We start from the raw sequence: 72089 nt of genomic DNA, 5'->3' as shown, positions 1-72089 counted from the left end.
AATGGAGTCTAATTAATTCTAACGAAAGATCAAAACAGGATTATTATTTTGTGGATGGAGTTGGAGTAAATCACTTGGTGTTCCCGTTCAGAACGTATTGCTTCTTGAAGGTAAAGTGTGTGACTGTGTCTGGAAGTTCAGAAGATTAAAAGGAAATGAGTAACAGCGCGAGACTGATGGCAAATTCTGACAGGGAGACCTGCAGCCTCCATAAGTGCTTACCCTCTCAGAAGAGGTTGCACTACCTCTGGATGCTGTGTGAGATGTATCTGTTCAAACCTGGAGGCACCTGAGCTAGATATTGCAGAGTACTGCTCCGAATCAGTAGAAGGAAGAGAAATAAGTAATGCGATGGTTCAGTTCATGTGACCAAATGCAGATATCCTCTTCAAGATGAGAGGAATCACTTCCACATTGTAGATGTCTGCAGTTTACACATAAATCCCACTCACTGTCTATTACAGTCCAGCTTGGCCCAGCTCAGCCATTTCCTCACGGGCAGCTGCGTGCTGCCCTTGTCAGTTCCTAATCACTTGGGATCTGCTGCCTTTTCATCTGGTGGGTTTAACATCACTCACACTGCCAGCACTCTTTCATGCATTCCCTCGGGGTATCTTCGTGAAGGATGAGTCTTCTCTGGTAGCACTGGAAAGGAGCAGTAGGGCTGGAAGGGAACTGGGGGGCATTTCTTCAGCCAAGGCTGCTGCTCTGAGCACTGGAGCCACAGTCCCATCAGCCCAGTTCGGGAATGCACCGCTCATCTCCAGCAGTGCAGGACCAGCTCCTGTGGTGCAGAGATGCTTGTACTGGGGCTGTAGGTAGCATTGGTTGCAACTGTGGTTGCAGTGCTGATGGACCCAGTGAGACAAGGCAGCACAGAGTAGCCAGTGGGGACCAGCAGTTAGCAGTGGCTTATGACAGCGGGTCTTAGCACAGAGGTGAGATTTTGGGCAGTACAGTAAAGCGAGAGGCCAGATGATAGTGAAGAGTGGCAACCGGCAGCACAGCCTGGCTGTGGCTGCTGGCACTGAGTGAGGCTTTGGCAGTGAGAGGAGGCTGTGTGCTCCCTGTCAAGAAAAAGTGACTTAACAGTAAGATGTAATGCCTTTGCTGACACTGCTGAAGTATTTTTTGCAGCAATGCACATCTCTGTGCTAATGGGTCTCAACTTCTAAGCTCACATATGTTCTATCCTCTCAATCTCTTGGTTCCCTGGGGAATTCTACTCAACAGGACCTTAAAAGTTCCTGCTCTCTCTGCTGTACTGTATTTCTCAAGCAGAAGTGTGTGATCAAAAGCAAATTTAGCTCCTTTTCATTCGGGTCTGAAGAGCTTATGCAGACTTGTTAAAATGATTGGAGAAGCACTACTGAATCCAGGTTCCTTTCCTGTCTGTTTAGCAGTGGTCACATATTGAAGCAGAAGAGGATGGTGAAGGTGATGGGAGCTCATGCTGACCCTGCAGGCTCGGCAGGTGAATGCAGTGCAGGGTTGGCTGGCTGCTCTCACCCCTCCTGCTGCTGCTACTTCAGCTTCTCCCTTCTGTGCAGAAGTGAGAGGTGTAGGAGGTTGTTCTATGGCCTGGATTCTTTCTTCCTGCTGCTTGCCTTGTTCTGCCTGCTGGCCCATCAGCGGACACCAGTATCTGCCTTCTTTAGGTCTGTCCTTTTTTTGTGTCCCGCTGTGCTAAGAAAGGCCTGTAATGAGGCTCTGAAGTAGAGGGACATTCTCTTAGCTGTGTGTGCACAGTCTGCTTGTCCTGTTCAGGGATCCCATGGGGTGGAAACCCTGGCGTGAGCAGGAGCATGCCGTGAGCAAGAGGCCCTGCTCAAACCCTGGGGTTTAACATCAGCTAAAGCCTTCTGTGGGAGCCAGAGTGCTGACTGCAACTAACCATTCAAGGGCAGAGATACTGCGTGAGCACAAAACGGGTTTGCTGTGATGTGCAGGCTGTCTCTGCATGAAGTCAGAAACTTCTTGGCTTAATTAGAGTTATTCAGGGAAATCAAGGCTAAAGAAAATACTGGGTAGCGCGTTTAGAAATACATTTCAGTATTGATGCAGTAAAACTGGGACCAATAAAGACGACATCCTCAGGAGCTGGTTATTTAGTAGGTCCTGTTTTTCTGGGACAGGCTGGAGAGCAGCCCTACAGATAGGAATCTGAAGGTTCCAGTTGCCATTGTGCTGAACAGGAGCCAGCAGTGTGCCCTGGGGTGCACCAGGCCCAGCACTGCCAGCTGGGTGGGGGAGGGGTTGTCCCACTCTGCTCTGTGCTGTGCAGCCTCACCTCCTGCAATGGGTGCAGTTATCCAAAGGAGGGCTATGAAAGTAGTGAAGGGTCTACATGTGGAAGTTTTGTGGTGGCTCAATAGCGCAGCTGAAGACATTGGAAAACCCAGAGGTTTTCTTGCCTCTTACAAGTGCTGGAATGCTTCTGTAGCAGAGAGCACAGCTACATGCAGGTTGCTTATTGCAGGTAGTGCATATGGTACTGGAAAGGCTGGGCATGATTACAGCTGTGACCTGGCAGTGAAATTACCCATGTGCAACTGATGATACATTTAGACAAAGCCACTGAAACAGAGAAACCGAGACCAAGGAAATAAAGCATGTTAGAAATCTATTTGAATTCAATTCTGACAGTTTATATGACTTCAGAAGAGAGCAGAGACATGAGCGCATTGCTTATTCAGCTGATGCTGTCTTTCTGCTTGCTTCTTCCAGTGTTGTTTCTTGTTTCATTCTCCTCCTTCAGACTTTCACGTTCTGACAACAGAAAGCAAAGCGCAGGCTTACCTGCTTTGCTCAATACAGACTACGATCAGGGACATTCTTTCAGACTCCAGTCTGAAGCTTGCAAAGCCAACGCTTCATCCTGCCAGGCAGTGGTATTATCTATCACATGGAAGGCTGTTATAATTCCAGTTCAGCGTAGCCAGGAGCATTTAAAGTTGAAGTAAACTCATAATGCAAGTTAACAAGGAAGTACAGATGAGATGATGATTTTTTCTTTTCTTTAATTAAACTTGATTGAAGGTGTAAGAGCTGATTCCTGCTGCTAGTTCTGTGTGTTCGAGCATCACAAGCTAAAATACATGAATATCATTTAGAGGAAGGAGCAAAAATCCCCAAGACTCATCTCATTGTGCAGCACGCAGTTCCCTGGTTGCTGATTGCCTCTCTCTGATCGCATTAATCTTGCACTCTGCTGCACGTTGGCTCTGCTTCAGCAGGACGGACGGAGAACGACACTGCTGTAGCTGATTCTGTAGCATGATGAGGCATTCTGCTGAGAAGTTCGTATTCAGATTCTTTAGGCTGAAGAGGGCCTAAATCACAGATTTCTCACTTCCCAAGGAAGCGTTCTAGCCCCTGTGATATCATGTTGTCTGGTATGGGGTACTGGAACTGCATTAAAGAAAAACAAAGGAAAACACTAATGCTGTGAACTTACAGTTGCTCAAAGCATTCAATTATGCTCAATTATTATCTTGCTATTTCCATGCCTTCAAGCAGATGGCATATTAAGAATAAGGGAAGTTTTAACCCTACATCTTGGCATGCAGAAACAGTACAGCAGAGATTCCTTTGCTTGCATGCTTATTAAGGAACTCCAGCTGGATGGGGTTTGCAGGTTGCTCTGAGATCTGCAAGATAAGCTGTGCTGCCAGCAACCTGCACATACTGCTGCTCCCCTGCAGGAGTAGTGAGGGCTGTGGAAGATACTGCCGCAGAGGCACAAGGCAGAGGCCGTGTTCAAGGAGGTGGAGAAATGCAGAAGGAACACTGCAGATAATTTTGCACAGGTTCAGAGAATAACAACAACAAAAGACGTGTCAGTCTCTGGTCATCCCCACATCACATACCCAAGTAAAGACATGAGAGAGAAAGGAAACCGGGAGAGGCAAGGAAAGGAGTGATATTCCTGCATTACTCATCAGTTTCTGTGTTCGTGCAGGTTGCAGTCTGTTTGATGCAGACCATTAGCTTATTATCAATTAGCCACTCTCTCTACACGACTATTTTAACCCTCTTGGGTAAATCAGGAAGATTAATACAGGTCACTTGATTTAAATTAATATCAGACAACATAGTTTCATTAATGCAGTTGAGAACAGTGAATAAGCTGCAGAGTTCAGTGATACAGATCCCTGTGTCTCCAAGCCAGCAATCACACAGATCTACATTTTAATTGTTGTTTTATTCTGAAAGGAAAATAGAAGCCCTCAGCTACCCAAAGCCTTACAATTAATCAGGCACAGAATAATCTATTAAGACTAACAGCACCACCATCCCGGTAGCATTAAATACAACCAACCCGCCCAACCCTTTAAAAAGAAACAACCCCCAAAGGCAGAAGCAGCTCTGCAAAATCTGTAAGCTATCAGGGTAAGATGTCTTAATGCCAGTTCACAATCCACAAAGCAGTACGTGCATTTGCAGTTGAGTAATAACTCATTAGAATTGTTAGGCGTGGCACGGATTTGAGCACATATGGTATCCCTAATTTCCCTCGCCTGCTTGAGCCTTACTTCTATAGTACTGTTGAGGGAGCACTGGTTAAGGGATCCATCAGTATGTAGGCTCTGCTTTAAGCAAAAATACTTGCCTCCGGTTTTCCAGTTGCAGATCATGACACAGTCATGGATGTATCTGCATGCTTTTGCAAGCTCGACATCCAGGTGATTTTCAGGCTGGTGCTATTTTACATGTGTTCTACACGCACGGGCCAACCCTACTCTGAATCTTTCTAACAAACTGGAACTGCAAAGTCAGATTGCTGCAGGCCTCTTTCATTAGCGGAATGAATTTCTTCAGCCACGTCTCATGGCTCTGGAAGACTGGAGGACTTCCCTTACAGCCATGACATCCTTCAGACATTGTGGAGCCGTCGCTGGTCATCCCATGTCAGCAGGACTGTATAGTCCCACCTATCATGTTGTCTGTGTCTTGTTCAGCTGCTCCTTAAGTGTTGACAGATGAGAAAGCAGTCACAGCATTCATCTTCTTTGCCAGATTTATGATATATGCCGTGTTCAATCTCCATACTCAATGCCTTCACATAATTAGGAATGGTCTCTCTGATCTTGTGTCCCAAACCACAACTGCCAGCAAGCAATATGCAGGCCCAGCAAAGCCACATGCCTTGGCAGGCTAACACGACTTCTGCCCTTGAGCCTGCTAAGAAAAAGCAAGTCTCACAATGCAGCACAGGGAAGAGTCCTCCTGGCAACAGCTCTGCATTCTCACAAAGAGGATGGATTTACCCCTACCAACTTAGGCACTGCATGGGCACTGATCACCGCTGCTTGGAACCTGAGTGGGAGCAAGGGGGTTTTTGCCTCCTTCAAGTTTGGCACCCACATGTACAAATGCATGGAGACTTCCCAGTTATGCGCCTGCCTTGTAAGGTCAGTTACTTCTCGTGTAACTACAGGGGTCAGACAGCCTTTGTCACATCTTTTGGTGGATGTTGTTGCTTATGAGTTACTTTGGGTATCAGCTTATCTTCAGATACGTTCCAGCATGAATGGAACTGGATACTGGAAGGACTCGGCGTCCTGAAGATTTCAGCTGATGGCACCTTCATTGTTAGAAGAAAATATCATAGTATCATAGTATCGTGCGAGTTGGAAGGGACCTTAGAGATCATTGAGTCCAACCCCCGGGATTCGAGCCTTATGTGTAGCAGAGCAGCAGTTTTACCCCTTGCGCCACAAGGGGGATTCGAACCCGGGCCCTCTGGTGTTGCAAGTGGCGGTTCTAACACCGTGCGCCACTGATCACACCTATCAGACGATAGGTAGTGCAGAACCAGAATATAATCCTCAGTTGCTCTGTCTGTCTGATGTTTGTCAACAGACATGTACAAATGGAGACTCTGGCATTTCTTTCCAGACATGGGCATATTTTGTTATGGATGCCAAAACTTGTTTCTGGAACAAGAAGATTGGAAGAAAACTACTCATAAAACCAGTGTTTTGCTTAGCTAATTATAAAGGCACTTTTAATAGTAATATGACAATAAATGTAGTAAGAATTATTTAACATAGAAAATAAGTTATCACTACTGAAGAACTCATAGTCATCCTTTGGGTTTTGAGTGGAGCATAGGCTCAAATATTTAGGCCTAATTTCAGCTTGGGGAACTTGCAGTGGCCGAACCAAAGAGATGAGAAGGGAAACACTCTTGCACCATTGCTCAAAAGCAAAACAAATATTTGTGAGAAATGAAACAACTCTCCAGAACAGTGAGCAATACAGGTGCCTCTTTTTGTGGTGCAGTAAAAAACTGTTTTACCCCCTGCCAGAACCAGCTCACGTCTGAAAGCACCTGCATTGCATCCTGCAGTAGAACTGCTGTGTGAACTGCTGTATAGTATTTGCACCCTGAACTCACAGCAACCCACTTGCAGATCTGATCTGCACGAGTCAAACAGCCTTTTCTTCAGGATTTCCAGCAGCTGGGGCTGAACCACTGCTATAACCCAACTGCCCAGCGTTTGGCTGTAGTGAGCAAACAGTGAAGTCCTCCCAGCCCAATGGTAGCCATCTTCCAGCTCTCCATGGGGTTTGCTGGCTTGGGTGCAGTGCAGGAAAAAGGCAAGAAACTGTGGGGTTGTGGAGGGCCAGAATCATAGAATCACAAGGTTGGAAAGGACCTACAAGATCACCTAGTCTAACCGTCCTCCCATTACCATTACTACCACGAACCACTAAACCATGTCTCATAGATCCTCATCCAGACACCTCTAGAACACCACCAGGGATGGCGACTCCACCACCTCCCTGGGCAGGCCATACCAGAAACCAGTTCCCCGGGGATCTGGCATGCTGGGCAGTTTTATGCAGTCTTACTATGCATTCTCTAGGTCTTAATGCTACCTAGACCTGCCTACCGTGCTGTGCTGCGCTGAAATTCCAACTCAAAACCTGAGTGTAACTTCTCTAATGTATATTCTCTGAGTATTTTGACTTAATGTGAAAAAAGATATGCAAACAGCTCCAACATCTAAAATTATCACAAAACAAAGCTGAAAAAGGTTTGAATTAATACTGTCTTATTCCAGAGAAATCCTACAGGAAAAGATAACTCTGCAAATGAATCTTCCTAGATACACTGCAAGGGATTTCCATTTGGTTCAAACAGTTTAGATGAATTTCAGATTTGTTTTTGACTTCAGTCTTGAAAAGATCACTGAAAACACGTCCTTCATTTTCCCACCTAGGGTACAAAGAAGAGGCAAAGGACACGAGTTTGAAGGAGTTCTGATCAGGTGCGTGAATTATTTTAAGGGTACAGGGGAGCTGTGGCCTGTCCTTCCTTAAAGCTATCCAAAAGCTGACTGCACATGGCCCAAGCTGACCCTGTTGGATCTGCTCTGAGCAGCAGAGAGCAGACAATCTCCAAAGGCCCTTTCCAAGCTAAGCCTGTTCTATAACCTTATGTTACATGGGTAGAGTTTCAGGTCCTGTTACAAGCTGGAAGGATGCCCAAGCCCAGAAAGCAAATACTCCTTTGAGTACGATACACAGCACTATACGGCTGCTGCAAATCATGCCCTTCCCTTCCTGGCTGTAAACATTTTGCTTTGTAAGTTATGTCACTCCAAAGAGCTATTAGGGTAAGATTACATGCACCATGTCTCCTAACGAGCCGGATTCTCATCTGTCAACAAAGCTTACTGGTTTCCCTGTAATCTTGTGAATGCACTTGTGTAGCCTTGGGTAAAACATTTTTAGTTCATCTGCTGTTCTGCTGGTTTTGGCACATCTGCACATGCTGCTGGTTGTGTCCCCCGTCCTGTAAACTCTGACACGTTTTCTTAATTCGATGGTCACACACAGCCAGTCATACTGAAGTGCAGATATTAGTAAGGCCAAGCCACTGCATGTGAGATTGCACACGGCCTGCATTTGTCCATCACTTCGCACTAGCTGGCTGTATTAACTTGCCTGTACTGATCTGCTTACTTCTGACTAGAGAACATCAGCCGCTGAATCATGTTTGATTATGCTGAACGTGTATTATGAAATGCTGGCTTTGACACAAGCCCTTACTGCTGAATTTAAAGAGCCCGCCTAATGCCATCAGTGGGTACCACGACACAGGTCATGTATTCTTCCCTTAGGAGCAATAGTAGAGTGAATGCCACATGTGGTATCGTAACTAACATCGGTCACTGAGGTGAGGGCAGATGCTGCCCTGGTGTGAAGGCTGTGCAATGGATATGATTTCTTCCCATCCCTCCTGCCATGGCACCTTGCAGTCCTTTCTGTGGGCAAGAAGGGGAGGCCTGCCAGCTCAGCACAGGGGCAGAACTCCTCTGTTTCATAACTGATGTATTTTGCAGAGAAGCCAAAGAGAAGACCAGGTGTCACACCAAGAATCCGGAAATGCAACTAATTTTATCTAATGTATTGGGGCAAAACTGGATGACGAAGTGTGAAAAACTGGCTTGAAGTAATAATCTTTTTAAAGGCATCTTTAAAATATTAAATACGTACTCATGCAACTCTGATACGGAAAATTAAAGCACATGAATAACCTCATACAGATTCATAAGCTGCATAGATATTTGATGGAAAAGGCTTATGGGTTTAGGTTATTCAATAAAGCTTTGGCTGGAACAGAATTAAATTAGGATATAATGACATTTTCATATGAAAATTAAGTAAGTTTAAAAGAAGTGAGAAAAAAGTCGAGTCGAGGCAAGGCAGGTAATCTCTGCGGAGTCAGATGCTGCCCATGGGACACCTGGATCCATGGCTGTGGGCCATGGCTGTTCATTGGCTTCCCAAAGCCATGGGAGGGAAATTAGTCTCTGCAATATCAGATCATTATATAATTTCTTATCTACATTTATGAGAAATACCGGTCTTTAATTAGTAACACAAATGAAACTGGAACAAACTATTAAAGGAATGTCATACAGGTAAGAATCTTTACCAGTTATCCTGATGAAATCTGTGAAAAGCTGACACAGAATCGTAGAATTGCTCAGGTTGGAAAAGACCTCAAAGATCATCAAGTTCAACCACAACCTAACCATGCTACCCTAACAAACAACCCTCTGCTAAATCATGTCCCTGAGCACCACATCCAAATGGCTTTTAAACACATCCGGGGATGGTGACTCAACCACCTCTCTGGGGAGCTTATTGCAGTGCTTAATAACTCAATGTACGCTGAAGAAGGAAATAAGACATCAATGCAAACCTACACATCCATCAGCAAACAAAGCAGAACTCATTCTCCCAAAGTTTCATACGCACAGCAGGACAGTGGTGGCAGCGGGAGTTAAAGGGGCTGTGCAGTTTCTTTAATGCAGGGGATGTGATCGCTGTGGTGCACTGCAGAGGGCATGCAGTAATTTCTGGCGTGGCTGCAGAGGGAGGTGCACATCTCCTGGGCACTGCTGACGCAGACGCTGTCAGTGGGGTGGAAGGATTGCTGGGTACCGCTCTCATTCTGTCTGTGGGTCTGCTTAGGTGCTGATGGATTATTAAACCATGCGCCTGATGCAATGCACACTGGCAGCTGTTACACAATTTGCATTAAATCAGTGATTTTCTAATAACGAGGAGTGAGATCCACGAGTACCTGACAAAGCATCATCACTTAAAGGTTTTCAGCCTCCGAGCACACCGATTCATACTGATGTGGAGACAATCCACTTCCTGAAAACTGTACTCGGGTGTTTAAATTGCATCACTTCCTGATCCAAACCCTATAGCGAGATTCCTTCTGCTGTCTGTGGAGAACAGACAGTGTGGTTACACACAGCCTGTACCTGCACTGTGTGAAACAGGTTTTTGAAACACGATTTCAGAACATCAAAAATGCTCACTTAGAGCATGACTTCCAATGCAAACAGTGCACAGGTACCGACATCCTGAGACTTCTAACTCTAAAAGTTCGTGTTTAAGGTGAACTTGAACATAAATTTCTTGTGTTCTTAATCAGTCCTGTGGGTCCCAGATTAACACCAAACTAAGCAACCGCACTGCCCCAAAGGATTGGTAAAAACTCAGATCACGAGAACACAGAAACAGAAATCCCTTTTTGCAGTAGGAACCCAAGGAGAAACTGACGCGGACACTTTGGAGCACACTTGCTCCAGGATCATGATTTTACTTTGCAGGAAGTGATGATGGACTTGGTGTGCAGGGGACTAAGAGAGAAAAGAAAGTACTTCTAAAGCACTTGATTACATTCAAGAGATTTAAAAAAATGCACCTACCATGTTGAGTTTCAGCTGGTTGTTTGAATGACTTGTTATGAAGTGCCCGGGGACTCATTTATACACGGAACGTGTTTGGCACCACTTACTGCGCACTTCAGAACTCACCAGGCTGCTGGCTGCCATGTCTTCAGTGATGCGGTAAGCAGGGCTGCTCCCTGCTGCCCATGTGTTCGCTCCTCCTGCACACCGTGGCTCTTGCAGGGCCATGAAGCAACACGATCACCAGGAGGCAAAGGTGAAAAAACAGACTAGAAAACTATCGTGAGCATACAAAACTTCTTTTTCATGCCGAGAAAGGCATCAGTTCATTTTATTTCGGGGTATCTCCACAACTAGGGCAACTGAAGTTGACTTCTGATTCCAGACCAAAGCGTGCTGACTTTGATCTCATGCAGATCTACATTTCTACAGTAAATCAACTAAAACAAATTCTGTTCCTTGGATTTTTCTCTTGCTAGGTTTTCCTGTGCAGGTAGCACTGGCTGCACGCACAAGTGAGTCTGATGTCCAGAGCACCACCATGCAGGCCACCTATGCTCATAGCACACAATCATTTGTAGGATAACTTGAGAACATTCTGAACCTTAGAGGGATAATATCACAGTTGCTATTTCCAGTGCAAATGAAGCAATAACATTCACCTGCAGTGCATGTGAGAGGACTCACTGCCTTGTTAGCGGTACCTGGTACAGCACGCTTCACAAAAGCTTGACAGTGGTAAAATGGACGAAAGAATCTAAATGAAGAATTTGGCAAATGGGTTGCTGTTAAAAATCAGTGGTGGCTTAAGTAAAATGAACGAAGAGCCTAAGGAAGTCACTTGGTTTCTGCTTACTAACCTTTCAGCAATCCCATCATCCTTATGCTTTGGGACATCTGGCCATCATCAAGCATTAAGCCAGGCAATGCCAGCACGACCTCAAGGGCACTCTCCACAAAAGGAAATACAATAGAGGTTTAAATGCCTTTCGGTCACTGTCCTGTTCAATGCAAAGAATGCCTGCATTTTAATCACTCTGCAGGAAATGTTATGCTGGATTTCTTCTTCCGCCTCACTTATCCCATCTGTGCTGTGTTCTTGTTAATTTAAGGGAAGCCAAAAGGGAAATTTTCACTACCCTTCAGTCCCTGCTATGCCGTTCTCATTGCCCCAGGCCACAGCTGTTAGCAGCAGAAGAGAAACCACCACGAGCCCCTTGACTTTCCAACACTGTACTTCCAGCACATCACAAGCTGCCCACGTGCCTCCTGCTGTGCGTTCCCCCAGCTCACTGCTGCATCTTTGCGCAGGGGCTGCTCTGCTCAGCCCCCACATTGCACCAGCCCCGTGCTGAGGGCAATTCCTGCACGTACCAACCTTATCACACAGCTGTGCTGCTGAAGCGGGCCAGCTGGAATCACCGAAGTTGCAGGGTTAGGGCTTCTCCTTTGAAGTTCTTATAGTACATGATACGTGGGCTTACTTCAGAGTTGCGGCACTAAGGATGATTCTGCTCCCTGTTCAACCTGCACGCCAGCAGCACAGCCCCTCTGGTTGCTGTGGCCCCTCTAAATACACACCATGGCTGACAGCAATGCCCAGCCAGGCTGACAGTAACCAGGTTCCTCTTCCTGCTGTTCACACACAGGTCTATTTTGTTGCTTTTCATGTTGTTTGGAGCACACTGATGATCTGTTGTGGAAATAAACACTTCTGCTAAGCATCCTGGTACTAAAAATCCCACTGAAGCATTTATTATTGCATTTTTTTGTATTGCACAGAGAGGTAAACCAGTTTACTTCTGCATCAGTGACCTCTACTTCTTCAGCAAGAGCAAGAACCGCAGAATTCCAACGTTTTCATTTCCCAAATGCTGTCCTTCACCTCTTACTTACACTACTTTTCATTAACTAGGAACAAAATGATCTCCTGTGCTTGCAGGGAGAGATGACACAGGCAGCCATGGTAGGTTTTAGAGCACCTATCTTCACCTATCCAGAACTCAGCTCCTCTCAACTTCTGGCCTTACTCTGCAATGTCAACAGAGAAAGCACCTCTAGGCATTTATACAAATATCCTAGAAGCATTTTAGGATGAAGCAAACAACTGTACGTGCTTCTGTTAGCTAAAGGGGAGCCTGGACAATCTAGCTGGAGCACAGCTCTCAGGCTTTTGTACTGGCAGCTGTGCAGACATCAGAAAGAATCTCCTGTTCAGTTTTAGCACTTCCATGTTGACTACACACTCCAGTTATGTGAGAGGAAGAGAAGTCACATATGGAAGTCAGCGTGAAGCGAGTAACGGTTCGGAAAAGCGACTTATTGGGGGTGTGCTTTACTTTAAACTGCCTATTTTCCCTTTGTAGACTGTACTCATTCCTTACTTACAGTCTCTTCCATCTCCTGTTTTTCCTTCTCAGTGTTACAGCTCCTCAGGAGAACTTCCCGATTTGTTTGAGCCCTTCAGCCAAATTCCAAGCCCTTCCAAATGGAACATTTCAGCAGCACTTCATCCTCCACTCAGGGACAGCTGTTCACTCCACGGTCTGCAGTTTGCCTTCCATAGCACACTGCCTCCCCACTGCTCCTCAGCAGGGCACAGCAGTGCAAGAGTCTCCTGGTGCCTCACGGAGCAATGCCCAGCAGACTGGCACCGAAGAATCATTTAAGAAGTACTGAAACGTGGCAACACCTAACGCTGTAAGGAGATGTAAGCGGTTTAAAAGGATTATTTTACACTCCCATTATTCACTGTCCTAGAAGAACACCCTCCTCCCAGCTTGCGTATTCATTACTATAGCTATTAGAATAAAGCCAATTGTTTAAATAATCAGAGTATATAAATTTTAGCAAGCCTGCTAAATCTGAGACAAATTGTTTCTGATTCTGTTAGCGACTGTTCTCTTCTTGTTAGCTGCAAAAAACCAGTAACACTTTTTAAGAGAGTCTGTTTCCCATTAAGATTTAGAATACTTTTTTTCTGATATCCAAGCTCCAAAACATGCAGCCCAATGTTCCCTTACACCTCAAACTGATTTATTTAAAGAAGAAAAGTGCATTAAACTTTCCTGACGTCATAAATTCAAGGTTCCAGAAGACAGTAAACAGCAGGTACAGTTCCCTGTGTGCTGTGAATTCTATTTCTCGCCTTGCTGATCTAACGTTCTTCCTGGAACGTGGGCTCTGGAAACCAAACACAAGGTGTAGAACTGACCACTCTTCAGGGGGATGAAGAGTAGAAAAGACAAACAGGGCTCCAACCCCCATTATCTGTTGCAGTACACCCAGTGTGCCTGCAAAGCCTGTTCAGCATGGCAGGGGCAGCACCTCGCCATGTGTGTTTCCTGGACCACGTGAGCTGGCACGACTTACATAGTTTGGCTGATGTCGCAGGCACCCAGTTTGACCTTCAGCATGCTGCTACGTAGTTGCTAGGGATGCAACTTTTATTAGATGAAGCACAGCTAAACATCTTCCCCTACAAGGAGAGACTTAGGGAACTGGGTCTGTTTAGCCTTGAGAAAAGAAGGCTGAGAGGGGACTTGATCCAGGTTTATAAATACCTGAAGTGTGGGAGCCATAGTGGCGAGGCTGGTCTGTTTTCAGTAGTGCGTGGGGACAGGACTAGGGGAAATGGGCTGAAACTTCAGCATAGGAAGTTCCGCACGAATGTGTGCAAGAACTTCTTTACGGTGAGGGTGACGGAGCACTGGAACAGGCTGCCCAGGGAGGTGGTGGAGTCTCCTTCTCTGGAGATATTCAAGACCCGCCTGGACGCCTACCTGTGCAACGTGTTGTAGGGAGCCTGCTTTGGCAGGGGGGTTGGACTCGATGATCTCTAGAGGTCCCTTCCAACCCCTACAATTCTGTGATTCTGTTAGGACAAAACACAGAACTAGAAGAAATAATGGAGTATTTACCCAGCAACTCCTACACCAGTCATTTAGCCTGGCCTGACCTATACTGTGCCACTGTGAATAGAGGAATGGCAGCAGTTTCATTAATTCAGAGCTTAGAAAAGGTAGAATGAACAACAGGAGGGACCGCACCTCCAATAAAGACTTCATATCCTAAAATACTCTTAGAAGAGCATACTTGTGCTTGTGTTCTAAGTGCAGCCAATGACAGAGTGTTTCAAAAGCAAGGACACCTGCTTGAGAGACCTCACTGCCATGGCACAGAATTTACCAGCTGGCCTGTTAGTAAGGACACAACACAGAACACCTGAGAAAAACTGTTACCGGTACTTATAAGAAGAAGTAGTGGAAGGGAACTTAAAGATCATTTATTAGGACTACGTAGTTGTTGTGAGATTTTGGTCCATCATAATCCTGAAAGGAATACATACAGGAGATCCTTCAACAAGGAACAGATTCCTTATTGGACAGATTCCAAAGGTTTATGTAGAATGCTGGATGGCATTACAGCCACTGACATTTTCAGTATAATACCACAACAAACCGTCCATTATGACCTGTTCAGGAGTAAAGACAATTAACCTGGCATAACAACAAACCAAAGAGACGAGGCTGATGAGGCTGCAGTGCTGCTCAAACACAGCTGTGACTCAGACTGGATAAACACACTAAGTATAGTCTAGGTTCTACACAGTGTGTCACCGTACTGCGTATCTGGCTTTGATGGTTGACCAAGCTAAAAGCTGCTCTATCCACACATTAAGCATCGCAGAAGGAAGTACAGTGCCCACCAGAAGTGAAAGCAGTATGAACTGACTGCAAACCACTACTTCTAAACAAAAATAAGCAAACTGGTTGCCTGTATTGTATTATAATAAATTCCAACTTTTTCACTTCTTGAAAGGAAGTATTAGGAAGCCTCTATTGGATAAACTTCAAGGAATTTCAGAATGCGCGCCTTTCCCTGAGGCCAAAAGGTGCTGGATTCATGTTAAGTATTCTTAGCTTCAGAAACAGAAGAGGACTGAATGCATCTGGAGCACTGAAAAATTTAGTCACACCTGCCTATTAAAGAGATAAGATAAAAATGGATTTTGGTTACCTTTCCATGAACAAGAACAAACACTCTGATAGTTAATTTCAACTAGAAGATAATATTATAATATTATAACAATATAATAATATTATCTAGAAGATAATATAGCAACATATTATATGATCCTAAAAGGGATGTGTTTAACATTAAGAAAATTCTTTGAGTATAATACAGCTACCATAAATACCTCTCCCTACAGCATTCCTCCACTCAGATCCTTCTGTTCCCCAAATACATACTGTAATGTTTAGGGGTATGCAAAGTGCCAAGGTCCAAAACATCCTGTATTTAATACTTATGCTAAGACTCTTCTTAAACGACGGAGGAATTATGGTTACGTGTTATGTTTACAGTATTTATGACCACAAATTCAAATCTTAATTTTATAGCACACGTTTTTCTGTTTATCATCTCTCCAATAACGTAAGTCTGAAGAATGTCTTAAATTGTGTCTAGTATGGTTAAAGTGAAGATGAGATACTCACTGTTGCTGGCTTCTGAGCTCAGAAGGCAGGTCACAACCGACATAAGCATTATTTGTTAAACTGTACTCCAATAGTGCACAAAAACAGGGATCCTACAAGAAAAGATTAATGTTTATATTAAACATGTTACTCTGTGTAGTGAACTTGCTAACAAATTAACACGGCACATAAATGCAGAAGATTTAATAGGACATAAACAGAACAGCATAAACAGTGCAAGGATGAAGCATCAAAGCAGGAAGATACCTTCAGATGTATTAAGTTACATGTGTTGCATGTAGGTGTGGGGAGACCACACCTCCCACTGAGTTCATTTCATGAATACTGTTCTTTTTGTCCAGAAGGTCAGAAAAAACCATCCATGAGCTCAAAAAGGAGAACTCTTTGGCAGGTAGTTACATTAATTGGCAGTAATCACTTCTACCTCCGTCCATTTAAAAATGAAAATAAATGCAACAGATAACCCCTTCCATATTAGTCATTTACCATGGCAAATACCACACATGATTCGATTCAAAGATATAAGAAGAAAACAAATACAACTTACTTTCACAAGAAGATGAGGATTTCCTATGACAATCAGCAAAGCTTTTGCTCTAGTAATTGCTACATTGAATCTCTTTGGGTTAGAGAGAAAGCCCAAAAAGTATTCCTCTTCAGCAAGTGTGTCTTCATAAGATCGCACCTAAAGATCACAGATACAGACTCAAAACTGGAATAATGAGAAACCAACTTCTTTTATCACAGTGTAACTTTAATAGATTAAAGAAGCATAATTTGCTCACTGCAGCAAACCACAGCTCAATATGAGCAATACACAAGTTAGCTTCGATATCCAAAATTTAGATATTTAATTTATTTCCCACCACTGGTTTTCCCAGAGGTCTATTTTCCAATAGTCACAGTACCACAGTATCATGCGAGTTGGAAGGGACCTTAGAGATCATCGAGTACAACTCCCGGGATTCGAGCCTTCTGTGTAGCAGAGCGGCACTTCTACCACTTGCGATTATATTAGTGGACTATATATATATATATATATATATATATATATATATATATATATATATATTTTCCAGTGATTCAGCATAGATGTGTTTTAAAAAACTCTTGTCCAGATCTGTGTCGATGTGCAATACATTTTCAGAGAGCATTTGATAGATGTTATCTCAGAATGTAAAGGATCAGTATTGCACATTCTTGCAAGAAGAAACCATCTGCAAGATGCATCAGTAGTGATGAGCTGACTTGGCAGCTGCTTATACTTCTTGACTCTACACTGAATTCTCCTTAAAAGCACAAAGTAAAATTCTGCTTTCAAGAGCCCTGTCCAACAATTTCACATGTGTGAGGAATGAAGTTGATGTATATTTTCCCCAATGGGTTTTCACGTAAATCCAGATACCAGGGATATGTTCACATGTGCTGTAGTAGTATCTAGCATTTAGGGAACTGGTACACACCTGCATCTAATTCAAACAGAGGGGCAATAAACACTGATGAGTGAGCTCACTCTCTCATTCTTGAGGCCTGATGACTCAGCTGTGATGGATAGTTTTCAGGCTGTTGACTGTAGTGTGGAAATATATGGACACACCTCTATCTACCATTTGCAGATAATGTGCACTGAGGTACTTCCAAAAACTCCAAGATTTACCACTGATACCTTCAGCAAAGTTTCCAAAGCTATGGTGAAAGGCAAGAGCTACCACCTTCTAAATAACAACAGAATCTCCCAACATACTTGTCAACGTATTCTTCTCCTCTTGCCTCCTCACCAAATCCAATGGTTGGACTGAATATAATTCAAAACATCTTCCTGTATTTCCTCAATATCCCCTTCTACCAAGCTTGAGAAGTAGGCCCAGGTGAACTTGAATTAATTCAAGGTGTTGTACTTGGGTCAGAGCCATTCCAGATATGCATACAGAGTGGGAGAACTCCTTGAGAGCAGCCCTGAGGGGAAGGACTTGGGGGTCCTGATGTACAAGAGGCTTTACCTGAACCAGCAGCATGCATCTGCAGCCTGGAAGGCCAACAATATCCTAGGCTGCATCAAAAGGTGGCCAGAAGGGAGGGGGAGGTGATTGTTCCACTCTACTCTGCCCATGAGGCCCTGTCTAGTACACTGTGTCCAGGCCTGGGGCATCCAGCAAAGAAAAAGATGTGGAATTCTCAAACTGGTTTCCAGAGGAGGGCCATGAAGATGGATCAAAGGGCTGAACATCTCTCCTATGAAGAAGGGCTGAGGGAACTTGGGCTTGTTTAGTCTGCAGAAGAGAAGGCTCTGGAAAGACTTCACTGCAGCCTTTTAGTACTTAAAGGGAGCTTATAAACAGAAGGGAGAGCACCGTACTACATGGTCTGATAGTGATAGGATAGAGGAGGAATGGTTTTAATCTAAAACAGGGGAGACTTAGATTAGATGCAGGCACAAGCTGCCCAGAGAAGCTGTGGATGCCTCATCCCTGAAGACATTCAAGGCCAGGTTGGATGGGGCCCTGGGCAGTCTGATCTGGTGGCTGGCAGCCAGCCCATGGCAGAGGGATCGAAACTAGATGACTGTTAAGATCCCTTCTAACCCAAGATATTTTGTGATTCTGTGATCAGTCAGAAATTTTCTGAAAGACTCCCTTATTGCAAAGAATAAAAACAAACAGCTCTGCATTCTCATGTTTATATACAAATCTCTAGCAATACAATGTGCGTCTCTGTACTATCATATTTACACAGATGTAGTCAGCCAACACCAATACTAAATCAAGGAAGTGAAGTATTGTGAGAACGATGTCCTGTGACTAGTGTACTGCTGGAGTACAAACAATAGCACAGACTTCCTTTTCCCTGTCCCTTCTTTTGCAAGGTATTTTACAGCTTCAGATTCAAATAGCCAGAAGGTAGAAAAGACATTGACCAACAACCCAATACTTAACCGGCAGAACACTTCAACAGTGCATCATGAAAATGATCACAAAAGACTGTCAAGTGTTCTTCAACAGTAAAAAAGGGTACTGGATTCCTACAGTCAGCAATGGTGTCTGGGTAATTATCAGCTGTATACAATTATGTGGTAATTCTCAAAGAGAAAATGAAAAGAACCTACATCAACATTCATAAGCTAAATGACTCTGGATTACTGTGGTATATACAGTTGTCTCTAATACTGCATCCAGTTTCTGTCGTCTCTCAACATGCTTAAGTGAAGATACATTATCTGCATGACACTCTAAACTCATCTTGAATTATCTAGAAAGGTTTGAAGTCTACCTCAAAAGCACAGATACCATCCTGTTTGCATGCATTTCAATTAAACATTTTCCCCAAATACTATGACAAAATTATTTCCCTTGGTTTTATCATCCTCGTTTCCCAAAGCTCCACGTCAAAAAGGAGCTACAGAGAATTAAGAACACACAAATATTCTAGACAAGACCACAACAAGTATACATACTGTTGATAAGATGGTCACCATGCTCTCTTGTCCTTGAAACTCTTCTACTGTGCCAACTTTAATATCTGACAGATCAATGCTTCTCAGAAGAAATTTAATTTTTTCTACCTAGAAAAAATGTTTGAAGGAATTTATTTTCCTATTTTAGAGTGGATTACTTCAAAGCCAAAGACATGTAAAGTAATTTAACACAGACAGGTTGCAGGGAATGCCTACACCAAGGTCAGCCACCATCCACTACCAAGGTTTCAAAACAAAACAGTAGCTTTTCCTTCTATGTACACTTCTTACATGACTCAACAGGAGGAATTATTTGCTACCTACATGTAAACAGAAATTAACAGGTTTTTTGATAGATTTTAATGACACGAACAACTTAGATCTTAGGAGTTTATCCATGCAAGCTCTTCTTCCATCATGGAATATATGCCAACCCAAGACTTACCACAGGTGTGGTAGGGCAAACAGCTTTCCCCACCCACTCAAGAGGGCTGTGCAGAGATTCCACCTTTCCTTGCTACTTGCACCATACAGAGTGAAAAAACTGAGGTTTAATGAGAACATCGTTAGTGAATGATAAAATGAAATACATTGAAGGTCTGAGATACGCTTACCAACTTTACCAAACCAGAGCAGCAACACAAAACTACAACTTTAATTACAGTAACTTTGAAGTTTTAAATACTAGTTGTACCTGCTTGCGATATGGTGTAATAACTCCAATATCAGTCACTGACACTGCAATGCTTTCATTTTTAGCCAGGTGGCAACAGTACTGCATTACTTGAACTGCTTCAGTTGGATTAAACCATGAAGGACTGTGACCTTCACGAATTTCTTTGCCCTGCATTAGGAGAAGCAAAATAAGCTGATGAAGAACATGTGCAAAAACTAACTACATATTTAACTGATTATAGTCTTATGCATCTTAAATGCAAAACAAACAAAAACCTAAAGAACAACAGAAATTGTGATGTAACAATATATACAAACGTCCTTCTCAGCTATAAATTCTTTTCAACCATCTGCATATGATGGCAATGCTTTAAATATGTGACAAAGAATATAAATCTGAGCTCAGAACTGCAGGTGTTTGCAAGCTGTTACCCTGCTTTTGTGCAAAGCAGAAGAATTCAGACGCAAGCATCTCCCAACAGTGGATACACCACTTATTACTTCATTAACTTCTTGGAACACCCACAAAACCTTTTCTTCTTGAAGTACCAGTCTTATCCTTGACTTTTTAATCTTTGATAAACTTTAGTTTTAGAGGCTTGCATCTATTCTAATGCAGCAAACTCTTATCAGAATTAATTAAATTCCATACTGCTAAATATGTCAATTTAAGTTTTTAGTAAAATGACCTCACAACACCCTGCAATCTGCAGCTGCTTAAGTTTTTAGAAAGCTATTTGTCTTCAGTAGCTGTTTTGAAAACCAGATGGCCAAGAAGCCATACTTCTTGAAAAAAAACTTACTCTTTTTTCCATTTTCTTTCTGAAATTCATTCTAATGAATAGAACTTTTGTCTACAACATTAGCAAACTTCTATGAAGCCTCTTTATTTACACTTAGACTACAGGAACATTTTACATACCCTTACTCCGTGAAAAATTAATGGAAACCCTTTCCTGGGCAGTTTCTCCCAGTATAACAAAGAAGTTACTACTGAAGCATCTGCACAAACTTCTAGCTCTTTATGATAAAACAACTTAGATGGTAAGGCAAGCAATGCAGAATGTGACCTGTAGTTGTTAATGAGTTTTGTGATCTGCAGAGACAAAAAATAAAATCTGTAACCAAAATGAGTGGTTAGAATCATAAAATATCCTGAGTTGGAAAGGATTCATAAAGATAATTGAGTTATTCGTCAGACTTCAAAGTATGCAGCTCCCAAGAAGACCACTTACCATCTTGCAATGTTCAGCTTTCCTAAAGCTCCCCCAATATACTAAATAGAAAACAAGTCCCTTCCCCCCCCTAAATGGGAAGGAAATGGACCATCTCTTCCCCTTCTAAAGGGAGAGGGGGCAAAAAAAATGAAAAAGGAACCAAATATTCATGAAAGATGAAGGAAGCATTCTCTAGTCTGATCTACAGACACATTACATCTCTTTTTCTAAATTCAGTTCAGGTTGTTTCCAAGGGATTTCCACGGATATAACCTTTTTTGGAGAAGAAGACCTGAAGGACAGAGAGGGGGCATCAGAAGAGCCAGTTATCACAGCATCCGACAGAGGCTGGCCTTAGAAACCAAAACTGCCTGCCTTCAAATGAAAGAATGCTCTTGAAGAAATATTCCAGCCACTAAAAACCAATCATGTATTGGAAGAAGACTGACATGATACCCGAAGACCTGTGAGATTCCTCAAGCCCTCATTTCCTGCTGTCTTACTATGCCAACTCTCCTTAAAGGTTTTAAGATGTTTGAGCATCTTTGCTATTTGGAATACATATTCAAAATAATGAAGACTTACTACTAAGCTAACGTTCAAGCAAGACTTAAACTTAAGCATGGGGATTAAAAGGCCAAAAAAAAAAAAAGGTGTGAAAGGTGTTAAGAAAACATCAACAACCACAGTTCATCATTCTTTACCTGAAAAAAAAGCAAAATGATTTAATTCTACTCACCAACAAAGGGTTATATGATCCGTCAGCGCTAAAAGCATCCTCATCTCTCAGGTACATATTTCTTGATATCAGTCTTTCCAGAAAGGATATATTCAATCCAAATGCCACTGCAATTCTAGACTTTATTAGAGGCCCTAACTGCTTCGGATCTCCAACCAGAACGATCTGTGTATTTAAAAAAACATCTATTAAAACTGTTATTAACTGTAGTCTCAATAACACACACACTTCAGAATTCCAAGATGAATGCACATCAAGCTCTCTGCTTTACCCCCAAACACCTCATTCATTTGCAAAGGGTTAGACCCAGAAAAGTAGTAAACTGCTGTTTATTTCAAAATATTTTTGACATATTTCATATACTGAACCCTGTACTTCTAAAGCAGACTAGCTTCAGACATAAAACAATGACGTTAAAGTGTGGGAAATGAAAACTGTGTTCAAAATCTAAAACTGATTTAATTGTACATTTGTAAGGTTTATTCCATGCACCTACAACTTCACACTCACTATCAGGAATGACAGCTTGCAGTTTGCACCATTCACATTGCTAATAAGACAACGCTAAGACAACTACCTGACCATTAACTTCTGAAATTAATCCAATAGGAATCAGGCTTTCTGGCTCACTTGCTTGCCCAGCCTCATCCAAAATCACATGTGTGAAGTGTCCAAGCCTAGAATGAAATAACATAAATTCAGAACTGGGCATTTCCCCCCCCTTCACAGAAAAGTTAATTCTGCCACCCCGTGGCTGATTTGAGCAATTCTGTAAATGTCCCTGTCAAGCACGCCAGGCATCTCCATGTATACAGCAAAGGCTGAAAATACATCAAAAAGCAGAATGCAGTCACTGTGTTTTTCCTTCTGATTCTTCATCTGTGAACTCCCCTATATATTCTCATATACACAACCACCACTTAATTACAGCTTTATTTATTAGTAAGGTTAAGACATTTAGACAAACTTTCCTCGTTCTCAAATGCCTCCAGGTATTTCATGTGAATAATGAACTTGCTTTAGCAAAGACAACTGCTAGCCTCTATTTCTATAAAACAGCTCTAAAATCAGTTAGGCACTTAAGTGTCCTTTTGGAAAACTGGAAGCAAAATCAGAGGAATCTTTACTTAACAGCACTTTACATGGTGTCACTTTACAACTAACAAAGACTTTATAAAAAAACCTGAGTGCAACATGATTTTTAGTGGGAACTCCTAAATGCTTTTAAGACAACATGACTGTAACCAGCAATGTAATTGCTAAGGCTCCCACTGCTAGTAGTGGAAAAACAACTGTGTCAAGATGCTTTCTTAATTTACCGTAAAGAAATTCGCATCTGAAACATTATTAAGAACAAGAGGTTAGCCAGGAAGGCAGATATCTCAACAATACTCCTGTTTGTAGTACCTCATTCCTGTTTGATAAAACATTCCTGCACTACTGCAAGTGGTAATTATTATCCTGAACCACACTGCTTTCCAAATATCATCACCATCCTTGCAATAAGGTTTCACGATGTCATCAATTTGCTGCAGAAACAAAACAGCACATTTAGCAAAATACCGATTGAATAACTAAAAAAACAAAATGACCTATTTTGGAAGTGGAACAAAATGTTTACACTTAGATCCATGCACTGAAATGAATTCTTGGTTGAATGTACCTGAAGAAGACACATGCATTCTCTTCACCCATCAAGACTGTATATATGTTTCATACAGAAATATTTTTCAGTTCATCTTCTGGAAAACCTAGATTAGTTATTACTTTCTTAGCCATATCTCTTCAGCCTAATAAATATTGGCAGTTACATTAGTAAATAGCATTTTAAGATTAAAACATTAAAAAAGGAAATACTAGCTGGCAGTTAACTGTAGTATTTACCTCTGCAGATCTGCAAGTAGCATTGACTCGGACCATAGTTCCTGGTTTTAATAGATTGCTTTGATGCAGCCGCAAGCAAATCAGATCTGTTGCAGCATTTGATGGTGCACAAACCAAGATTCGACTATCTGGTAAAGTGAAATGTATCTACATTCAAAAAGATGGACATAAAAAACAACACCAAAAAATGTTATTTGAAAAAGTAGCAATAGCTCAAACATAACTCAAACTTATATCCACTTTATTTCACTGAATACAGAATCCAGATGATAAACATCCGTCCTTTTGCAGTTCAAGAACGCTACTCTTGACATCCATGATTTAAGTGTTCTCAAGCTGAGTACACTAAGCGCAGAATTACTGCATGGTTATTACATTGATGCATAGTGTGCTTCAAGAATCTATTATGCAGTTCTAGAATCACAAGTTAGGTAATATTCACTACAGCTTCAAGTTATTTTAATAAGCCATTCAGGATTTTTTTCAAATTCATATTAATTTCATCATTCTGAACAGCTCAGTGAAAAGGCTTAAGAAGAATATTTCCAATTCTTGTTGAGGAAAAAGAAGTAGTGATGGTACTCACAGAATCGCTGTAAGTGTTCTAACATTGAAAAGATTAGAGACTACCCACTCATCATCCATCATTACCTGTAAAATAGCTTCAACTACTGTTATTGTTTTTCCAGTTCCTGGTGGTCCAAACAGAATATAAGGTGTTGGACGACATTCACCACTCAGTATCCTTTTCACTGCCAATTTCTGTTGCTTGTTAAGCATAGGATTGAAAAATTCACCAGCTCTCCATTTAGTTGTCTCACTTTCTTCAACTATGATCAAGAGAAGTACATATTAAAATTGCAAAGATATTTTAAGCAAAAACAGATTAAAACAACTGCAATTCACATTATGCCTTATTTTTTTTCCATTTTCCTAGGACAGCACAGAGAAAACATCAGTAATTCAGAAGTATGCAGGATCTGCTAAAAAATTAATGGACAAAAAAGGATTATCGTTATCAACTTCAACAAAGAACAAAAACTGTAAGAACTTTATTCAGTAATTTCAACATTAAGTTCTTATTTTTTAAACCCCCTTTAACCACAAAATTTCAGTAAACTTTCAGACACAGCATTAAATGACCAATGGTAGCCATAAGGACCACTGGAATTTCCCCCTTCACAACTCATTCAGTTTAGCTGCAGCTTTCCACAACAGAATCTTATTAACTCCTGGACAGAAGTGCCATCTAGGTAATCTGCTTCCCAATATCAGGGTGCTTAACTGCAGAAGTCACACTTCCCGGATAAGCACAGACATGATAGGCACTTCCTGAAACCTTTCAAGAACAGTTACCATTTTCAGTGAAGTAGACATTCCAGCAACAAACTGGAAACTGAATGTGGCCAAAAGGATTCTTGTTGGTGACTAGGAATAGTTAGTTTACTGAGTACAAACTGTATCAATGGAAGTCTGCTTAACTGAGGATGTTTAAATAATCCACAGAAGGGCTCTAATGAAACTTCCTGCCAGTACTGCTGTAAAGTTTCTCCTTAAAAGAGTGTGAGAACATCTGAAAGACACCGTACTCTGCCCCTGTTTGTCTGAAGTGACTGCAATTCTGAACTGGCTATACTTAAATATTGAAGAAAGTAGTAAAATATACCAAGTTGGCTTGTTTCTGCAGAAGCAGTTGCTGCATCTGCTATGTTTATCTGCCTCGATGCCATGCATTTTGCATGTTTGTTCTGTAGCTTTCTGACCTGGAAATAACAAACAAAGGTAAACACATTTATAACTTTACAGAGACAAGGAACCATCTTCACTAACTCTTGAAATTGCTTATTTTTATTTTTTCCCCATTAAAGGGCTTTACTTCAACAAACAGAATATCTGTGAAGCAAGAGAGTAGAAGATGCTAGGAGCTCCCATCTTAAATTTAAGGTTTCTCAAAGTTTGCACTTATGGTAACTTTAAACATCTACTTCACAAGCACTACATATACTCAGATGGGGATCTTGAAGCCACGGTCCAGTAACTTATCTCCTTCCATAAAAGCTAACACTCAAGTACTGTGAGATGATACCTCTCAGACTGCAGCACAAGAAGAAACTGCTTGTAGTGGCACTAGCAGCATTCTGGATCAGATGCTGCTATTATCTTAATACTGATTCTAACAGTAATGACAAGCATTAGTGTTGATTACTTCTTATACAGGACAGAGGTACTTGCTTCCTAGCCACGTTATCCTGGCATTTTTGGTGCTTCTCCAGAGCCATGATGCCAGGAGAACACTGCAAGGCTTAGGCAGTCCTTCTGATTAGTCACTCTGCTACTTATCCAGATGCGTACCAATGACAACCTGAAAAGATCAAAGTTTTAGGGAATCACGTTGCTCTGGGGTAAGGTTTTTATGCTCTTATTCACCCCTCTAGTCAACCAGAATTGACCCAGTAGAAGCAGGCATCTTGCAATAACTAGCTATGCTGTACCTCCTACCTTTATGTCTCTGCATCCATGTGATGGAGCATCTTGATTGGAAACCATATCAAAACCAGACATATGCCTGAGCTGTTACCAGAGCAAAACAGAACAGCAACATTCTCTAGTGGTGTCTGTAACATCACACCATCATCAGGAGGAGGACATGGGTAAGACTTCCCACAAACAACTGACAGTAGTCTCCTGATCACAAGTTGTGCTGCTCATGGGAGATTTCCATCATTCACATACCTACTGCAATTCACTCCAGAAGTTACTAGAGTAAGTAGCAGACAGCTTCCTGGCATAAGTGGCAGAGGCAATAATCAGGAATAATGCTGAATATATGAGAAGAGACACACATATATATACCAACGTTTACTGTAAATACTGCAAGATAACTGGCTCAGGATCTGTACATTTTTAGCCTTCTTCCAAAGTCATAACTCTGGACCTTCTAGCAAACTTCAGCTTCTTTAAGGAATCATGAAGCAAAATAGCCCAGGAAGTTGTGAGGAGGTGCCCAGGAGAACTAAAAGCTGCTTCATGAGACAACATAACAAACCATTCTACTCCACAAGATCATCAAGAATTTCAACAAGTCTCCTTTTCTAAGACTGTAGCTTCATGCTGAATTGTTGGAATGCAAGTTGGAAACAAGCAAGGACAAGCAAAGTATAAAACACGCTGTCTGGACAGCTGGATAAAATATGGCAGGTCAAAGTCCATTTAAACTCACATTTAAATGCAGTACCAACAGAGTAACAAGCAGAAATTCTGCAAACAGCTGTGGTGGAAAGAGAGAAGCATCGTATGGGTTCAGAAATAGACAACAGAAGAGAACTTACTGATAGATGATATAAGAACTGGTCTACCTGATTTCATTCACTAATGAAGGGACTACTATTATGCAGAAAGAAGAAAAGCAGTAACTGTAATAATACTCCGTTGCTCCAGTAAAGCTTTTGAAGTGGTCTATTTACTGTGGCATTCTTATTTTGGAGCCACAAGAACATTAACCAGATTAACAGATGGTTTGGTAAGCAGAAAATTGGCTGGATTATTGGGCTCAAGGGGTGCTAAACAATAGCTCAACACTCATTTGCAAACAGGTCACAAACTTAAGTACCCCTGGTTGTAGTTGGGACAAATGTTATCTTCAGCAACAGCTATGTTGAGAACAAATGCACACTCAGTAAAAATTAGCAAACAACACAATATCAACAGTCTTAGCTGAAAAGCCTGATGGCTCATCTTCATTTGAAGAAATTTGGCTGTAGGATCAAAAAAACCTAATGAAAATCTAAATTGAAAGCTCTGCAGTAACTGTATGAATCAGGACAGGCCATGAACACTAACTGAACTGCAGAGGCTAAAACAACTTAGCTTTTTCAGTTTGATGAGGAAGAAGTAAACAGGCAGCCTAATGCCTATAATGGCTTAAAACAGAGCTAGGAAAAGAAAAAGGGAAAAAAAAGAGGCCAACGCTTCTCATTTCTTTGTAGTAGCATATAATGTAACAAGGAGCCATATCCAAAGTTGCAGACACAAGATTCACATTGTGAATGGGAGGAGGAAATCATTCAGTGGAGATGTTGTGAAACATTTAAAAGGTTATATAGATGCAGAACCTCTGGACAAAACCAAATAAACATAACCCCAAAGCTGACTTGATTCAGCATTGGTGACGACCTACTTCAAATAGGAAAGAAGACTAAATATCATTCTGAAGGTTGTTTTATGAAAGACTTCTACAATTTCTTCCTATAATTTAACTAGAGTAAAGAAGCCTAAGTAAATTCACACAGATCAGGATAATTAATGTTTCCTGCCACAGTGAGAGAACTTCACACATCTTAGAAGTTGCTATGAAAACTAGTTTAAGGGAAATCTGACAGTTCAGCTTATTATAATAAAGGTTATTACTAGAACTTTCCATTCTAGATGGAAGGGTTAGCTTAACAGCATCACTTGTCATAAAATTTACTCTTCTCAGGTAAGCAAACAAACTTCTGTCATCAGAAAGTAGCAGAACGTGACTTCCATTATTTGATGCTCTCCAAAACAGATACATGCTAAGAACAGCCGAGAAGTAGATATCTGTTACAAATTTGGATGCTGCTCAGTTAGAACAAACATTTACAGAGAGTTACCTCGCTCTCCTGCTGGGAACACTGCTCAAGGCCATCATCAACACCACGATACTCAGTGCTACTCTGGGTCTTGACAGCTTGCGGTGACTGTAAGAGAAGCTTTTCCGGAAATAACACTTCAAGTTCAGAAGAGAAAGCAGAAAAATTTGAGAGCTGCCGAAACACACATTTTGCTGATATATCATCATGCTCTGCTTTTATAACTTGTTTATAATCCTAACGCGAAAGTGGGAAAGATCTGTGCAAAGATCACATCAACCACAGAACAGGGCATTTTACTTAAGTTCTGAGATAACACAAAATACTGCCGTTTCACATACCACTGTTACATGTGTGATTTATACAGTTCTTATCTGTTCAAGCTATTTACAAAAATTTATTTCCATTCATATTCCTTTTGATGGCCAGTCAAACTCCCCCCTCTAAATTTAGAGAGCTGTTTTTCAATTAAGCTAACAGAAACCTGTAAAAACAGACTGTAATGCATCCATCTCAGTATGCCTTGATGTGAAAGCAATATAAAACAGAAGACTCCCCACAACCCTCTCCAGACAGCTTAAGTCAACTGAAGTGTACCTTCTTCACCCAGATGCTTAGCTTGCTCAACTGCCAGCTGGCACCGCCTGCTCGGAATCCTGTTATAACAGCAGATCAACAGTTTGTGGATTAAAGTAAAATCCCAAATTTTCATAAACTACGGAAGCATTAAGGTAACCAGTAAGTACATTTTCTATGCAGCAGTGCTTATAAAAATAGTTCTGCTCAGAAATACTGCAGAGTACTTATTGGAAAATATACTGTAGACATGTCAATCAACAGCCCTGCTCTGAGTGTTAACACATCTCTAGCCCTGCAGTAAGAAAGATGACCTTTTGTTGCAGAGTTGATAGTCTTTCACACAAATGGAAGACCTATATACAAATAATACGCCACAAATAAAGCATGAGTAGTTAACATCAGCAATTTATAAACAGTCCTGAAGTCATAATGGTATAATTTTTTCTTCAAAAAAACAAACAAACAAACAAAAACCAACTCATCACAAAGAATCACAATTCATACAACAAAAAAGAACTGCAGGCAACTCCAGTAACTGCTTCTGTGCAGTTGTGCACCAGTGCCAGGTGGTAGAATAATGTGCCCAGGTGGCCAAGAAGGCCAATGGCATCCTGGCTTGTATCAGGAATGGTGTGGTGAGCAGGACTAAGGAAGTCATCCTGCCCCTATACTCGGCATTGGTGAGGCCTCACCTCGAGTACTGTGTCCAGTTTTGGGCACCTCCGTATAAGAAAGATATGGAAGTACTGGAGCAGGTCCAGAGAAGGGCAACGAGGCTCGTGAAGGGCTTGGAGAATCAGCCCTATGAGGAGAGGCTAAGGAAGCTGGGGCTGTTTAGTCTGAGGAAGAGGAGGCTGAGGGGAGACCTTATTGCCGTCTTCCAGTACCTGAAAGGTTCTTACAGTGAGAGTGGGGCAGGTCTCTTCTCACTAGTGACAAGTGACAGGACGAGGGGAAATGGCCTTAAGTTGTGCCAGGGCAAATTCAGGTTCGATATCAGGAAGAACTTCTTTACAGAAAGGGTAGTTAGGTACTGGAATAGGCTCCCCAGGGAGGTGGTTGAATCACCATCCCTGGATGTGTTTAAGAGCTGTTTGGATGTGGTACTCAGGGATATGATTTAGCAGAGGTTTTTTAGAGATGGGGTACTGGTTAGGCTGCGGTTGGACTTGATGATCTTCAAGGTCTTTTCCAACCTGGGTAATTCTATGATTCTATGATTCTTATCACTTACACATAAAAACAGAGACACAAACCAAGAATGCTTTGTACATAGTGACTACCATTGCAACCTTTTACTAAGGAGGAGAGTGGGAAAGAGGTGAAAGAGTTGGCTCTTAAGATCCTACTTGTGCCCGTCCTGTAACTACCAAAACTACCAAGGGACAGTGTCACGTGTTTTTAAGTTACTTTGCTAGAGGAATCATGCATCTTGTAGCTCGTCAGTGCAGCTTTGTGGAAGTCTATAAAAATACCTGCAGTGAACAAATTCCACATCCATGGGTTCTGAGTTGTAAGCCCGTTCAAAATCAGCATTACATTTAAGAGTAACATCTTCATCACATATCTGTGGGAAAAAAACAAACACACATCAGTTTATTGATGAAGAGTTTAGTCATTTATACACAGAGAAGCATATTTGAAATTACTGGAAAACACCTCAGCCATTGAGATTTACTAACAACCAGTATATTATGGTTCCAGATCATGTTACGAGTGCTTTCAGGGCAGGTAAGGATTATAATCAAGAAAAAAGAAAGTCCTTGCAAAAGCTAAATTCACAATAAAAATAACTCACTTAGTAGATTAAAAAAAAAAATCTAGCTGCCTCAAAACAGGTTAAGCCAGTCTGTAATTGCATTAATTGCCAGCTTCCCCTTTGAATCCTGTGGATTACAGTATATTCAAAAGAAGACAAACCTTACTTACCTCAGTAACATAGGCAATGTACTCTATTATATGCTCAGAGTAGACCTGACTTTTCAGTATCACCTTATCACCTAATTATAAATAAAGTTAAAAGATAACACTGTTACAAGAAATAGAAATAAAGTACTGCAGCGAGAGTTTTACTTCCTGTGTTGCATAGTTAAGATTTGCATGATAACACATCCTACAGCAAACTTGCTGTATCCAGGAATATCACATCAGGCACTAGTTCTGAACTGCTATATACAACTATATGTTACGTTCTAAAGGGCATCAAATATTGATGCCACCAGGCTTTCGACATCTCCTCTGATCAGTACCCTGCATACCATAGTACTAGATATTACTGATTTTTTGGTTTTTATATACCTATTGCTTTTTACATCTTACCATGCTGCAGTTTTTATTTTTGTGGAAAAAAAACATCCATTTTTGTACGTGAGAAGCCTGAAAATAACAGACCGCTTGTAATGGCAGACATACATAACACTTCTTCAGACAGCAGCCACAGCATGACTGTGAGACACAAGCAGTGCAGTTCACCTGTCTAGTAGATAAATGATTTTGTGTTCAAACTTGTTAAAGACCTCCTTAAGTAAATGACAGTGCAAACTAAATGACAACTGCAGTGAAAATACTCAATGTGGTATTCAGCTTTATCTCACATGAATCATTACCCACAGTCAGATGAGGTCTGCCTTCTTCCACTCCTGGCACTTCCAACACTAACAAATTCCCATTCCTTTTCAAAGTAACCCCACACATGTCAAATTTTTTTATTTCCATTTCCTGATAGATCTCTTCAAGCCACAAGAGAGTAGAAAACTTTGCTTCATAATTTTCCAGGTTAAGATGCTGAAAAGAAAAATAATATACATGACATTTGTAATCTCTACACTGAAATACATTCATCCCATCAATCTTTATTATACAAAACATCTCTAAAATTAGACTGCACAGCAACCAGGTTGCACCAAATAGGTGCATAAGCACAGCACTTAGATAAATGAATCTTTTAAACTCCTGTAACAAACAACACAAAATCTGTACAGTCCTTGGAGCTAAGATACAGCAGTCAGTCAGCTAAAGAGCTAATTATGCTTTGTCTAACTACAGTGGCAATTTCAGCACCTGAATTCAGGGGCAGTTTAGAAACAGAATTCTATTGCTCACCAATCCCAGAAAGCATAAGAAAAAATATCTTTGTACGTTGCACATAGACAGAGTCATATCAGCCTGCCCTGTTTGGCTATTACACAGCTTATGACAAGCTGAAAGAACCTGAATTTTCACTTTCAGAGCTCAATCCATCTCTCTGAAGAGGTTTCTCCAGCAGCCCCAAACTCTCAGAACAATGATCAATAGCAACGAATGCTTTCGCTTAGAATACATTCTCACTTAAATGTAAGTCTAATCAGCAGTGCTGATCTTTTGCCACCTTCTGTAACGTCCCTCCCCAGCATCAACAACTTCTTCAATCTTGCACACTTAGCATTTTTCATTCTTGCAAAGCTTGGATTCTGTGACTGACCAAAACTCATAAAAATTAAAGGATACAGACAACAGTCTTAGTCTACTTGCTAACAGTATCACATTATCTTCTATTATACTAAGGGCTACAATTTTTTTGCCAAATAAAGGCCACTTTGAAAAGACATAAAATAAATTTTCTTATACAAATCTATAGTTGCATACCTCTGCTAGGAGAGGCTGAAAGCTCAGAATATCTAACTTCTGCTCCACGCATCTTCTTAAAGCGTTTGGTACGGTATAATGTGGGAGGAAGCTTGGAAACTTTCTGCTAATTCTAAAACAGAAGCACATACCATATCATTAATTTTAATAAATCCAATGATTGCTTCAAAATTAACACTGTAAATTTGCTATTGTGACATAAAAGGCAAGTGTGCCAACTACTGATTGTACAACAACACTATGAACCTGCTTTTATCCTTTTTGGTTATACTTTTATAACTAAGCAAATAGCGTAAGTCAATACTTAGAAAATTACTTGCAAAGCTCTAAATGAAAGATGAACATCTACATATCTGACATATCAATATCTGACAGAGGTGCCAGCTGCTTGAGGATTTAAGAAGTCAACTCCAAACATGATTAAGAAGAAAGAAAATCTGAAATAACTATCACTTGTAGGACGCAGCTGCAGAGTAATCTGAACTGCATTCGTACATATGTAGTAGAGTGTTTCTGTCTGAACATATTACAAGGAAATCAAGCAGTTCAATACTAGAAAAACCCTTCTGTCAGTAAAGTCTCAGATTAACATGCTTATAACACTTATGAAAACACACACAAACTCTTTCAGTTTCACATTTAGCACTATGATATACAACAGTATTAGACAAGTACTATTCTTCCCCTCTTCAATTCACCATACCTTCTGTATTTAGGGGCAGTCACTGTTGTCTTCTTTTGCTGAGGTACTGAAGTAACACAAACCTTTTTTGCAGAAAATGGTTCCACAGGTGCTATTAGTAATTCTGCCTCATTTGTTACAGTGGTTTCAATATACCGTCCAATAGTAAAATCAGAAAATCCGAGCAACAAGAGCTCTTTACTGTATCCAGGATTTCTTCAAATAAGAAAAAGTTATGTAGTTAAAATCACCATGTACACATTTTGCTTTTCCTGGTCATAAGTACTATTTCTTTTCCCCAATGAAAAGGTAGTTCTCATGCCAACCCAGTAGCAACATGAGAGCTGCTAACTTGGGGCAATTCCCTACTTCACTTCCTTCTCTTAACTCACTCCAAGTATCACCTTGCATAATGAAAAAATAAAGAACTTAAAAACCTCTGTTTCATCAAAAGTTTGGCTAAAGAGCAAAATCCCTCTGCTTGACCAGATACAGAACGACAAGAGGACAGGAGTATCACTGCACCTGAACAAAATGACACAAACATTTCCCTCAGAGGAACCTACAGAGTATCTATCCCTTCTGTGCGCACAGCAGCAGCTTTGCTTTGCTTAAAGGGACTCAGAACTGAGTCTTAGCTGCAAACACATCAAGTGGAAAAAGCAGGAAGGATCCCTTATCTTCTTAAGAACAGTACTTTGTATGTGTGAGTGGGGCTGGGAATGACTGATTTAAAAAAAAAACAACACAAAACAAACAAAAACCAAAACAGAGGGAATGGTTCCTTCAGATCCAGTTCTAAGGAACTTAAGACCAAAGCCCCTGATGCATGTGCTCTAAAACACCTTAATGAGCTCTTCCTAGCACTGTCCAGAGCCAGATTCTCTGATTGGCATCAGTGACACAGTTCAATACTGTTATTTTGTGTCTGAAACAGGAGCATCCCAGAAGGATTTCGGCTTGCTTTTGCTTTGGCAGGAGTAATTCCTTTTCATGCCAGCTCATGCTACCTATTCAGGCTAAAGCTGTGGCCTGTTTTTGCTCTGATACACTCTCAGTGCAGACAATGAATGGTGCAGATTCATGGTCTAGAATTTCAGCCTCTGTGGCCTTTCAAAGCAGCCAGCAAACATTTATTACCTTCATGCTGCTCTCCCCAAGGAGGGTTGTGCAAACTGTTCTGTGTTATTAGAAGATTCACAGGTTTTGTGGCATTTACAGTGAAATACAACTTGCTCTTTCTACACATGCCTTTCTCCATAAGGGCAGGGCATACTCTCAGGTTACTTTTCAAACTACAGCAAAATCATCCTCCCATGAAAATTCCTCCCCCTGCCATATCATTTAAAGTGGTAACAGAAGTAGTCTGCAAGTTAATGCGCTGTTACTTCAATGAGGGTGACAAAGAAAGAAATCTGCAAGCCTTCATGAATTATTACTCTAAGGAAGAAAGCCTTTTTTCTCCGGCACAGGTAACCTGTATTTAATGTCACTGACTAGGAAAGTTTGAGATTGTGATATACAACAATGTGAATACAATTTCAGAGTACTTAGACTGAAGGAAATACATTAGACAAAACACATAAAACTCCTAGAAACGTTAGCTCTAGTGTTCACAGGATTACTGACTTCCAGATGAGAATAAAACCAATTGTAAAATTTACTGCCTTTCTCCATAAAATATCTAGTCCTTCTATATTTCATCATTAACCACTAACTTCTCATTTGACAAAAGTCACAACTAAGTGTTGAAATGCTAACTTCTTCCAATCTCTGGTACAGATGTCTAAATCCTTTGCTAACGCATACTGGCTTACTTTACACCAAAAACATTCTATAATCAGGTGACTCATCTAGTGGATGAGAGAAAGACTGTGAATGTAATGTACCTAGACTTTACAGTTGAAGGCTTTACAGCCTCTTACAGTAGTCTCCTGGAGAAGCTGGCAGCCCATGGCTGTAATCAGCTGTAATTATGGCTGTAATCTTTGCTCGGTAAAAAACTGGCTGGATGACCAGGCCCAGACAGCAGTGATGAATGGAGTTAAATGCAGCTGGCAAAGGGTCAATTGTGGTGTTTCTCAGGGCATAAGCATTAGGGCCAGCCCTGTACAATATCTTTACTGATGATCTGGATGAGGGGATTGAGTGCACCCTCAGTAAATTTGCTAATGTTGCCAAGCTGGGTGGAACTGTTGATCTGCCTGGGGTTAGGAAGCCCATACAGAGGGATCTGCATAGGCTAGACCAGCAGGCTGAGGCAACTATACATTCTTCAACAACACAAAGTTTGGAGTCCTATACTTTGGTCACAACAACACTACACAATGCTATAAGATTGGGGCAGAGTGACTGACAAGCAGCATAGAGGAAAAGGATTTGTGGGTGTTATTTGACAGACAGCTCAACATGAGACAGCAGTATGCCTAAGTGGCCAAGAAGGACAATGTATCAGAAACAGTATAGTCAGCACAAGCAGGAAGGTGAACATCCTTCAGTACTTGTAACTGATGAGGTTGCACCTTGAGTCCTGTACTCATTTTTGGACCTCTTACTACAAGAAAGACACTGAGGCCCAAAGGGCAATGAAACCGATGAAGGGTCTGGAGCACAAGAATGGCTTCAGGATCTGGGACTGTTTAGTCTGGAGAAGAGGAGGCTCAGAGGAGTTTATTTTATCACTCTCTACAGCCTCAAAGGCGAGGTGGAGGTTGGCCTCTTCTCAGTTAATTAGTGATGAGTGGTAACAGTCTTCAGTTGTGCCAGAGGAGGTTCAGTTTTAGGAAGAATTTCTTACCAGAAAGAGCAGTTAGGCACTGGAACAGGCTGCCTGGGGAGGTGGTGGAGTCACCGCCCCTGAAGTTCTAGAAATGGGCAGATGTCACACTAAGCGACATGGTTTTAGTGGGCATGGTGGTGATAAACTGACAGTTGGGCTGGATGATCTTAGAATCATTAAGATTGGCAACTACCATAGTATCATATCATAGTATCATAGTATCGTGCGAGTTGGAAGGGACCTTAGAAATCATTGAGTCTAACTCCCGGGTTTCAAGCCCCCTGTGTAGCAAAGCGGCACTTCTACCCCTGCACCACAGGGGGGATTCGAACCCGGGCCCTCCGGTGCCACAAGCAGCAGCTTATACCACTGCGCCACTGGGGGCACACACTATGATCTCTTTCTGTTATATCAATAAGTACAAAGAAATACTTACACAGCTGTGCATGTGATCACAACGAATGTTTTTCCACCTGGTGGTATGACAATTTCCTCAGTTATATCAGTGCCTTCTACTGTTTGCTGCACATCTTCTCTTTGCTCTTCTTCTGCATTACACAGATTTTCATCCTTAACCAGGGAAAAGTTTTCTTTTGTCTTTAATAAATTTAATTCCTGAGGATTCACTTCTTCTGCAGAAAACAGATTATAGTAAATTCTATTGTCAGAATTGTTATGGCTAGCATTGACAAGCCTTTTCAAACAAAAGTATGGGTCTTCTGTGGAGACTGCACTCGCATTAAAAATGGTAAGGTTTGACTGTACCTGAAATAACTCCATTCTTCATAATGGATGTATTAGTCAACGATTCAGATGTTGCTCCACAGGAATTCACTGCAGCTTTTGCAACGCTTTCTTGATTTATTGGAGAAGATGACAAATATGCTGCTGGACTGTTGCAGTATTTTTGAGGAATCCGAAAACTAAATTGCTTGTCTTGCACCCATCCAGCTAATCTGCAGCTGATTAAGGACTGTGGTACACTCCCTTTATTCCTAGAAGTAGTTATGAGATTAATCACATAATTAAACTCACTGTTAGCATCAATAATGGGAACCTTAATCCTACATAAAATCATAATTGTTCATGGGGTTAATTCACCATTATTTTACAACCAGAAATTGCTCTGCTTCTTCTAGTTCACAAGGACTAGAATTCTGCTAGATGGTAGTACTTCTAGGTCATATAAAGTACCATATGAAATACAGCAGAAGAACCAGCAATGTGCATACGGAAATGCTGTCTATAAGCTGTAAGTGACAGCAAACCCAATCACAACAAACAGAACATTCAGTTCTGACTCCATTTGAGCATCCATACCCAATAAATTAGGATTTAAAAGAGATTTATGGTTGAAAAGACCCAGAGAACTTTCTGAAAATGGCAGACTCTTTAAAGAGACTATCCTCATGTCATTAAATCTAACAAAAAAACTTCTCCAAAATGCCTTGGTTATATGAAGACCATAAACCACAACACTTAACAATGAAAGGCTTCTCTATGAAATACAGGTTTACACAATACAGAGTAGTGAAATGGAAAAAAGATTTGAACAAGCAGAAAGGCTTACTCTATCCAAATGATCATGCTTCTAGATTCCCCCTGCTTCATAGTTCCAAAATCAGTTATGTTTGATACCTCCAGCCCTCCTTTGTTTCTCATTAAGTTTTCATAAGGTTCATCTGTATCATGTCCATCTGATTGAGACTGCCTGTAAGAAGATTGAATTTTATAATAGCAGTCTTGAAAGAAATAGACTTCAAAAGTATTTTTTAACTCAGCACACTCAGAAAATACCTTTGATTAAGTACTACCATACCAAAGAACAGTGACAATGTTTATACAGAAGCAGAAATTGTGAGTCCAGCTCCAGATTTCTCCTGCAGAACTGCTACTGACTAGTTACTTTATATTCTGCACCTGTGTAGTGGATTAATTTACACATTCGCTTCTTCCCATATTAAACTGTATTTTACTTCACACCAGTTTTACTAAGGTTTCCAACAGTTTAATCCTCACTAGAAGACAATGCAGAGTAGAGAAGATGAAATAAAAGCATGAGCCTGGCATTTGCTAAACTGAGTAAAATTCAGTCCTTGCCCAGCTATATCTCTGAGCTCAACCTGTTTTACTTCTTCAGTAGGTGCAGATCTTCCACCTTCTGGAAAGGAAGGAGAAAAAGCCAGGGCTAAACCATATCACTCTCATCTTCCCAACAGACAGAAGAAAAATTAAACTGCAGCTTATCTCTAGTTGTTAGCAAGTGGAAGGAGAACAAAAGAACAAATGTTACCCATTCTGGTCGACTGGAGTCAAGCAGAGTGCTCTCCAAACATAAAATGACTGACTGCTCTCCACCACAACCACATTCACTAGATCATTTATACGTGGTGAATAGCCAGAAGGGAGTCTCAGTGAATCCAAAGTGAAAAATATACTCTCCTCTACTGTACCAGTTCTTCCACACATGCTGGTAATGTGCACCTGCAACAGTTTGTTATTCAGTGTTACTTGGTATTAATTGCTTAAACTAAGAGGCATAGAACCAATGCTTAGTTTTCTCTGCACCAGTCGTGCTTGTTTTAATAGTACAGAATAGTCAAAGATCCAGAATGCATGAAAGACAAATATACAGCTCTAGCCTTGAATGATTATTTGTCTTTAGCTCTGAAAGCATAGGAAACAGAAGCACTTGGTTAAGTATTAGGTCCCATGTGAGAGAGAAAGCAATTTCTCATACTCAACAAACATTATTCTATGTTGAAATTTAAGTAAAATACAATAATCCATAATATTAATACAGGCTCTCCTAGAAGGCACAAATATTTTCGAGAAAATAAAGAAGGAACCATTACTATTTTAAAGACAAAATAGTTGGACAATTTAAACACTAACAAAAGTAATGACTCTGCAATTTATTAAGAGTCTGAAAATCCACGCATCATTATTACAATCTGTGTAACTAAACCAATAGCGTGCAGTTCAGAATCAATAGCCAGTACATAAGTTACTCAATCTGTACTAACTAGAGCATGCACATATCTTCAAAATGCTCAATTATAAATAAGCTACAATCATTACAATCACCTGTGGAGTTGATACCTTTTTAATTTACTGTGTTACATAAGATCTATCAATACTAGCAACTCTACAAGTACCCACAAAACCAACCACTTCACACATGATTCCTCTTGTAAGAATAAATTTACAGTAAATTTACCTTGTCCACTCGCTTGTATCTCAGTGGCTTCACAGCAACTGCTTTACTGGTCCATGTTCCTGGATTAATGAAATACTTCGCTTGCACGCAGTCACCCACACAAGGTTTAAAACCTACATAAAATAGAACATTTCTCAAGTCCAAATGCTATCTATTACCTTTACAGTATTCCCAAGCAGAACTTGTTTAAGTTAAATAATGCGATTAGCCAAAACAATATGCTATTCAGATTTACTAACTGTGAGCTTTTCTTTGCAGCTTTTCCTCTCTCCAGTAGGTTCTGAGAAACTCCTTAATTGATGCCAGTGGAAAGTACATTTGTGTACACCAAGACTGCTTGTAAATTACGCTCTATGAAAATGAACAGGTAGCTTCCTTTGTGCAAAGCCCTTTTATTTGTTTCACTACATACACCTGCACTCAGCTACAACTTCCCTGGGATGTGGTTCATGTGCTTACCAGATGAATGGAAATTAAGAAAGAAAAACAAATCTCCTACATACCTTCACAGACATCTTCCATTGTGAAAAGAGTATTATGACTAATATAGCCACCATCCTTAGAGAGAGAGGTGATATTACCAACTAATGTTTTCATATGTAGTTCAGAAGCATTAAAAGCAGCACTGCAGTTTCCCCATGTATTCCGGACTGCATCTACCTGTTTTTACCATGAAACAAAAAACAACAAAAAACATTCACAGAGATGACATTTACAAACGTGTATATTTAAAATAGCTCTTAATATAAGTCTTAGAATTCTAACTGCTGCTGGAAGTCAATCTCCTTACCAAACCCTTCTCTGCTCACAGTAGTTGTTCATTTTTGTATATGTTAATTATATGCATATTTTTGTATATGTTAAAAATAAACAAAACACCAAACAGTAGTAAACAGCAAGTACCTTCCCCTTTAAGAGTCTGCTGTATTATGCTTCAATGGCTGTCAATGCTATAATTACAGATGGATCTGCGAAATTGTATTGATGCTTCTCTTGTTTAAGTCTACTGGAAGTTTTCTTAATATTATATTGACAACAAAAACTGTATCTTCAGACCTGCAGCTCCATCGTGTGCAAGCTGAACTAGAACATCACTATTGCAGAAAGCTTATGAATACATTGTGCATTTTGCTCTATCAATCATGCTTTAATCACTGAAAGTTGAAAAATCCAAACATCTGCTTTTTCAGTGCTCTCTCTATTACCACTTCATACTTAAGTAGGCCTTTGCAGAGGTATACAAACTCTTTGCTCACCTAGCTGCGCTGGGGCAAGGATAACAGCACTTCTGGTCGTGCTTACTCCAGAAGCCCACTAACAGCTCTTAGAAAGGTAAGTTCTCTTCCTTGCTACTGAAGTGCCAACAGTGCTACAGGAGTCCCTGCTCTACAGTTCAAACGCTTGTTTTTCAGTTTCTTTGCTCTCTGCAAGGACTGGTAGAACCGTTAACAACAATACCACTGGATAGAAGCACTAAGGTTCAGCAAGAACTGCTGACTCCAGATGGTACATAGTAAAACTGCACTGTGCAAGAAAGGAGACCAAATTCTTTTATCATAGTATCATAGTATCGTGCGAGTTGGAAGGGACCTTAGAGATCATCGAGTCCAACTGCCGGGATTCAAGCCCTCTAGTGTAGCAGAGCGTCAGTTTTACCCCTTGCGCCACAAGGGGGATTCGAACCCGGGCCCTCTGGTGTTGCAAGCGGCGGTTCTAACACCGTGCGCCACCGGTGAGGCTAATGAGCATCAGGAAGAAGGAGAGCACAAAGAAAACACGCAAAGCATGTCTGCAGTGATTAAACAAACTCAACGAAACGCCTAGAAACAACCTTTTCAATGAATAATAAACATATAGAGTGCAAGTGTACAAGCCAGAGCATTAAGTTAACACAGTCAATAATATTTCTTTTGAGACAGTGTTCCATAAAAAACTTAATTCAGAAAGCAAGTGTCTACGAATTCACAACCGAAACAAAGAAGCTGAGCAGAAAACTAGAATAACACATGTAAGTAAAACAATAAAAATAACTAAATGGAGACAAGAACAAAAATAGCTGCACTGTTTTCACATCTACAGGAAGATTAGAAACTCAGAAAGTATTTTCTTAACATATGATGTAATAAAAGTCACAGTGATAAAGGAATCTACACCATGCTGTCCTCCTCTTACAGATCAGCATTTATGCACAGATGAAAACACAGCCCTACGCCCACACTTTTCACAAACATTACAAATAATTTTACTCTGATTAAATGCTATTACTATATTTTCACAGGCTTTTTTTTTGAGGCACAATTTTCAGCCAGAACATTACAAAGCAAGAATAAGTAGTTTAAATACTAATTGATCATTCTTGATCATACGGATCTTAATGCAGATACTGGCATATCACCTCAAAACAAAAAACAGGCATGGAAGTTCCCTGCACTAGGGCTTTGAGTTAGCTCTTCTTACAATGGAGCCTTGCTTAGCAAAGGAACTGACAAAGCCTTCTATATAAGAGAATATATAGTGTCTGTGTAAGATTTACACAGTGAGTCTGCAGGAAGACTTATCCTTAGCCAGGAGAAGGACACCTGGCACATACCTGCTGTGGTATCATGCATAGCTGTGGAGCTAACAGTATGACTGATCATTATCTCAGTACACTCCGTTACAGCAGCTGCTACACTGTTTACTGTAAACAACACCATACTGTTTGCACAAGTGAGAGGCAGTCACAAAGCTGTTTCAGTCTGGGGTAATTACAAGTCTCAATCAGTTTATTCCCAAAAGCTTACAAAATACACTACGATATAAAAAGCCAGCACATCAAGGGAAGCAATTATCCCCATTTATTCATTATTTGTAAGACTGCATATACAATACTGCATGCAGTTTCGTGTCAGTGGGATTACATTTGTCAGGAAGTTATTTGTTTTCTCCTGCCTAAGGGACTAAAGAATCTTATTTCCCTATGCTCAGAAGAAGCTGAGATTGAATCGCTATTGACTGCTTCAAGCAATGCTCTCAGTGCATCTCAACTTTGTGCTGCTACGTAGAAAGTGATCCACAATCAAGAGTTTAGAACAAATTGCATTCGTTTTTATTCACGTATTTAGGAACGTGTCTTTGGAGAAGGGACAACATTGCTCTTCTACTGCAATTAGGTATTTTACATCAGCGATTAACATATAATCTTGCAACCAAAGGTGAAAATGCATGACTTCTAACGTAGAAAGCTTAGTATAACCATGAATACTCTTGCTCAAAAGTAATCCAAAATGCATTTCTTCCTCTAATCTGAGAAGAACAGTTAAATCATTTTCCTTTATTTGCAAGAACTTACAGACTACTGCATCCTTTGAAGATGGACTTTGTCTCCTCGCTTATTGGATTGTACTAATAATAGAATTATATGAGATTATCCTACAAGATGCTATTTCTCTTTTTAATTGCACTTTCACTAGATTACCTTCCATGTTTCTTTTCAGACATATATAGTCTGACTCTCGCTACTTTTCTTTCCTTAATCTCATTTAAACAAAGCAGCAGCACTGTCTTCAAAATGAAGCTGTTTCACTGAAGAAAAACTCCCTCAAAATTCTGATCACTTTACTGCTTGGTGTCATCCAATACAGTTCTGAGAGGAAAAAGGATTTTATTTACTTTAGAAACATGAACAATTACTGAAGTATATCCCAGACAAAAAGAGGGGAAAAAAAAAAGAGAGAAAAAAGGAAATATGCAACCTTTGAAGTCTTCCTGACATCAAGCATTAAGAAGATGTCTTGAATTCAGATTAATAAATAAATAAATAAACATTGCCACAACCCAAACTCATTCTTATGAGCTACTCATATCTCAGAAATAGTTTGAGCTCATTAGTCATTAGCAAAGCAGCTATGGAGCTTCAAGTTTGTTCAAGTTCCCCTGTATTTCCTCAATGGACTTCACAGCTATATATAAAAGCATTTAACAACCTAAAGCTACCCAGTGTAAAATGTAACTCAATTAGAAGAGAGAGGCCATACTTCTACTCAGTTTTACCAGACAGAACAGTCACTGTCAGTTCAGCCACTAGAAAAAAATTCTTGGAGGCCTGCATTTATTTTAATAAATAAAAAATAGCCTCTAGGCTATTTCCATGAAGTCTCTAGAGAGGAATTTATCATGTGCAATTCATTATAGCAGCCAGAAAGTTTGACTTCCCCATTTAACTTGGTGTTTACCCCTTGGACTGACATATTCAGATGAAGAATTATGCTTATTACTGATAAATAATGATTACCTAAATGGCTTTCGGCCAGCATTCAGCATCTCTGCATTGGTTTCCTATTCATAGGTTAAGTAGATGCAGATCTTTCCATAACACTAACAGCTACAGTGACTGATGAAATTAATTTTAAATCCTAAGATCCTTAAATTTAAGGAAAAAAAAAAAAAAATTAACCTCCCCCCCCCTAACTTTCTGGACTATTACCCACAGTAACATGCATTTTACAGGAAGCAATTCTTCTAGATGGTAAACATACATCTGCATCCACACATTCATATTGATGGAAAGACTGTTACAGTGCATGGAGCTGCGTTATCTAGAAGTGTTCAAGCAATCAATTGCCTGTGAGACTACCTGCTCACTCTTTACAAAGAGACTCTTAGCCATAAGGGCAGCTTTTCAAAAGCTAAGTTTCAGGCAGTGATAGAATTATGACATTTTCAGTCACATATGTGTGTGACCTTTATGTACATGTAGCACATGCCTTTCAAAATAAGCACTCTTTACTACACTTCAATTAGATGTTTTATGCAGCAACAAGGTAGCAGCACTGCATGCCCTGCGCATCACTTGTGCATATGCGGCACATATGCTTCCACACATGCACATAAATACAAGTGGATTTCCAAGTGTTCAGTAGTCTACTGTTCTAGTTCGAACTTCAGACACCTGGAAAGTTAAAATAAATGGATCAAATCCACAGATTTTAAGGGAGGGGGGGGTCTAACCTTACTTTGGTTTGTTACCAACCAAATTGCTGCACATGCCAAGATAGTATTAACTTGCTTGTATCACACAGCTGGTTATTGCTGGATGCTGCTGGCACCTTACAAAAATGTCTCAAACAAGAAACAAAATCAGGATAAAAAAAAAACAACAGTAAATCAGGATATGTATGGCATAAAAGAAAGGCAGGAGGCTTCTGAAATCACAAATCAATTCAAATTTCTTATCTCCTTTCCCTAGTTTATGCGCATATTACCTTTGCTAAACTATATCAACAGATAAGTAAATAGTAATCATGAAGTTTTTAAATCTGGTAACTGGCTATTGAACTCACATTACATAACTTTTGTTAATAACTTACCACTTCCTCCTAATTGAAGCACAATGCTGAAGGCACCATGATGTCTATGCTCTTTCTAACAGCACAACCTCTTAAGTTCCTTAACTACAAACTATCAATTTATAAGACAACTACTTTAACTTTGAAATCACAGTCACATTCAGACTGGCTCTGTATAGGCAGCTTGTGTCCAGCTGGCTTCATTCATTTTAGCTTGGACTGTTGTTCAGATGAGTTTGGTAGATGAAATACAGCAGTTCACTGCTGTACTTAAAGTGAAATGCAGCTAAGCTGAACCGATACAACCCAAGAAGATGGGTTCTGTACCACCCAGATATCAACAGCCTTTCAAGCACCAGTCATATTAATGTACGAAAGGCCACTCAACACAGCATCTCTGTGTAAGTGCTCGATATTCTCAGGCACCTCTGAGTTAAGCCTATATGATTAAAGAATTACAGTAGATTAAAGTTGGAAGGAATGGATAATCAAGCCTTAAGTGAGTTTACAGACAAAGTGTCAAGAAAAATCATAAAAATAACTCTGAAGTTTAGAAAAAGTTAATATGCAGGTTTGTCACGAGTGTAATTAAACACTGACACAATTATTTCAACCAACAGTTTAGTATTTACTGCATGTACACTGATAGTCAGAGAATGAGAACAAAAGGATAATATTCTAAAGGAACCCAAATAGAATAAAAATAATCCAAAAGTCACACATTCCCAGTAGGTAAAGGGCTGGCAGATTTGTACTGTTCAGGAGACTAAATACATATGGACTTCTAAAGTCTAAAGTCTTAACTTACAGAGTGAGACCCTGAGAGACTATGGTTTATATTCATCTCTTACCTTGACAGCCCTCAAGCCATTTGATATTTTGTCCTCTTCAACAGTAGCAATAACTTCCTGTCCTACAGCCAGTGGCATATTGTTTACAACAGCACGTTCTGTGAAGACTATCAGGTCATTTATCATTCCATAATCATTGCAAAATCTTGTCACCACTCCTCGAACAGTTTTTAGTTCTCTGTCACCTGCATTCACAGGAAAAGGTTTGGGGTAAAAGCAAATCACTTGTTCACAGAATCATTCAGCAAGTAATGAATGAATGCTACCAAGAGTGCTATCGCTTTAATTAAAAATATATATAAAATCATTGCCTTGTCCAACTTGAACATGAAATTGTTTAGTTTGCAACTGTTGATATTTTTAAAACTTGAAGACTTACAGTGAGTTATGGTTTCAATTAATGAAAAATGTTAGTTAAGCAGAAATAATGTTTGTCTTGAAGCTGTATGAAAGAAACGTATTATGAAAAGCTTGAAATTAAAACAACAGCAACAACAAAATGAAGGAAACTGCAAGCTAAGCAACTTTTCTCAAAGGCTTTAGACCAACAGCTATTTGCAACATACTCCATACTAGAAGAAACAGTTCTCAACGTTGTTTGCATAGAGAATCTAACACATCTGAGATTTCTATACTGCAGGAGAAGGTAAAGTGAATAAGCATGATGTTATGCAAATCAGTTATTCACAGCTGTTTATATTATAGTCAATATGCTTATAAACTAAGATGTGCTGTTCCTCTGGAAATCCATAGTTTCAAATCTTTTGAATGAGAAGCAGTATATACTTACTAATTATAGAACCTTCTACACAACAGCACTGCACTTCACTTTCAGGCTTAAACTAACACACTTCAATCCCCTTTTCACTTCTAAGGTACTATTAGCTACGCTAACAACCAAGACTGTTAGTAGGGCAGCATATTTTGCTTTCTGCATTCATCCATACACAAAAAGTACTACTGATAAGTTTCAGTAAACTGTCCTTTTTTGAGACCCCTTTACATTTATCACAGTTGATGTTTATCTTGCAGCTGACACAGAGCCTCTACTGAAGATATTGGAGCGCTCCACCATGTTAAGCCTCCCTACAAACTAAGACCAACCTCAAGCAATTAGTATTATCTTACAACCCAGACACAGTATTACCATACATGGAAGAAAAGCCAACACATTCCTACAGTAAAAATATAGGCACATGTTTTTCAAATCGAAATACAACGTTGTGTTTAAAAGCTGTAATGCTGTAAGTAGCACCCATGAGGCTCTACATGCAAAAAACACAGCTCTCTGCAGTGTGGCACTGAGCTCACAGAAGCAGTGGCTTAGAAACAAACATTCCAGTGGGAGCTCATGTAAAAACCCACAGAGCACGTCCATAATGCTCTTGAGAACACACAGCAGGACGGGCACATGATGGACTGCACTTGTACAATAATGTGATGCAGTGAACAGCACTTACATCCCAAACTAAGCTTAAGCTACCTGAGTAAGAAGGAAAACTTTTAAAACATCTTTCCATTGCTTGTCCTAGGCTTAAACAGAAGCGTCTCCTGGTTTTTCACGTATCTTAATTGTGCAGCTGTCCCCTCCTGCACGAGGTCTCTGTGTAACTCCACTAAGAGCATCCCAAGTCCCCACCATTCTGAAGCCTCCAAACATCGAGGTTATGCTGTCACCTCCATTCAACAGAAAGGAGTTTATTCACAGAAACAGTGTCACGTGGAAAGGCCAAAAGCACCCAGTGCCCACCATCACAACTGGCCTTCACACCCCGCTCTGTACTCTCACCACAGCCCAACTTGCTCGGGAGATGCCACGTGAAGCAGCTGCCAGCCACACCACTGCAAGGCTGGGAGACTAAAAGCCCCCCCTCTCCCCGTTCTTCCCTTCCTGAAGCAGGCCGCTCCCAGACCAGCCCCTTCACTGGGGTCAGGACCACCGCAGCCCTCAGGGCCCCACGCCCAGCTGCACAATCGAACTGGAACTTCTACCCCTCGCACCTCCTTCTTCCTCGCTATCCGCAGGTCTCCAGAAGTAGGAGAACACCTTGGAGAACAGGCCGAGCATCGCGCACAGCGTCACCACACCGAGCACACCACACGCTCCCACAGCACGGCAGCGGCCCTGCCGCGCCGCCGGCCAATCACGGCGCTGGCTCGGCGTCACGTGACGGACCATTCGGCCGCGGCCGCCTGCTGTGCCCTCCCGCCGCGGGCGCGTGGTGGGGCTGGCGGCGGGGCGGTGGGTGCTTGCTGTGCCCGTGTTGTTCCTTTGGGTGTTGGGGCCGACGCTGATGTGGAGCATGTGGGAAGGCACATGCATGCAAGCGATTCTATGATGACTCTATGATTGTAATGAATCATGTTGTTGAGTTACTGCAATAACATACAAGTGTGTTTCAAAGCAATGGAAAGAACTTTAGAATGTTACGGATTTGGTAAACAGCAAAACCAAAGAATTTGGTCTCCTTTCTTTTTACATCCCCATTCAGATGCTGAAAGGCCACTCTCAGGTCTCCCTGCAGCCTTCAGGCTGAACAGCCCCAGCTCTCTCAGCCTGTCCTCATAGAAGTGTTCCATCCCATGGATCATTTCTGTGTCCTTCCTCTGGGCACACTCCAGCAGGTCCGTGTCTCTCCTGTACTGAGGACTCCACATCTGGACGCAGTGCTTCAGGTGAGGCTTCACCAGCACAGAGCAGCAGGGCAGGACCTGCTGGCTACACTGCTATTGTTGCAGCCCAGGATACCTTTGGCTTTCTGGGCTGCGAGCGGACATTGCCGGTCTGTCTACCAGCTCTCCTCTCACAGTGTGCTTTAGGTGCTTGGTGTAAGCTCCTTTAAATTTCATTTAACAGAGGGCATTTTACAAGCGAGTTTCTAAGTTGGTGAGCTCAGCGTCCTGGTAGCATTGTCAGGAGCAGCAGCACAAGGCCAGGGCAGGAGGGTCCAGAAGGTTTGGCAGTGTAGCCTGTGCCTCTATGGGAAACTGCTGTAAGGCTGTTTGCTATGGGAAGGTGGTGTGGTCTGTGAGCAGATTCCGGGGCTAGGGTAACGGTTGTCTTCGGCAACCTTTTGTACTTGTACAGTTAGCTCAGCTCTGTTTAGGCAGGGAAGGGCTAGGAATGCACTGCAGACTGTGTGATGCTTTTTATAGAGTTCTGCACAGTTCCTAGACCAAGGAAATTCTGGCTGCCAGTAATTGCACATGGGTTCCCAAGTCTTGCTCTGAAGTAACTGGGGGGATGTGATGCTTACTGGGAGGAGGGACGTGTGAGTATAAGTGCCTGTAGTCACTGATCTCTTTAGTAGGCAATAAATTCCTGTCTGAAGATCCTGCTCCTGACTTTATTTACGAAAGCCTTCACAGGTTGTTTGTGCTGCTCAGCAATCTTACTGCAAGTTGGAAAAGGCAAGTATTTAACCTGGTTGTCCTTTAGAATGTGAATGTGCTGTGTTTGTTCATTGCATCCATATGTTTAGAAACATTTAATATTTCGGTAGCATGAAGTGAATAGTATGTATAGTGATCAGACTGGTTTGAATTAATGTGAAAGATTGTAAATCCTAATAAAAATGTGTTGCAATGGAGGAGCTGTTTTGAAGCAACTGGGCCTGAACTTTGTTCTGTACCTGCCCCATTACATAAGCTGGGAGACCAAAGACTTTGAGGAATTGGTTCCAGAGAAACAAAGTACTTCAAAGAGCTGATTTTAAGACTAGAAAATACCAAAATAATGCAGTTACTAACAGTGGCAAATTACCTAACACTTGCTACAGCTGCTTCGGGAGTCTGAACCCTTTCAGTTGTCATTAGTAGCTGTTAAAGAAAGTTGTCCTTCAAAGCCTTTTACAATTTGGTATGGTTATCATCTTTTGATATTATTTGACCTAACTTAGAATAAAAATACGTGGTTTGTAAACCTTTCTGAGAAGTATGTGATGTCCTACTGATGTGATGTTGCACCTTCTGCAGTCTTTGTGCTGGTTTCCTGTGCACCTTTAGGATTAGTAGGAATCTCTTCATACAAACACCTTTGTACAGAACCTGGGGCTGTAGGGTCATTTGGGCTCTGACTACCAGATTGTGCCTTGTGCCTTTATGCCTTTTGTGTATACACAAAAAGGACCCAGGATTTTGTACAGAATCTGAAACACAAAATTAAGGGAACTAAAATAAAGGACCCCCCCCAAAGTCTGACTAGAAGCTGAAGTCAGAAGTTCTAGTGTTTTTGGTTGAGACAGATGAAAAATTTAGAGTATCAGAAATCACATGCTGAACCTCCATGCAAAAAGTAAAGCAACAAATACAAGGACATGTTCAGGAAAGGGTGAAGAAGGAATCACAGTGCAAGCAGAGGAAATGCTGTAGTGCCCTGATTGAGAGAGATGGCCTTCAGGTTTCATTCTGGATTACTTGGAATTTTCAGCAAAACTTTCTATTGTTGTTATGTGCTGCTTTGTGCAGTGACATAAGAGTTTCTAAATTCATTTTTACTCAGTGAGATCAAATCAATATCTGAATAGTTCTCCAGTTTCTCCCTATATTGACTTAAATGGTCAAAAGGAAAAAAAAATGTGATCTTATTTTATATCTGTGCTAAATTGTGCTGAACTCTTGCTCCTAGAACCTAGCAGTCTTTGAAAAGGATGTGAAGTCAGCATTATCCATTTTCCATTGAAACACAGCCTTTGAAAGGATGCAAAGAGTGGAAATACTTGCATAGCGTGTCCCTCTTTGAGCAGAGGGAAAGCCTTAATTACTCACGACAGTTTTGCTAGGGTACATGGTTGTTTTTCCTCTCATTTCTAAAACAGTATCCAGCTGTGTATCATGTGTGATTAATTTCCATGTTTCAGACTATTAAAACCGTACCTTTTAATATATATATTTTTAATACTAGCTTTCATTTTGAGAAGAACAAAATCACAGTCAGCCCAAAATGAAAAGTAGGGGTGCTCTGAAGTTTTTTTTAGCATGCATTAAAAAGGTGATGCTCTTGTCCAAAAGTGCTGAAAATCTAATTGTGTCTTCGTTACTTCATTAAAGTGTACACAAAAGCCCCTGTCAGTGCTGCAGTTGTCAAGATGCCAACATCTTCAAGATAAAAGCATTCTTTCTTTCTTTCTTTCTTTTTTTTTTTTTTTCTTTTTTCTTTCTTTTTCTTTAATTGCCTAATAAGCAGGAGGGGGATCCAGTGTTCACCAGGCATTGCATGTCACTGCTGCCTACTAGATTTTAAATACATTGTGTAGTCATCGTGGTGTAAGTATGAATGTCAGTATGATGCCAATGTGCAGGTTTTATCTGAACGTTCCAGAAAGCCAAGCTTAATAGAAAAAGATAAAGAGTTCTACAGTGAAGATAAGGTTCTTGATAAGTTTTTAACTTGTAACTTCCCAACTTTTTTTGATACTTGAATTTTTACCAGTAGGTTATTCTAGAAGAATACTGTGTTATAAGTAGCTTCTGCTCTTTTGACACAAGGACTAGATTGTTGAATATCATTATCACAGGTTATGATAATAAGTAAAGCTGATAAACTACAAGGATGATTTAATTTAATATGCCAAGTAAAGGGTAGTACAAAAAAAGATGTCTGAAACTCTTTAAATTTGCTGGTGTGATTTGGAAGCAGCTCTTAACGTGTGTAGTGCGGTCATTTTCTAGTGTATTCTGTTAATTAAAATTCAAGAAGCATTTTCCTGTTCCCTGGCTTAACTCAAGTTTTTGCTGTGCTTTTGTTCCGTATCTGAATAGATGTTGTTGAAAGCCAAAGTGTAAGGGAGAACTTTTCAAAGACGGCATGACTCACTGAGCGGTGAGAAGATCACAAAGTGTACGGGCATCTGTGTTCACGGGACTGTTTTAAACTGACAGTTCACTTTTCAGTCAGAGGTAAGCGTGAAGTTTTTTAACTGTAGAAAAATGTGCAGTATCTGTAATGGAAGGTACTCAAGGTATTGGAATGGATTGGCAAGCAGTGAGATGAACAGAACGGGGCTAAGTGAACAAGCAACATGGTTGCTATAGGATGAGCTAGAAAAAGATTGCCGTAGCTGAATTACTGTGATTTTGTGGGCTCATTGGTGTCATGGTGAAGTCAGTCATTTCAGATGTCTGGTAAGTTTTAAAATCAAATGCAATTTAACATCTACACATGTTTTAAAATGTTCGTCTATACCACAGGGTTTTGGTTTGTTTTTTTCCAAATAAATAAAAAAGAGGGGGATGATTTGGTTGTAGGGTTACCCTCAAATTACACCTCTGCAAAGATGTTTTTGAGATCTATCATAAAAGTCTGTTAAGTCTGTGTGTAGAAACACAAACTTTCAATTTGATGGTATTTATACTGTACTGCAAACCATGGCTATACAGTGTAATTTAGTTACTGAGTGCAATTAGTTCCTGTCAGGCTTGCATACTTCAAAATATAAATACAGCTCTGTACTAATTTTCACTTGCTTATTCTTCTTAAAAACAAACAAACAAACAAAAAAAAAAACTTAATTGGGCACTGATCCGAGTAGATGAAGAAACTAAGTTAGATTTTTGATTTTTCTTCGTCCTCTGCATTGCCGTTATTATTTAGTTGCCTTTACAGAGTGTTATGACCAGGGAAGAAGGTTACCGAGAAGAATTCAGCTATGACAGAATGCCAACTTTGGAGCGAGGAAAGCAAGAGAATGGAAATTATATACCGGATATCAAATCCAGTGACCTTCAGCTATCAAAGAGGCTGCATCCTTGCTTTATTTACAGAACGTGGATCTTTTCTTTGCTGATGGGTGTAAGTACACTATAAAGAGTAAAAATTAAACATCCTGAGGGGGTTTCTCTAATTTGTTTTGTTTTAGATCATTTGGGGAGTCATAATTATACCGCTGAAAGGACCGAATAGAAATATTTGTATGGAAAGGAACAAGGCAAACTTAGAATGTAACATTTAATTGACTAATAATATTTTTTGGATCCCTTTGCAGTAACTAAATACACTTCATGAAGACTGATTTTTGTATTTAACATTAAATGGAGTAAATTGTAGTTGTAACTATCAACCCTTGTGTATATATTAGTAATGCCTCTTTGTGAAATATGTAAATTATCCTAATGATATGCCTACATTAAATTTTTGTTTAAACCATTGACAGTACTTGCCCTGATGTCATTTTTATCATATAAAAATGTATACAATACATAGTTATCAAATTTTACTTATATTTTCATAAGTTACGGAGTTATTTGATAGGATTTTCATGTAATGAGTGACATACTTACGTTTCTTTCATGAACATCATAGTGATGTGAATTTTTGTCTCATTGGTAGGATCACTGGATACTGATCTTGCACAAGCATCATGTTACTTCATGCTCTGAGCCAAGATACTTACAGCTCATTATAGCAATTACAATTAAGTCATTTTATTTCTGAGTTGGTATGTTTTGAAGAGTCATTTTTTTTAAGAGCTGAAATGTTTCACTGTTAATAGGGTAATTAATTATTTTTTCCCAGTGAATAAAAGCAGTGCCTTACTTTCATAGAAACAACACTTTTTTGTTGTTGTGACAATCTGTGTAACATGGCTTTCCTTTCAGATGTACAGTTACACAAAAAGAAAGTAAGAACTGGCTTTCTTTGAATTATGTTTTCGCAACATCTGTGTGCTAAGCGATAGAAGTTCCTTGGTGAACAGAACTGTGTTCACGGAGTGGTTGCAAACTGTAGAGTGACATCAGAGTGGCTAGCAATGGCTGTTCTTGTGCAGGAACAATTGAGTTTTTTGATGAGGACATTTAAAGGCACCAGAAATCTGCAGCTTGAAAAAACTGCCCAAATAATAAAGAACAGCTATTTTGTCCCTCTTCTTTCCCAAATTCTTTGAAGGAATGTCTACTCAGAGCAGAAAGAAAAATTATTGGTAGAATATACTAATCATTTAATGCTGAAAGTCTAGCCTTAATTGTGGAATGAATCGAGTGATTAGGAAGGGAGCAACAGAAGCTGAGCATTTATGGTTGTGCCACTGAACCAAGGTGGGAAGGGAGTTTGGAGGGAGAAAGGAGTACATGTAGAAGTACCTTAATCAGTATGTCCTAATACTATTTTTGTTATTGTTTTCTTGTTGTTAGTTGCCCATCTGCCCATGTGAACTGTGAATATTGGTAGAGCCAAACAGAGGATGCAAAGTACAGGCTTACTTAAGTTTTCTGAAACTTTTTATTTATTTAATTATTTATTAAAGTTGAACCCTCTGCAATTACCCTGTGATAATTTCCTGAGGTGTTTGCCAAGTCAGGACACAGTACCTGATTCAGACATGCTTGTTTGGTATTAAGTCTTGGTAACCAGTGAAACGTATTCCTCAGAACTCAGCATGCTTAGATATTTTGCTTCAAAATCATTCACACAAAGACTGCATTATTGTCTATTAATAGCTCAGTTTCAAAGGAATTACTGATTTTTATCTTTACAGAAGTTTTATTGTATTAATCTTTGTTATTTGTTGCTTTGCAGACTTGCCTCCTTATTACCTCTGGATTTTCACTCTATCTGGGAAATATTTTTCCATCTGAAATGGATTATTTACGTTGTGCAGCAGGTTCAGTAAGCATTCCTAATTGTTTGCTGTGGCTATTTGACAGCAAAGCCAGTAGAATTTGTGTATTTATGTTTTGTTTTATTTCATCTTTTTTGTTATTAATTTATTTCATGGAAATTTTATTTTTTGTAAGAGTTTTTTAAATTACTTTTCAGCCTAAGACTAAGGAAATAGCCGTTTTCACAAATAGTGTTGTGCTGCCATTTTTGTTAACCAGCTTACCATGGGCAGCTATTAATTATATGTATGACTGGTTTTTCTGTGCTTTACTTGAAGAAAATTTGCACTGTTGCATATTGGCAGAATCTCTTGCCTAAATACTACTGGAATGCATTTCAAAGTATTACATTTTTCATTATACTTTGCCACAATACCCAAGTACTGAGGCAGACTGAAAAAGTTCTCAGTTTTATTATTGTTTTATTAATAATATATGAGTATGAATCAACCGTATCTGACATTTTTCAAAATCCACTAATTTTTACTGTGCATTTAGACCCTCATATATGTCCTATGTTATTGTATATGATTGTCTTACTCTTCAGGTCTTTGCTTCTATGATGAGTCTGATGTACTTGTTTTGTGACAGGATTTTGTCCTGTCATAATTGTTTTGGCAACTTGACTTGCAGATTTATTTAAGTTAGGTGCAAGGCTAATGCTTTACGCAAGTACCAGAAGTTGTTCTGTGGGGCAGCTGTGCCTTATGTTTCTGCTAGAGGTATTAGAATAATTTTGAAGCAGTATTTGAAGCCAGTGTCTTCGCTAAACTATTATGCTATGCAACATTAGTGTACTTTCTGAGATATATCTTTTCCTGCCTCAAATACGGTCTCTTTGAACTTTGTATTTACTGAGAATTTCCAAAGATCTCATAGATACAGAAGGTTAAGTGACAGATCACTTTTGTGTTGTGTTTGAATGGCTTGCTGTCGTTGAAGACACTTATGTTTGGGTGTCTCCATGTGGGCACTGTATTTCAGTTCCTCCTGCAGATAATGGAGGCAGTGTAGTTGGAAGAGTCTACAGAGCTGTATATTCTACTGACTATTAAATGTCTAGCTTAGGAAGAGCAGAATTGCTCTCTAGAATGTATTGACCATCTTGACTAGGGGTAGAAATCAGTTGTCTAAACTCAGTCACATTGTGTTCTAGAGACTAGGGTGTCCAGGATATAACTGTTTCTATTTGTGATGTTAAAGATAGGTCAGTTAGGTGTTAAGGAAGTGCCGCCAAAAATTTTTAATTTCCATATTAATCTAATTATAGAGGTTTCATTGTTAAGCCGTCAGTGCTCAGACTTGTGAAAAGATAATTAGTGAAGAAATGCAACATTTGTTACATCATTCATCATTAAACGTGAAAATCTTATTCATAATTTTAGCTTAGTATTTTTTACTTATGAATGTATTTTACTTATGAATATATTGTACTGTTACATATATATGCAAAACAGAGTTTGATCTGTAATAGTAACATATCTAGTGTGATGGGGAACAATTAGGGGCTTGAGAAATTACTTTGTGAAACTTCCTTTTTGTGTGATTTTTCCATTTAGCTCTGCTCTTACGTAGTGAAATTTTCCTAGTAAAACTATCAGAGGTTCTAGGCATGATTCTTAAATTGTGATTTCTCAGCAGATTGGTTTTTACCAAGTTTTTCAGAAGAGTGTGGTTGAGATTTTAAGCAACCATGACGTTGTCTTTTTAAAAGTATATGGAGGCCCACTGCAGGAGTAGCTGTGTTTTTCTTTTCCTTCTTAAACATCTGATGGCTTCTAGAGTTAATTTAGCTAGCAGAGGCACAGAATGACACATGAGATTTTCATGCATTCCTTTACGCCTCACATTGTGCTGGGTAGCTAGACAAAAGTGAGGGATATGGAAACTTCTAGCAATCCTCAAGTACCAGTTGTAATTAATGAGCCCAGGGAAAGAGGGTGGTCTTTTCTTAGTGTTTCTATTTTCAGTTTGTCCAATTATTAACTGTAATACTTATATTAAATCTGACTCAATTAAAAGCACATATAGAAAAATATACTTAATATTATTTGCGCAGAATATCCCACTAGTTTTCTCTCTTAATTTTCCCAGTGTATTCCTTCTGCAGTTGTGAGCTTTGCTATAGCAAGGAATAAAATTAATGTGGTAAGTGTAAGAGTTTTTTGGCAATTTATCAATTACATCTTTTTTTATCTCTGTTATGAGAGTAAAACCTATTCTGACACTTGTTTTACAGATACCCAATTTTCAGATTCTGTTTGTCTCTACATTTGCTGTTACAACAACATGTTTAATTTGGTTTGGATGCAAACTTGTCCTGAATCCATCAGCTATAAATGTAAGTTAATAGAATAATTGCTAATTAATGCAACATTTCTCTTTGCTTTACCAAAAAAAAACAAAAACAAAAACAAAAAGGAATGACACAGTTCTCAGTCTGCATTAACTTTACCTTTTGGAGTGAGACAGGACCTGAAAAATTAAAATCAGAGATGAAACCTCATGAATAAAAGATACAGCAAACTTACTGGAGATCAGTATGAAAATGGCTTTCCTGTATTATATTTTAAGTTCAGGAGTATGAATGAGATGTTGAAAGGTGCTCCAGTTTTACCAACTGGCTATTTATTTTTCTTTTGATTGAAGTAAAAAACTAGTTAGAATAGTTAGAAAACTATTTTTTTAGTTATTTGATTTTTTAAATTGTTTTTCTGAAAAAGCAGGATCAGAAGAACATTGAAAATAGTTTAGTACTTCAACTGTAGGTTAGTCAATTTTCAGGGTTAAACAATAATGAAATAGGAGAGTGTCCCAAACAGTGGTTCCCTTCCACTATTATATTGTATGACATCTTCAGATCAAGTAGAATTCTTTCTTGGATCTTCTACAGTGTACAGTTTTGCTTCTGAAGTCACCAGTAAATAAAATTTTGATTAATGTTTCTCCCTTATATTGTCAACAAAGAGAAGGCAGCTGTTAGCATTATTTGAAATGCACTTATTTCATGCAGGGGAGAGTTCTCTGATTTTGAATCACAGCCTTCACACTTGTCTTTGGTACTCTAAGCCAAAAAGTAACATTATAGGGTTTTTTCATTATCCTAAAATGTTCCAAGACCTCTACTCTATATAATTATTCTATGAAGTAATATAGCAGTAGTAGGTATTATTGTTACTGTTGATAAATGCTTGGGCTATCGCAGAACAGCTCAATACAGCTGTATCATACATTTTATATAAAGGTTAATGGCTGCCAGCATGTGCTATTTATTGTTCTTTTCCCACCGTCATATCGAGTGTTGTGGTACTAAGTGTTGTGGTACTAATAGCTTTCTCTAATAATGCAGGAAATAGGAACTGGTGTAAATAGAGGCTTGTAACAGAAAAATAGTACAAATATTACTTGCTAAATAGCTATCTCAATACTTGCTATACTATCTCAATAATGTCTGTTTAGCTCCAGATTTCACAGATGCTGAACTTGTGAATTAATTGTATTTGCTTCCTCTTAGAAAACTTAGTATATGGATTGGGCCAATAAGTAACAACCTGCTTTTTGAATGATATGACAAAGTCCAGGTTCAAATTTCTGTACCTGATTTTCAGAGATGGAGTGCTGAGGTCAATAGGAGCTGTGGGGATTTAACACACTGGACAGTCCAGTCAATTGAACTGACTTTAGATAATAGGCAGTTTATGCCTGTGATTGATGAGATGACATCATGCCCCTCTGGGTTTCTGCATATCTATGGACGGTTTTCATCAGTCAGTTCTTTGCATGTTAGTTTTTTGCTGGAGTAGCAGTTATCTCATGCAATCCCTCACTGCCTTCCAAGTAGGGGATGCAGGGGCCTTTATCCCTTTTACATTCCTTTCCTGGTAAAGCTTTTAAATATTAGAAAACAGTCTAATTATTTTGGGAGGGAGCAGAAGTATGACTTGATACTAGTGAGTTCTTACACATTCCCTTCCACTAGTTTGTAGACAGGATAGCAGCCCCATCAAGACAGTGGAGTTCTATGTCTGCACAGGAAGGATAAGTCCAAGGGACTCGTTTTGCTCCATTATCATTCATACATGTTCTGTATGTATGTATTTCAAATGACCCTACCGGCCAGTAGGATTGAACCCCAACCTTAGTGACTGGCTGAGACTTCTGCTGTCTGTTTAGACTGTGTCACCACCTGCAGTACTGGAAGTTTGGATGATATGGGTGCATGGAGTTACTAGAGTGTAGGTGCTTGATTTGGTTGCCTTAGCAGAAATGTGTGCCCCAATGTACACTGACTCACTTTGTTTCACTGTAGTTATTGATCCAGGAATGCATCAGTCTCCTCTGGGTCCTCTGTCATTATTTTTCAGGCCTGTGCAGATGGCTTGGAACATCTGTAAGATTCTATGATTCTGTCTATGTGTTTAAACATCTGTGTTGAACTTTAAATGATTTAATTTTGAATTCTCTGTTTCTGTGGTTTCAGCAATCTACATTTTTAATGCCTGTTGCGTGTTCAGAGTGAATGTGGTTAAGGTTGTGTTGATCCAATATTTTCTACCCACAGAAAAGGATTAAGGGCATAATTTACTTGATTCTTTGTAAACAGTGGTAGTTACAGTGAGAATTTTTGTGTATGCTTAGAAATCTAACACTGAATTCCCATTGTTAGAAATGGTTTTTAAAACTGTTTACTTCCAGATTTAGCAGTATTTCTATTAAAAAAAAATAATAATACAAAAAGTAAAATGCCCGAACTCCAGAACTATGTGTTTATGGAATGTGTTTTCATTCAGCATTAGGCATTGTATCAGACAATCTGCATTGCAGTGTAGAGTTTGGAAGCCTGTGGCCCTCTTTCTCTCCCAGTGGATTTCCTTTGTCCCCCTGGGCTAGTCATACTCCTTGTTTTTCTTTCTATTTCTATGAGTTTATGACTTGCTCATGTTCTTATGTTCTATGAGTTTATGATTTGCTGCAATCTTCTGGTTTCATATGGGAGATCCTGAAAAATGCAACAGAACCCAGTACATCCCCGTTGTCATTAACTGCTTTTTTGGAAGAAGATGGTATTCTTCAGGCAGATTGTTTCCATAATTGAAATAAATATCTCTTTCTCAGATTAGGTATTCTCAGTATTATGCAGACAACTAAGTGTTCTAGAAATTCATCAGAAATGAAAGGGTTTTAAAGTACCTTTTCAATGGATACATTTAAGTGTCACAGAATGTAGATAGTTGGATCCTGCCTCTTATGTTAATTTTAATGTTAAAGATGTAATTTATTTATCTCTGGAATTCCACCGGCAGATAAATTTCAACTTGATTCTACTTATTCTGCTGGAAATCTTCATGGCAACTACTGTGATCATTTCAGCTAGATCTACTGAAGACTGCTGTATGAGAAAGAAAGTAGGTATCCTTACATTAGAGTTGATTGTTTTTTGATGTTTTTCTAAGTAACTTTAAAAAAAGTGTTGGATTTTTCCTATATTATTATACCTGGACAGTTAATTCGGGTTTTTCTTTAAGTGCTTTTCCAAATCACACCCTTGTTTCTGTGTTACTTCTTTTACCTATTTCTGGAAGTGTTGTTTGCTCGGCAAAGTCATACTGTAAACTGTCTTCCTTCAGTTACCGTGTCAGCAAAATCAGAAGGATTTACTTCAGATTTTCAGAAATCTTTCAGGCCTTGAAAGGCTAAGGTAGAAAGTGGAGAAGAGAGATGGCTGTATTTCACTGTTGAGGGGTGGTTGAGGGGCTTGTCTGGGACTACCTTGTTTATTTTCATTGTGATTGATGCAGTCTGACACTCTCAGTTATTGCTGGGTGTTGCTTTTGGTTCTGATGGGCCAACCAGACGTTACCTGCCACCTGTAACAGTATCTGTAACAAGTTCTACAAAGTGTAAAAATAAATTTATTACTTGCATATTTTTTCAGTCACAATTTTTATTTTCTTCTAGAATACCACATACGATAGTACCGTTGTTTTGAGTAATGTCAGCTTTCCTACCCGAATTCTGAAGTCATACTCAGTAAGTACTCGTTTTATGTCTGTATATCAACCTATTCCTGCATCATTCTAAGTGCCAAACTCCTTTGAAGTCAGGAACAGATTAATGTAGGCAAGCAGTGAAAGAATTAAAATCAGAAATACAAGATGGATCCTAAAATGCATCCTAAATGAATATTGTAAGATAAATAACTGCCATGTACAGTGGGAAAAAAATTACTTAATGACTTAAGCATAAATACTGTAAACTGTTGTTTAGTGGAGCTAATAAATGAGAGTATAAGCATGCATAATGAAGCTGAATTTGCTTTCATTTAGGCCAGCTGGAGTTTTGCCATATTTTCCATCTGCAGAACATTGACTTTTTGTGTATCTAATAGCATAAATGCTTTTTTTTCCCCCCTCCTTCCAGTGATTTCTTTTCCACAGGCAAATAGGAATTTTGTTTTTAATATGTACTATTTATAACTTGTGTGCTCTACTTTGTTTTAGGTAATTGAAGTGATTATTGGAATTTCATCAGTATTTGGTGGCATAATTGCTTTAAATATGGATGTTCTAGTCTCAGGTCCATATCTTTCAGTAACATTCTTTTGGATCTTGGTTGCTGTAAGTAGTTCAAAATGAATGCTCTTTTTTAAAATAGAATATTTGATTTTTCTCTCTCTTTTTCACTGTACTGTCATGTTTATTTGACCCTAACATTAACTGGAAATTGCTGCATTCCCAATAACTACTTCAGTATATCTAGTCTATTATGTAATGATTGTTCTATTTTGATTTACAAGACTTTAGTCCTTCAAACACATTGTGATATGTTTTCAGTCCCCGGTAACATGGAAATGAGTCTTATTATGTCTTATTGACAAGGATTTTAGAGATATTATAAGTGTTTTGTGAAACAATTCCTAGCTTTTAGAGTATTTCAGGCTGCAAAGTAAAAAGTTGAGTTTAAGTTTAGTGTGGTAGATTCCTTAGGTTATCAGCTTTAGTTCATCAGAATTAACTGCTTTAAAGCCTGAATCTGTGGTTGTTAATGGTAGTCACTAATAACAGCCTGCACCTAGAAACAGTACACTTGTAAAGGATGTAGTGTTACTCTACTTACCTGAACAAGTTGAGAAAGATGACAATGAATTTATATATGGCTCCTATGTCTGGAAAATCCCTCTCTGGAAATGGAAAAAAATTGTAAACAACTTGTTCAGCATGTAGAACTCACAAAGTTCTGTGGGATTCATTAGATTTTAAGGCAGAAGCATCAAGTTTTGTGGTTAATATTTCATTATGTGTCGGTTTAATGCATGACACTCATTTAAATGTAAGCTAAATGGAGATTAGTTTTATCTCTGTTTAATTAATTGATTCACAGCACTGTTGACAACTGTCATTAAAAATACATGTGTTTCATATCTTTATTAAATTTAGGATATTATCTATAATTAGTGGGCATCACTGTTACGTAGTTGTAAGTTGTGTAACTGTCAAATAAGTAAATCCTTACTTTGTTACACTTCCTTGTATTCTATTTAGTGCTTTCCTAGCGCTATTGCAAGTCATGTGGCTGCTGAATATCCAAGTAAATGTCTGGTAAGTGTGTAAAGTCCTTGAATTTTGCCATTAGAGTGTAATAATGTTCATATTTGCCTGCTTGTTTGTAGTTACTTCTACAAATGTAACAGATGTATAACAAGATTGTAAGTTGATGTTTCTGAAAGGAAGGCCAGTCCATGAAATTCTAAGAACTGGTGGGTTTTGTTTGTTTGTTCGCTTGGTTTGTTTTTACTGGTTTCTTAGAAATGGATGTTGCTGTATGGAAATAAATGCCTTATATGGTACATGGATAAATGCTCTTATGCTTCTGAGCTCCATTCCATTCTCCTTCCATTATGTGCTGTGCTTTCTGAAGGAAGAAAATTAGGGATGCAGTCCATATAGGATCTAGAACCTATTGTAAACAAATTCCTGATCTATTTGACTAGCAAGAAAACTGAAGGACTTTGTATAAAGTACATTTATTCCCTGAGTGTCCCAAATGTGCAGTTAAGTCTCCTTAAAACATCTGCTCTAAGTTACAGTCATTCAACCATACTTAAGTCAGTAATAATGCATGACCACAACAGAAGTCAGAATCTGATCCTTTAGGATGATATTTGAATGAAAACTAAGCTGCTATTTTGTTGTAATAAACTTGCCTCAAAGCACTCAACTTGATTTGAATGGTTGTTTTAGATTTTAAGTCTGCAATATCTGCTGTTAATTCTCAGTATTTCATGCATACTGAAAAAGAAATGATACTTCTTTTCTAGCTTTTTAAATTTGGTATTGTTTCCTCTATCTGCATTTGAAAGACACTTTAAAAATTAGACTGAAGTCCCGTCACACTTCTTAAAAGGAAAATAAGTTATAAAACGGGAGTGTTTTGGCTAGTAAACTTAGTCAAAGCTTACTTCTGTATTTCCATACAGCATGAATGGCTTTTAAGATTTATCTTGTGTGTGTAATCTTACACTTCTGTTATGTTTGCTTAAGGAGATACAGCTCACAAATAGCATTTTTACTGGGTTTTGTCCCCATTTAATATTTATAATCTTATTTTATTTAGGTTGAGGTTCTGATTGCCATTAGCAGTGTCACATCCCCATTGTTGTTCACAGCTTCTGGATATTTATCCTTCAGTATCATGCAAGTTGTTGACATCTTTAAAAATTATCCACCTGCTGTTAAAGTACGTATTTTTATGCAATTGGAAAATTAACATCTACCTATTAAAGCAGCAACAAAAGAATGAAGGTATCTATGTCTCTATTTTTAGCAGTCTTATGATGTACTACTGTTGCTTCTGATGTTGATGCTGCTAATTCAGGCATGCCTCACTATTGGAACTGTAATACAGTGTGTAAATTACAAGACAAAAATGAAACTGCAGGATTCATCCTGGACAGAGTCACAGGTTAAAAAACAGGAGTACAGAACGACAGAGGTATGTATTTATAGCCACAATGAATGAAAAAAAGTAGCATGAATTTGTAGCAAAGATGATAGACCTTGCATGACCATGTTCTGATAATGAGATATCAGTGAAATTACATGTTTTAAACACATGCAGAAGTTTTGGACCATGAAATGAGTTATCAGTGTAGTTGTGTTTTATCAAGGGCTGTGAATTTCCAAGGGGAGTGAATTTGCTAAGCTGAGTTAGTTCTAAGTTCCCTAAACTGCAAATGGGAAGCGTTATGTACATTGAGCATAGAATCAACACTTGGAAAGCTGCATGAGTGGCTACCTGTGCTGGTCAGTTTGAACTAGTGAACAGAGGAGAATGTCTGGAATCCCAGGGCTCTCCATGTCCTAAGGATTATACTAAAGATGGTAATGAAGATCAAAATTGACATCCACTGTTTCCTTCCTGCACTTAAGTGTTCAAGCCATCCTTTCAGTTACAGATACAGTAAATACTTTCATAGAGCATGGTGATGCTAGTATTGCTGGTACCACTTTCCATGTAGCTTGAGTGCTTGCCAGGGACTGGTGGAATCCAGATCATGTCAGCATGCACAGATTAACTACATGCATCTCCTTTCTCAGCACAGCACATTTAGCCCCTAGACTTTCCTCATCTCTTCTGAACAAAGCAGTGCTATATTAAGGAAGAGGGAAGAGTAAATCATGTTAACTGGATGGTTTCTGTGTGGCCCAGCATTGGAAAGGTTGAATGCTGAATTCAGTCCTTGCTCTAAAAGGAGCACCCACAATGAAATAGCACTGGATAAAGTGTGTGGGAAGTACACAGTACACAGCAATAGTACAGCTGCTACACAACTGGTGATAGAAAATGGAAGCTGTGGATTTAAGTGCCCTTCAGGCTGCTGAAGACATTCAGTGAAAGTCACTGATCATTTGGTTCTGTGATCTGAGAGTTATGTTCTGTATAAAAGATGGAACTCAGCAGCATTTCCAGAGCTTCAAGTTACATTTTTTGAGCATAGGTGATGGCATGGCTAAACCATTCTCTTCTGGGGATTATCCAGGTGTCTGTTAAATGCAAAAAGAAGCAATTTTTCTAGAAAGGCAACATCTTATTATTTACCCTGTAGTGTTTAAACACAGGAATAATGTTAGAGGTGGAGGTATAGGTCTCTGTGGCTTTTGTGTAGTCTGCATTCTTAGGCAAGATCTTAATTTACTTGCATGTGTATAGATGAATCTTGCTTTAGTTACACTGTTGGGACTACTCCTAGTTACTATTTTGGGCTCAGAGATTTAGATGGTAGAGCTTTTAAGTAATTTTTTGACAAAAAAAAGCTGACAGGATGGCTGAAGTTATGTGCCTAAAGTAGGAATTTGTCCAAATTTCATTGGCCCAAATGTTTAAGTACTACACAGCTTACATTATTATATTTGTATGTTGTAAATATGCATTATACAAAGCTGTACAGTTTACAGCATATACAGTATTCAGACTGTAACTACTCATGTTTATGATCTCCCAGATTGTCTCAAGTTTACTTGCTAAAAATTCTGTTTTTAACCGAAGCGTTGTTTTGTGTTTCCGTTTGTTTGAAATTTGTTTACTTTTAGGTTTCCAATAATACCTTAAAGGATTTTGACAAAGACAAAGCCTGGAAAGCAGTTGTGGTGCAGATGGCTCAGTAGTTTGGATTCTGCAAATACACCCGCAATCCAATACAATAAATCTACTGTTTGAATTAAGGCTTAAATCTTTTCAGTTTATAAACAGCAACATAGTTACAGCAGTAGGAGCCAATGAATAACACAATCAATATTGCTTTTCTAATCATTTTGGGGTATGTCGATAACATTCTTAACAAATCTGTCTTTTCTGTTGGCATCTGCATCTTAGTCTTCCTTTTAAAGACATCACTGGGGAAAAAAGCAATGACTCACATGCTGATAGCAAAATAAAATATGACCGTAGGCTTCATGTGTTTGCAAGAGATTGTAATAACTGCAGTTATGCAGTCAGGGTAACTGATAAATGCTTTTGTAAAGTTATGTATACGAATTATAATTGTTATTTCTGCTGATACTTCACTTTTGTAGGAGTTGTAAAGTTCTTTTTCGTTTCATTGCTTTTATATAAATAAAAGTCTTTGTTATCTCAAGGATACAAAATCTCAGATATTGATTGAAGACTGGATGAAGACAGTCCATGAATCACTGTAAAGTGAACATAGAGAATATATTTAGAATAGTTTGAATGCATCTCAGCTGTTGGCTTTCTTGTATATGGTAATATGCTTGCCTTGGTTAAAGTGAATCTGTGTCTAAAAGAGGTATCTTTTTTGTGAAGTGATGGTTGGCTTTGGTTATGCAAAAGGTAAGATTTAATTAGATCTTCCGTTACTGAGCGCTGATGGAGGAGAAATCAGTAGTAAGTGACACATGCTTACGGATTCCACTTTCCTCAGAAGACCCTACTTACAAGGCACTGAGCTTCTTTAGTCTCTTTTTGCATCAGATGATTTGAGAATCTCTTCCAAATGGTAAGAATCTTTTAAACTGCTATTGATTTGGTGTGTACTTTCAGGAATGACCAGGAAAAGCCTAATTATTACAGAGTGAAATACTTTGTTTACCTTTCTGTGTATAGCTCTGTCAAGAACATGGATTCAGTCTTGGCAGGAAGGAAATAGCTGTTCAGGAGATGACTTTACAATAAGGAGAAAGCCCTGGTATAACTTAAGGGTTGGTTCTTCCTGTGGGAGTAAGGTTCAGTGGAAATAAGATCAGTGTCTTCTGGGCATATTCCAGACGTGATGCGACAGACCGCAGTTAAAAGCTACCTGCAGTTTTTAAGATTGCAGAAGCAAAGATTGAAGGAAGATTGCAAGTGCGTTTGGGAGGCTTAGTATTACCCCTAAACAACACACAGGTGCAGACCTGTGCTGCTGCCTTGACACATTTAAGCCTGGGCAGAAACCTACAGCTGGACCGAAGTCCAAAGGACAAGAGTTATAGCGCCCTCTAGCGTCAGCTTGGTGACACAGCACTGTGCCGTGTTGCAGGGGTCCCGCTGGGCGAGTCTTGCTGGAACCGGAACTCAATGGAATGAATGGTTACTATGTACAGCTGCTTAGCTTACCAGGAATTAACGTCCTGGTTTGAAAGAAAAGAAGTAGTCCTAGCTAAAATAAATAAATATGGCTGAAACACTTAGCTTCTTAGATCTTCCCTACCATTCATCTCCAGCAGTGGAAAGGGAAGATTTGTATGAGATGCCTGAGCTGATGGAACCCAGCGCTGCAATGGGTTGTCTCCTGTGGCCTCCTCCCTCATCCTAGCAGTGACTGGTATCTGACTAAACTTGCAGAAATTTATCAATGAAGGAAAACAAACCAAAAAAGGAATACTTTCCTGCTGTTTTAGTCAGCCAGCCTAGGATACTGAAAAACTCAGAGGCCGTCTTCAAAACTTTGAATATGACTCCAGTGGAGGAAGATGACCAGAATGTTTGTTTTCAGTTCCTCTTTTCTCTCCCCCCCCGTCACATTCCTTACCTGTGGTTTGCATAGTCATGTGCACCATCTTGTTTCCATCCCCTGTTCCAAAAGTCAGACTCGTATGTGATCCATGCCAGGAACTGCAACTTATAGCTGACCAATATCATTTGTCTTGGTAGACCACTAACAACAGATTGAATGTGTTCTCCAAATAAGAAAGTGGCATGCGTTGTGATCTGCGTTTTGTGTTTCTGAAGAGTATCCATCAGATCAAAATAATAAAATCTAAATTAGTTTCAGAAACTGGATTAGTCAGGCTTCTTTGGCGACTGGTTTGGTTTTATAATATTTTCCTGTTTTTTCAAGTGTTACTAGAAGTACTAACATTTGTACGTTCCTGAGTGGGAAGGCCCCCAGGGAGAAGCTGACAGCCTGAAGATTATGCGAGTGTCATTCATTTTGTGAATGATTGTATCTTAGGTAAGTATCTTCAAAAGATGAGATTTGGATCATCTTTTTTCCCCCCTAAGCTTGTGTTACCTTACCTGTCTAATGCTGAGGTGCTTCACAGTAAATTTTTTCTGCCCCTGGGAAAACATCCAAGGAGTGAAGTAACAATGCTGGAGCTGAGCGTGATGATGAATCAGATTTGTGCGGAAGGAGAGCTGTGCTTGCCTTGAGCAACAAAGATGAAAACAGTTCGTACTGGCCAATTAATTTTGAATGCATATTTTGCTAATATCTATTTAAGAACATCAAATGTGATTAAAAAAATATATGTTGTTTTTCATACATCCTTTTTGAAGACAGCAGAGGATAAAATATCCTGGTGCAGTGCCTAGTGCAGCTTTCCTCAGAGTATATTTTTGAACTCTTCTTAATGAATTAACCTTTCTGTTTCCAGGTCGGTGTTCATTCTTTCAAAAATTGCACCTTTTCAGTGAACAAGTTATAGTCTTTCCATCCTCTGAGGATAAACCATTACCATTGTGGTGCTCAGGGATATGATTTAGCAGAGGGTTGTTAGAGTTAGGATACTATGGTTAGGCTGTGGTTGGACTTGATGATCTTCAAGGAAGGTCTTTTCCAACCTGGGTGATTCTATGATTACAGGAAGAAAGAATATAAAACTAACACTTTATTTTTAAAAATGTGATTTTCCTCCGAGCTCACTCATTTCTAAAACCTGATACAACTCCTAGTCTGAGAACTCCTTATTACGTGCCTGTTAGCAAGCAGCCATTTCTTCAGAGGGCAGGCTTTGAGGTTTAAACTGGCTCTGCGCTTTTCTGTTCTACTTCTCATGATCTGTGGAGGCAGAAATCCAGATATCCAGTGTTTTTTGGGATTCTGGTATCAGGAACCACCCAGAAGTGGTTGTCCAGCACCACTGGTTGCTTTCAGAAGCCCCACCAGATGGGAGATGCTGATGGCATACACCCTACATCTGTCTTGTTCTCTTTGTCTCTGTAGTAGAGTGTGGGCTTGCCCACTAAGGGCAGTGCAGGGATTATTACTGATCTTGGGTGTCCCCAGGCACACCATTTAACCATTAACCAGGATTAATATCAACTGCTCTGGTATTTGTTTTTCTAGACAAAGACCTTGATTCACTGGGGCTCAGTTCTGGGGATATGTACTGTTTGCCAGCAGTCCTGGTTTGAATTATTCGTGTTCTTCTGATGCTCTTTTACCCAGTTCCATTGAAGTCTATGGAAAGAGCTTCGTTTAATTCAATATGGTTCATCTTTCAGTCTCTGTATTTATTTTTTTGTGTTCTTTCCAACATCTGATTTATATAAAAAGTTACATAAAATCAAAATTTTATCCATGTTGTATAAACCCCGAAGTTCCAGATTGAAATGGAAATGAAAAATGATAGCATAAAAACACAAACCTACTCCATACTGCCTGCTTCTGTGGTGTAGGTTCCAGAAAGACACTTCTGATGCTTCCATCTGACCTGCCTAAAAAAGCCCAAATCCCTCGAATCACACACTGTCACTCTTTGTTCCAAAGTTTTAAAATTGCATGGGTCTCCTTTCATAGTTCACAGTGTGTTCCCACAACCCTCAGTTCAGCTGAGGGATTGAGATGCTACTGATGGTATCTTAGGCCAGAGCTGTTGCTGCTTATGTTTTCAAACCACAATATCTGGTATGAGGACTTCTTTAATTGATCTCCCCACTGTAGAAGTTATGTTTTCACCTGTACTATCACAATGGGCCAAACTCTTGAGATTCAGTTACATGATATAGAACAGGTATTAGCCTGGTGGCTAGCAGAAAAAGAAGCCAGTAAATAAGTACAAGATCTGCTCCAATAGCAGTGCCTCCCATTTTATTAGTTTGGCCCACAGAGTTAGAGGCAGATGTTGGTGGTGTGGCAACACAACTTGAACCTCCCCACCAATATTTCATTTGATGTTGTTGCTTTGTGACACTTGCAGCACTGAAGCAGGTCCCAGCTCTGGAGAAGTGTCCTGCCATCTTACTGTCAGATCTACTGTGAAGTAGAATCAGTTCAGGGACTTTGCAAATACAAGTGGGCCGAAGGTTAGCATGCTTTCTCAAAAACCTACATCATAAGCCAAGAAAGGACTTAATTGAAATAAAACACAAACTAAACCCTGGTGTTCCACTTTCTCAATCTGCTCACCTCTTCTAAACCTTACTCCTCAGCTGTTGTTACATAAATAGTTATTTACACAACATTGCAAATTACTTCTAAACCACTTAGACTTGATCTGCACAGGTTCCATGCTTATCTAAGTATCTGATCACTTACTAGAGCCCTGCATAGTAAGGCTGAACATGTCATTTCTTTTAGGATTTTTAGGACTTCTTGTGTCACTGGTAATCAAATTTACAAAAACAAAACCTGAACCCTTTTCTATGACACCTAGGAGTGCTGGTAATTGCTCTCTGCAACATGGAGACCATATGATTTCATCAACCTACTTTTTATAACTGAACGAGGCAATTTTTGCCCAATGATGAAATATCTGTTTGTAAATGCAAGATAGGGTGTCCTCTATTATGATGAAGAACAAAGAGATGTTTTCCTTTCTTACCATCCAGGACAGGTACAAGAAGAGAATTTGTATCATTATTACATAGATGGAAACCCTTGGAAATTGCTAACTCTATTAATACTAGACTATTTCTGCACAAAGCCACAGAATGTATGACCTAAGCAGTCACCTAGAATGGCTTTTTTTTCCCCCCATAGAATATTTAGCTGGCTTTGTAACATACTGCAGGAGCACTGGAATCTCACTCCAGAGAGCAGAGCAGTCAGTGACAGCAGTGACAGACAGTGACACCTTGCCAGATGCAGGATGGTCACATGTTATTCACATATAGGTGCTCACTTACAAAGACAAACCACATCTGAGTTGGGCCTTGAAAACTGAGCACATTACAACATCAAATACAGTCAGAAACATGCAGTTGTTTCACCATCTTCTCTCCTGCAAGAGAGCATGCATAAGTAAAACCTAATATTTAGGATGTCCTGGTAATGCACATCTTACAGTGGTAACGAAGAATGCAGAAATGTTAACCTTCAAGATACCTCATTTACCCCCAGGGTTCTTCAGGAAGATGAAGTAGATGCATCAATCATTCAGCTACTTAACTACATCTAACATTTGAGCATAGTTTGCATAAATATAAAGTTTGGCCTTAAAGATGCATTCCTTTCTACTACTTGAGAAGAGAATGACATTTTATAGCATTTAAAAGTGAGCTTCCTTTAGAAAGTTGCACAGCTTCCATGGCTGTTGTAACTTTCGCAACACCTGTGAGAGCTGGATTGGCAAATGGGTCATAATCATAACCTATGTTGTATTTGAAAAGTGCTTGCATACTTTTGTTCTTGGTAGCTTTTTGGAAAGCTATGCTGCTAGCATATACTAAAGCTGGAAATAACTGCATCCTCTGAAGTCAAGGCTTTTTACACACTTAGAATACAAGTTCTATACAGGAATACAAGGTTCCCTGGAGGATACTGCTTGCATGGCAGATATTTTGGGCGCAGCAAATAACTATTGCTGCAACAAAAAAAGACATTTTGGTAATTGGAGAACTATTCTAAAGTAGTCTTATCTTACTGATACCACATTCAAAGGAAGATCAATGATCCTTCACTGTGAATAACAAACACACGGAGCAATTAAAAGGTCAAAGTATTTGAAGGAGGATGCCTGGCTGTGAAGCTGTCATTTGCAGACTACATACTTCTGCCCTGAGGCTCTTCAGAGTTCCATATTCCATCAGTCAGCTGACTGGATGTCCACAGCCTGGACAGTCATCTTAGGAGTTAAATATGGCCTCTTAAAAAAACACACAAATCGTTCCTTTTTAAGAATACAAAAACAAAACACACTTCTAATCAGAATAATAGGTTGTTTCTCTGGACTTCCCCAGAGTCTGATTTCTTCCTTTCCAGTAGGAGGATTATTATTAAGTACAAAAACAAAGATTATGCAACAGTTCAGAAACAGATTTACTTCCAAACATGCAAGCACACACATACAGAAGTTTTTAAGTGGATGTTAAAGTATTTTTAAGTGGCATGTGAATATCACTCGCTCACTTAAAATTTGTTTCATATGACTGAATGTTTGATGATATGAGCAAAAGGAACTTGGCAAGGTTTTAATTTTAGATCTGCCCTCAAAGAAAGGAGGCCAGTGCCAACCCAGTGCCTGAACAAAGTGTTTTTTTCCATGCTAGGCTCAGAGTTAGTCAGAGGATCAATTCACCAGTGTTTCATTTCCAGAGGGCAAGTAGGCAGTGGAATGCCTTTAGAATTACTGAGGTATTGATTAGATTTAGTGAAACACAGCTTACAATAATGTGATTTATTTTAGAAGACTTCTGGAATACAGCTGCTTCTGTATTCCTCTCCAAGAGTGTTGTTTAAAGGCCAGTTGTGGAATACCACAGGATGCTGAAGAAAAAAAGCAAAAAGAGGGATGTATGTACAGACATAGGTGTTAATTCTTTTCCTTCTTTTTTAACTGTTTTTTAAAGTAGTCAAGGAATAGCTTGTAATTAATATGTTTTTAAAGGATGAATACTGAATTTTTTATTTATTTTTTCCCCACTGATGTAACTAAAATGGTTGGACTGAGGCCTGTTGTGTGAGTTTCAACAAGACCAAGTGCCGAATTCTGCGCTTTGGTCATAGCAACCTCATGCTTGGGGTTACCATACCCGTCTGGGTATGCTATACCTCCGCCTAAAGCCAAGTGTCTGGAAAACTGTGTGGAGGAGAACATTCTGAGGGTATGAGCTGACAGCCATCTAAACATCAGCCATCTGTTGAGGCAGCAACTTGAGTGCTGTGCTCAGTTTTGGGCCCCTCAGTACAAGAAAGACACTGATGCCATAGAGTGTATTCAGAGAAGGTCAATAAAGCTGGTGAGGAGTTTGAAGCACAGGCCTTATGAGGAGCAGCTGAGGGAGCTTGGATTGTTCAGTCTGGAGAAGAGGAGGCTCTGGGAGACCTTACTGCCATCTACAACTATTTGAAGGTTGGTTGTGGTGACATGGGGGTCAACCTCTTGTCCTGGGTAACTAGTGATGTGACAAGAGGGAGTGGCTATAAGGTGTGCTGGGGAAGTTCAGTTTAGGAAAACCTTT

General features: G+C 39.6%; 2 protein-coding genes across 8 annotated transcripts; one reads left to right on the top strand and one right to left on the bottom strand.

Moving 5' to 3' along the window:
- Positions 1-15723: 15723 nt before the first annotated feature.
- On the bottom strand, positions 15724-47508 carry MOV10L1 (Mov10 like RNA helicase 1). The gene is made up of 26 exons (XM_072344339.1): positions 47370-47508; positions 45369-45553; positions 39694-39850; positions 39191-39303; positions 38264-38454; positions 37541-37681; positions 36736-36965; positions 36407-36602; positions 33213-33407; positions 32510-32621; positions 31492-31669; positions 30815-30885; positions 30361-30452; positions 28904-28962; positions 28328-28443; positions 25360-25456; positions 24345-24523; positions 23694-23840; positions 23217-23338; positions 22387-22486; positions 21810-21974; positions 20776-20949; positions 19873-20022; positions 19179-19286; positions 16275-16412; positions 15724-15819 (listed from the first exon to the last, which is right to left on the bottom strand). Exons 1-26 carry the CDS (start codon positions 47434-47436, stop codon positions 15724-15726), a joined length of 3579 nt encoding a protein of 1192 aa, XP_072200440.1. The 5' UTR covers positions 47437-47508.
- A 755-nt stretch (positions 47509-48263) lies between these two features.
- MLC1 (modulator of VRAC current 1) lies at positions 48264-65029 on the top strand. Of its 7 annotated transcripts, XM_072334485.1 has the most exons (14): positions 48485-48640; positions 48729-48779; positions 51129-51266; positions 51961-52158; positions 53884-53973; positions 56061-56114; positions 56206-56307; positions 59270-59371; positions 59925-59996; positions 60467-60583; positions 61508-61564; positions 62580-62702; positions 62790-62957; positions 64556-65029. In XM_072334485.1, the coding sequence occupies exons 4-14, from the start codon at positions 51979-51981 to the stop codon at positions 64628-64630; spliced, it is 1140 nt and encodes a 379-aa protein (XP_072190586.1). In that variant the 5' UTR covers positions 48485-48640; positions 48729-48779; positions 51129-51266; positions 51961-51978; the 3' UTR covers positions 64631-65029. The 7 variants fall into 7 exon arrangements, with proteins under 7 accessions (XP_072190565.1, XP_072190575.1, XP_072190596.1 ...); XM_072334464.1 differs by having other exon boundaries at positions 48264-48779; XM_072334474.1 differs by having other exon boundaries at positions 48447-48779; positions 51973-52158.
- Positions 65030-72089: the final 7060 nt, after the last annotated feature.

The sequence above is a fragment of the Excalfactoria chinensis genome, chromosome 1 (assembly GCF_039878825.1).
Source record: "Excalfactoria chinensis isolate bCotChi1 chromosome 1, bCotChi1.hap2, whole genome shotgun sequence".
Lineage (NCBI taxonomy): Eukaryota > Metazoa > Chordata > Aves > Galliformes > Phasianidae > Excalfactoria > Excalfactoria chinensis.
This window is presented reverse-complemented; position numbering and strand designations above follow the sequence as displayed.

Excerpts from the sequence above, each read along its gene's own strand:
- MOV10L1 (XM_072344339.1), bottom strand. The coding sequence starts at position 47,436 with ATGCTCGGCCTGTTCTCCAAGGTGTTCTCCTACTTCTGGAGACCTGCG. Across the intron at positions 30,886-31,491 it reads CAGACCTCATCTGACTGTGG|GTGATAAGGTGATACTGAAA; the intron begins GTAATGATTCAT and ends ATTTATAATTAG. Across the intron at positions 30,453-30,814 it reads ACATTGCCTATGTTACTGAG|ATATGTGATGAAGATGTTAC; the intron begins GTAAGTAAGGTT and ends TTTTTCCCACAG.
- MLC1 (XM_072334464.1), top strand. The coding sequence starts at position 51,979 with ATGACCAGGGAAGAAGGTTACCGAGAAGAATTCAGCTATGACAGAATG. Across the intron at positions 60,584-61,507 it reads TCTTTTGGATCTTGGTTGCT|TGCTTTCCTAGCGCTATTGC; the intron begins GTAAGTAGTTCA and ends TATTCTATTTAG. Across the intron at positions 61,565-62,579 it reads AATATCCAAGTAAATGTCTG|GTTGAGGTTCTGATTGCCAT; the intron begins GTAAGTGTGTAA and ends TATTTTATTTAG.